Here is a 71,408-nt window from a genome sequence, read left to right as displayed (position 1 = left end):
GCTACAAGCATTTAGTCAGTAACACAACAGATAATTCTTGGTGAATGCACGCCTTTCTATTTTCGGGTGGAGGTTGATACGCAACATTCTGCCTTGATTATGTATGTAAAGCACACCCTGAGGATTACAAACCTTTCTGCTTCAGGCATATGAATGTAGTAGTGGTGTAGACTAAATTCTATCTGCATTCAAATCATTTTGTGTTTATCAGCCTTTAAAAATAACTTTTGCATTCAAATAACCTTGTATTAAAGCATAGTTGGGCTCATGCTTTGCATAATGATGTCAAAGATAGCTGAGAGCAAGCCAAGTCAAAAGCTTTTAGTAAGCTTCCACTGTAACAGTTTTGGAGAATAGAATAAGAATTTGGTACATATTAAGTACTTCTTTGAAAAAGCTGTTCTTATAAGCAGTTGAAGTATGGCTTATTTGTCCTACTTCGTATGGCTAAAGAAATTAATCCTACCTTAACTGTTGTTTCAAGTGTTCATGACACAATTGCTGCAAAAGATTATTGTACTGAATAGATTTATTATCAAGTATTTTCCCCTGTGAGGGTAGGTGCAAGAAGAACAAATATGAAGCAAAGCAAGACAGGCCACTTTCAGGGCGTTTAAAAAAGCAGTGTTGAAATCTATTCAGGTGTAGTGGCTCTTGATAGCTTAGCTTTTAAATGCTAGCAGAAATGGGCAAAACACTAGCAATTAAAATTGAACGTGACAGCAATTCATTTGGTTTGGCTTGATCACTATAATATGTTTGCTTATTCTATAAGAAAAAGATAGAGGTAACTAAAGGCTTTGAAGTTCAGCATTGTAATTGTTTATTTCCATTTTTCTCTTTCACAGAGATGAATTTAATATTAAAGTTCTTCAGGCTTTTGTTGAACTCCATGAGTTTGCTGATCTCAATCTTGTACAAGCCTTACGGTGAGTAAAGTCTTTCTGTTTTTCTTCCTGCATTAAATTGCACATTCATAGGAGTCACTGCGTTCTGCTTGTCAGAAAGCTGATGTAACACAGCATGACTCTGTACCTCACTAGGCAGCTTAGCAGAGGCGGTTCTGTTTTAGCACCTCCAATTGTTTGTAGCTGTGCCTTTTTGGTGTGTCTGCCAAATGCGAACATTTGAAGACAATTTGATATCTCAGCACAGAGATGGGTTGAAACAAAGCCCCAGCCAAACAGATCATTTTCTTTGCTGTCCCCTTCTTCGTCCGTTTCTTCCACTTGTTCCTATGGGTGCAAGAGCACTGCAGGCCAGAATTACTGCTTATGTGCAGTTGCACAGAGGTAGACTTTGGTACAAGCAGTTTCTTCCTACTTTATTCATATTTACCTGTCACGTGAAGAAAAAAAATTAAAGTGTAATATTTTTTTTTTCCTTTGGTGTGTAAACTGTTTTTCTCTGAGATGGTAGCATGGAGTTACCTTGTGAAGCATGCAGTGTTGCTTATGGAAATCCACAATTAATCCAGGAAATTAAGGTGAAATACACTTCTGCCAGTCTCATTGCTTCAAGTGACTCCCCTGACAATAGATAAATAGAAATGTTCATGTGATCTTTGTTTCTGGTGCAGCACCTTGTGATGTGGAGTCAGAGCAGCTTTGCTACGGTTGAGTGATGTGGTGATGTTAGCCTGAGCTGCCTGAGGCATAAGCTAAGGCTCTGGCTGATGCAGATTTTCTGGAAGGCTTCATATCCCTATCTCTTTTACTCAGTTTAACTTTAGGCTCCATTTTATTCTACCTTAGCAGCTGCTACTATTAAATGTTTGTATTTTGGTAGCTTACAAAATTCGTGATCTGGGTTGGAACCTTGTACAAGGTGAGTAAAAGACACTATAACCAAGTTAAGGATGGCCTGTGACTCTTTGATATGAAGTCCTAAAATGGAAACTTAACAGGAGCCAGTGGGTATTATATTGGCACCCACTGTACAGGGAATATGGAATTTTTTTTTGCATGGCAGAGCATGTAACTTTGCTGGTCTAGGTCCTGTTTTAGTTTAGATGGTTGTTTTGCTAAAAAAGAAAAGAACAAGTGACTCGGTTAATTGGAACTTTTCAGTTTCACCACTTGCTGAAAGTGAATTTGTGAAGACTTCTGTCCTGTATGCATTCCAGTGTACCTATATATAGAAACAGTAAGCTAGGAGAGTAAAAATTCTATGTCAGTTCATGCTGATCTCCTGCATATGTTACAAAATTACTGAGATGATATTGTCAGTCTTTCTTCTTAAGCTCTGGATCTGATCTTTGTAGGGCAACTTACACTTGACAGGCAGCACTTCTCTCCATGCACCGGTGTTTCTCTTGTAGTTGTTTTCATTTTTTAATGTTTAATTAATTCATTTAAAGATAAGTGTTGCTGTACTCCTTCCTTCTCTCCCTGAGCAGAAATATTTTATCTCCTGTTTCTTTCTACATTGTAAGTAAAGTCTAGCTGAGTGCTTATTGCTCTTAGTAGACAGGAATCCCAGGGAGGATTGAACTGTTTTTTTTCCTCTGTAGTATTCTCATGGAAAAATGGGATGCATACAGAAAATTGTTTACTAGTCCTGAAAAAAGAGAGTCTCAGAATATGAACTGCCATATTACCTTGCCTGATAGCATGCAGTGTTGCTGGCTGAATTTCTGGGTTAGCCATCTGTGCATGTTGCTTTATGATAGCTCCTGACTTGTTTGTTGAGAAATGGACACCGTATTTCTAGGACATTTTATATCCACATTGCTGGGTTTTGTTTCTGATTATTAGCAATAGATGCTTAATATGTAAATATTGGAATGAGCCTAACAATGATTCTTCTTTTCTGTAGGCAGTTTCTGTGGAGCTTCAGACTCCCAGGAGAGGCTCAGAAAATTGATCGTATGATGGAAGCTTTTGCTTCACGCTATTGCCTTTGTAACCCAGGAGTTTTTCAGTCTACAGGTTAGTTATAAGTGATATTAGAATGTTAATGTGCTTCTGTATCTGGTGCAAGGAAACAGTGGCTAATTTGAAAGTTCAAAATAAAATAATACGTAGAATAATCATTTCCTGAGAACTGTGAAAATGCTGCTGTCTGATTTTATGTTTCACATCTGGAAAGTAGAAGCTGATGGTCAGTATTCATTTCCACTTACTAAACTCTGCCATTAATATGTAAACCAATTTGAGCATAAGACACACTTTAGAAATGTCACCAGGCTGTTTTGGCTGTGTGTAGCTGAAATGCTGAATCACAGCCTGAACCAGTGATTGACACCTGGTGGAAGGCAGGGCCACCCAGGGGAGCTCAGGTACCTACAACAGACCTGAGGGAGCGGAAGGGTTGGAGCCAGGATCCACCCCTTCCCAGGCCTCGTGTAAGGGTTAGCAGTGGAGATGAGGGTATCTTGCTGGAGATCCCTGCCTACCAGAAGCCTTCCAGAGGGTAAGCAATTTTCCTTCCTTTGTTTCTGTGTTCACAGCTGCTGCATTTGGGCTTGTTCTCATTTGCTGCTTCCGAAGATTGTGCCACTTTGCTATACTTTCCATCACATTGTAGTATTACAGCATTGCACTGGGTGTTTGAGAACTAGGATTCTAGTGTTAGATATCTCACTATCTCCCTACTGGGTCCAGGAGAATCTCATGAGGATCAGCAAAGCCAAGTGCAGCATCTTACACCTGGGTTGTAGCCATCCCCATTATCAGTGCAAGCAGTGGGATGAAAGGATGAGCTCCTGAGGAAAAGGGCTTGTGAGTTCTGGGGGATGGTAAGCTGGGCATGAGCCAGCAAAGTGCCTTGCAGCCCAGAAAGCCAATCATATCCTGGGCTGCATCCAAAGAATCTTGGCCAGCAGGTCAGGGAAGGTGATCTGCTCTTCTGCTCTGCACTGGTGAGACTCCACCTGGAGTACTGTGTCCAGATCTTGAGTCCTCACTGCAGGAGAGACATGGGTCTATTGGAGCACATCCAGGGAGTGCCACAGAAATGCTCCAGGGGATGGAACACCTCCCTACAAGGACAGGCTGAGAGAGCTGGGGCTGTTCAGCACACAGAAAAGAAGGCTCTGGGGAGATCTGAGAGTGGCCTTTCAGTATCTAAAGGGGAGCTGCGGGAAAGAAGGGGGCAAACTCTTCAGCAGGGTCTGTTGTGACAGCATGAGGGAAAATGGTTTCAAACTGAAAGAGGGGAGATTTAGATTGTGTAGCTACATATTACATACAAAGTCACCTGCTTTTCCCTTAGGAGAACTGTATTTTTTCTTTATAGCAATCTGCTTATCAAAGACTTACCTCCGTTAGAAATGCAGCTCAGTTTTCTATTGAATTACATCCTCTAGAAGTACTTAGGCCATAAAAAGCCAACAGAGCTCTCCCATCCTGCACAGAAGGGCATAGTGTCTTAGCACTGCTGGTCTGTTCAGTTATGTGCATGCGGAGCTTCCTTCTGGTCACCTGATTCGAGGGTAAGAAAGTAGGCAAGGAAAAGGTTAATGTGAAGAAGGTCAGCAACAGCTACAGAGGGAAATCCTTACTGAAAACAAAATACAGAAGATGCAAACACGTCTTTTCTTAATGTAGCAGAGAGATTTCCATCCTCTATTTTCTTATGCATGATCTTGTTTGAATTCTGGGAGAGCTTTCTACAGTCACAACCACATCAAGAGGCATGATAAGATCTCTTTTGTTATCCTTTGATATTGGCACCTTTGTATGCCAAGAAATTGAGTCAAATGTTATTTTCAGTTTTATTTACATGCAGTTCGAGTATTATTTTGAAGAGACTGTTCTTCCTCTGGGTGTCTGTGGTAAAACTTTGGAGGCACTTTGAATTGATGTCTGATGGACCAAGCCTGTATTGCATCTACTGCAGACATAGAAAAGTAACTCATTTTTCCACTCTGGTTTCAGATACGTGCTATGTGCTGTCGTTTGCAATCATCATGTTAAATACCAGCCTGCACAACCACAATGTCAGAGATAAGCCAACAGTAGAGAGGTTTATTTCTATGAACCGTGGAATTAATGAAGGTGGAGACCTTCCAGAAGAATTATTACGGGTAAGTGAAAATGGGGAAGGTAAGGGGCTGCTTTTTGTTTTTTAATAGGAAACTTAATACATATGCAACAGTTTTCAGACTGATTTCTCAAGGGAAGTAAAAAACAAACAAACAAACATTTTCTGCCATGCAGAACCAATTGAGAGACTGAAAGAACCATCCATTGATATCCATGGTCTCTTTCAGTTAGTTGTCTCTAATCTTGATCTTATGTTGAGAAGAGATTGCATTGGAAGTCCTCTGTATGTCTCTCAGTAGTATCCTTGTGACAGTGTTCTTATGGAATTGGCTTCTTATGGAAAGAATTCTATTTCTAGATAAGTCAGAGAAAGTAGGAAAAATAGTTAAATAATAATGAAAAAATGACTGTTTTGTTACTGCTTTTCTATTCTTCCCACATATGGTGTGGAGTTTCCTCCTCTCCCCTGAGCTAACAGTAAAGCTATTTACTTCTCTAACACAGTGTGATGATCTGAAGTATTTTCTAAAAACCCAGATTTGTTTGGCAACAGTTAGGCTAAATTATAACGATTTGAGAAGCTGAAACTTCTGAAATACTGAGTTCTGAAATAAAAATGTATTTGTTGGGAAGTACTTATAAAGTCTAGAGAGAGAGTTTATAGAGAAAGTAATTTAAAAGCAAACTTACTCAGAGAAGTGAACAACAATTGGGAATGGATGGTCCAGAAATTTTTGGCAGTATTTCCTTTGCTTTTTGTACAAAGAAACTGAGAAGCAGTAGGACATTGTTGTACTTTCTGATGGACGTTACTAACGAGGTCTTTTTCCTCTTTTTTTATTCTTCTAGAATTTATATGAAAGTATTAAGAATGAGCCATTTAAAATTCCAGAGGATGATGGAAATGATCTAACGCATACATTTTTTAATCCAGATAGAGAAGGTTGGCTGCTGAAATTAGGTGAGTTCCGAGAGCAGCCTGGCTGCTGTGTCTGTTCGTTGTTTGTGTGTCTGCTGCTCCTGTGTCCAGCTGCTTCCTTATCAATGTAAAACGGTTCACACTGTAATTTACACTTAAAAATGTGTAAGCCAAAATAAGTAACTCCTTTACAACTGAAGGTTGTTACTCCTTATTTCACGTATACAAACCAGCAATCTTTTTTCAGACTTTGGAGTTTTGTTTCTGGTATCTGAGAACTGAAAACTCAGCAACAGAAAGGAAACTCGGTGTGGTGCCGTGTGCCGTGATGGATAGATAACAGCCAAACCTCCGTGTAGTCACTGCACAGAACTCATGTCAAATTTCAGCTCAGTTTTCTGTGTGCAAAAACAGGATTTCTTGTCAGAGAGTTATTTTTGTGTGTCTTTATTTTTCCATATTATTTGTGAGTTTCTCTTGGTTTGGTTTTGGCTATGATTTTTTAATGAGTGGTTTAAATGTGCCTTCTTGTTTTCCTTATGGCCTATGACCTATCACCTTTCTGTTCTGTGACTGGCTGTCTCTGCTTATTCTGCATTAGGAGGTACGTATCTGATTGCTTTCCAGTGCCCTCTTGTTCAGTTGCTCATTCTTTTATTTTCTTCCTCCTCCCTCCTCTGTTTTCTTTTTCTTTTTTTTTTTGTCGTTTTCTTTTAGTTTTCTTAGTTATTTTTTCTTAAATTTATTGTAGCATTTTGCTTTTTCACTCGGTGTCACTAACAGTATCATCAGAGGTATTCTGTCCACAAAGGCTGGCATGAGTGTCTAGCTCATGTGCAAGTGTCTTCTGCAAAAGAAGGTGTTTAAGCGGAAAGCAGAAAAAGAGACGACTTCACTGCATTCACTGAAGAATATAACTAGAAGAACAATTTTGACCAAGAGAAAAACATTTTGTGCTCTTATAATGAAGATCCAGCGTGATTTTGTTACTTGTACATCTGTACATTAGAATTTTGGAAAAACCTGATTGCATTGGAACTTCACATACATCACAGCTGCTCTTCTTCCTGCGTATTTTCTTTTGTAAACATCCTACTGAGCAAGCCAAATACATTCTTAAATTAGTGTGAAGTTTAGGGGGGCTGGAACCTTTGGTGATTTGCAGTCCCCTGGCACTGCGCTGTGTTACGGCCTCAGTTAAACAAACGAATCCCATCAGCTTTACTTGTGCTCAGGGACTCTTCTCCTCTGTAAGGCAGTAAAATTTGTCTTTTTCATTTGCTTTTTTTCCCGATGCAATAAATCTCTTTTCTACAAAGCCAGTAGTGACACACTCCATTGGAGCCAGTGTTAGGCCACTTGAACTTACTAAAGAAGAGGGCACTTCACACTTGGAGAATGGTGACTGCAGTGTGAAGAGGGATCCGCGCTTGGGGTGAGAGGTGGGCTGTGCACTGTGGTGAAAGTTGAGCAAGGGAGAGCCGTGGGCTCTCTGCTGGTGTTTGGAAACCAGCAGTTGTGCTACTGCTGGAAGGACACATGAGCAGCTATTTGTAAATTGTTCAGGTGCTCTGCAACGTCTGGTTTTGACCTCTCCACTATAGAGAGACTCTTTGTCTAACTGCAAAAAAGAGCAGAGCTGATTCCTTGCTCATTTTGGCATGCAGTGGCTGAGCTGCTACAGTTTCAAAGACGACTTTGCAGGTTTTCTCCATGTTATAGTATGAGGCAATAGCTATCTCAGCTGAAAAGCTTTTAAGACAAAGTAGAAAAAAATGCTTGTTCTGGAGGTTGGGAATAAACTGTCTGAATACAGTGAAAACTGCACATTTATATCCGTTCACTCGTAAGTTTATGCACACACAGTATAAATAGGAGTGCTGTGTATGTAGAGGAGTACCAGCCATACACCATGGAAGAAGTTGTCAACAGAACACATATGAGAGATCTACATAAATAAATATGTAGAAGGAACAAAGAAATGGAACAAAAAAGAGTGGCTGAGCGCTGCCAGGTGCTTCTGTAGAAGTGATCTCTGGCTCTGGCTTTGAGCACGGTGTGATGAGAGGCAGCACATGGAAACCCAGCAGCAAACATGTGGATGGGACTACAAGCTGCAGCCTGGCCTCGCAGCAGCAGGTTATCTGAATAGGGTGCACACAGATGCACTTTGCTGGGTTGTGTGCATTGACCAGAAATAAACAGTGCTTTTTTTCTTCTTTCTTTGTTTTTCTCTCCCTTGAGTTTCCTGCTTGCTAGGAGGTTTAAACAGTGAGGGGGTGCTGCCTTCATCCACACTGTCTGCATTGCTACAGACCATCTGCAGTCCTTTCTGTTGGGAAACATTCTGAAATTGATGGAGATTGTATTCCAGGCTGTGAGTTTAAGTGCTCCACTGTATTAATATTTGCTGAAGAGTTTTTTTAATATATAAAACAATGAAGATGAGCCTTTAAATCCAGAGTCTCTCAAGTCCTTATTTTGTACTTCTTACTGCTTCTCTTCCCATTTGGCTCCTTGTGCCAACTCACCATGTTGATTATTCTTTGGGCAGGAGATGGATGTTGTCAGTCTTTGATATGTCATACAGTTTGCTTCTCCTAAAGACTTCCCTAGCTCTGGAGCCTGGCATTGTGCTTTAGAAAGCCATGTTTCAAAAATGCTTGCTTTCGTGAAGCTTCCTGCTCTGAATTCAGTTCAGCTGTGGCTCAGTGCAAATTCAAGCACCAGACTGGGTGTTGGGCAGCACCTCTGGTTTTAGCTAGCTAGACTCAGCCAGTTGCTTTTCTGTCGGTGGTTTTAATAAGCCTATGTTGTGAACTACTGGAGAGAGTCCTGTGGAGAGCCACAAAGATGATGAGAGTCCTGGAGCATCTCTTTTAGGAGGAAAGGCTGAGACACCTGAGGCTGTTGAGCTTGGAGAAGACCAACAGGGGATCTTACCAACTAGAGGATGGGTGTCACATGGATGGGGACAGATTCTTTTTGGTAGTGCCCAGCAACAGGGAGGGCATTTCTGTGTCTGAAATGGCTTCAGCTGGCAAGCAGCTTGGTGTGTGTGATTTCCTCTGGGGAAAGGAAAGCTGTGATGTTGCTCTTCTGAACAGGACAGGAAGCGACTCCAGCCTGACACGAGATGTGAACTTCGGCTGCCCATCAGGTGGTTGCTCATCCTGGTGCCTCACTGCCTGCTGTGCCTGTGGTGTTTGTTGCAGTGCTTCTGTCCTTGGGAGGATGGCTCTGCTTTTCTCAAATCCAACGGGGGAGCAGCAGTCAGGAAGCTGAGGGCCTTCCTGAGTGTGGGTTTTATTTCTGGTACCTTGCTGTGCTCTTATGTCACCCAGAGCTGGAAAAAAATTATTCCTGTGTTGGGTTATGTAGGCAAAGAAGATCTGTATCCCTCTTTGTCTGCACTTGGCCTTGTTATGGCCTTTACGTGTAGTTCCCTTAGAATTCTGCCAACAAGATGATACACTGCTTTATTTTGTTATTTAAGATGTCTTTGCATTTTAATTTATCAACTGGATCTTTGAGAAGTACATCCTCTGCATCTGTCCATTTCTGTAAAGCTTTATGGATTCATACGCTGATTGCCTTGGTCCTCTTCTGATAAATGAGGCCTTCTTAGCTGTAATCTTTAAAAGGCTGGAATAAGGCAGGGAGCACAGCACTAAGCAGTGTGATGTTTTGTGAGCCTGCAGCAATCTTGGCCAAGAAAAATAACATTTTGTTATCAATAGTTCCTACACATTAATCTTGTGCGCTGTGTTTGTGGTCAGTACAGCCTTATCAACCAGCTTCCTGCTTTTAGCCCACGGTAAGGGCAGATTAAATGCACGTTGTACAGGGATGCCTGCAACCATGATGAGTGCAGATCAGATTGCCTTTCAAGTTTATTAAAGAGTTTCTGTTCTGCTGGACAGCTGCAGCTGAGTATTGGGGTAGAGATACAGGCTTATATTTGAGAACGGTTGATCGTTTTGGAAGAAAAAAGTCCTGCTTCGATGCCTTTTTTATGGAAGAGTAACGCATTGCTTGGTGGAAAAGGCACCTGTGCTCTTGTTATGGCACTCAGCTGAGCTGCAGAACCTGGCTGGCTGAGAGGGATGGGAGCAGCAGTTAACAGTGCAGTGACCCTTGGACTGCATGAAAAACGTGGTGGTAGAGTGAAAGGATGGACTGCCCTGGCAGTCAGCTTGACTTGGCTGCTGCTTTTTCATTGATCCAGAAGTGAATCAGGGTGTGGTTTGTTGGCTTTCTGTTCCCAGACCGAATACCTGGTGCTGCTTGAACCAGCTCTCAGTCAAGCAATGGGAATTTCTGTAGTGACTTACGTGCCAGTTTGAGTGTTTCTACAGTGCCTTATTTAAGGACCTGTCACAGTGGTTGTACTCAAATGCCACCAGTTCTTCCCTCACTGTCTCCAGTTCACTCAACCATCCATTCTGTCACAGCTTTTGCATCTTGCACTATTTTGCCTTCTCTTATTTCACCACACCTGCTTGCAGATTAATTTTTTCTTGAGATGTGTGTGTGTGTAGTGGAAGCATAAAATCTGAGTCCTCTGGATGCTGCAGTGTTTGCACTGCGTTATCCTGAGGTCCTAAAACCGACTGAACGGAAGGTGGAGCATGCAGCAGGACTTGGTCTGCACTGCAAATACTTGTCTATGGATCTAAAACAAAACGAGATCCCCAGAACTGCTTTTTAACTTCAGTACTGAAATCCAGAGTATCAACAAAATTCCCACTATCTGAAGAAGAGCAGTTGGCTAAAAAATTCTTTCTTAAATTTGTTTATGACTTTAAATAAATGGGGAACCTTGTGTGTATTCACAGAACTATTTTGTGCAAGGGTGTTCAGTAGGAAAACCAATTATTTGGAGACAGTAGGAATAATGAGAGTGACTGATTGCTGGATGGATGATGCACAGGTGGAGCCTCAATCCTGAAGTCGTTTAGCTATGGTGGAACTCGGCCTGTATGTTTGTCACATGGGAGTTCTTTATTTACTTCCTCTTCCCTGGAAATGATTCTTGAAAGTTTCACTTATGGGATAATGGAGTGGTTCTTAGGCAGAACAGGGGATGGAAGGACTGACAGCAATGTGTGTTCCTGCAAGGAGCTGATCCACGCAGCGGGACATCAGCAGGCGTGAGTGAGCAGTGCAGCAGCTGCTGCTGTGGGGAAATGATGGCATTTCTGGAGCAGGAGCTGTGCCTTCTGTCAGATGTACTCAGGGGCACGTCTCCCATTAGGAGAACAATAAATTATTGAAAGTGAGTACAAGCACTTTGGTGTAGGATTTCTGCATTTGCTCCTTGTTGTTGACTCATCAGATTTGTTCTGCTTGCAAGCAGCAGTGTTTATAAGCACTTAACACACTGGATGCTAAATGCAGAACTACAGAGAGGTTCATAATCACGTGTGAAGTCACAAGTGGAAGGAAGGTGATAAAATGTCCTGAATTTTACTGAGGAGACCCCATCCTTGTGAAAAGGCAGGCTGTGGGCAGGGCTGGCCCCGTGGTTGGAGCCCAGTTCCTGCTTTGCTGCTTTCCCATAGCAGCACTGGCTCTGCATTTCTGAGGGCTGTACAGCAGTAGTATCAGGGCTCTGCTGAGCCCTTGGGTTTGGGTGAAACCTGAGAGAGTGTACAGACTCCTGCCATAATGCTTTTGTGCACCATAGTTAATGCTGACTCAGGAGCTTTGTACAAGTTACAGAAATGTTCCTAACCTCAGCTCATCTGTGCCTGATCCATCTGCAATTAAGCAATTAAAATATATATTGGAAAAACAAACAAAACTCAATTGCTTTCTTCTTATCACTTGCTGAAGCCCTGACAGTGACGTGTTCAACTTATCAATGCCTTTTGGTTATAGGGGGAAGAGTAAAAACATGGAAACGAAGGTGGTTCATTTTGACTGATAACTGCCTGTATTACTTTGAATACACCACTGTGAGTATACACTGCTGCGAGCTTCCTTTATTCTCTGGGTATGGCAAGGAATAATCAGGCAGTATTTTCTTTTTTTTTTTTTTTAGGACAAAGAACCTAGAGGGATTATTCCATTAGAAAATCTTAGCATAAGAGAAGTTGAAGACCCTAGAAAACCAGTAAGATACCCTCGTTATCATTTTTTCAGTGAATAAGTAAAACATTTGGAACTGAGATTGTAGTAAATGAATTTGTTTCTGGGTTGTTTGTTTTGCTTTGTTTTTAACATATTTTTCCATTCCTGCCCTTCAGAACTGCTTTGAGCTCTATAATCCCAGTCATAAAGGCCAAGTGATTAAAGCCTGTAAAACTGAAGCTGATGGCAGAGTGGTGGAAGGCAACCACGTAGTGTACAGAATATCTGCTCCCACTCCAGAAGAAAAAGAAGAGTGGATTAAGTCCATCAAGTGAGTTCAGAGTTTTAAATATCTTTCAGAAATGAAGCGTAAGCTCCTTTTCTGAATAAGATATGAAGAGACCTTGCATTTTAACTTGTTTAAAGAGTTCTGATTCGGCAATATCCTCTGGGATTAAGGTCAGGATCTTTGGGGTGGATGAGTCAGGCTGTCTGGTCCTAAGTACCATAGCAGGTTCTAACTCAAATGAAGAAAATGTTTTGTTTTTTTTTAAAATTGAATCTTTTCAGCAAATGTAAAGCCTTTTGAGAACCAACCCTAACCCTGATTTTATGCTGTTCTTCTTGTGTTTGGTGACAGCTATCTTGAGCTTGTTCACAGTGCGGCTCAGAACTTTTATAATTTGAATTCAACTTGAGGTTTATATAGCAGACCCAAACTTAAAGGAACAAGTTATGTTCAAGTTATGTTCAAGATGGAAGTATGAACTCTTTAACAAATTATAGCTAAGCACCCTCTGTTTATAAACAAATACTTCTGATGGTCAGAGGAACCGCAGCTCCTCCCTGGGAGTGGAGGGCAGCGCTGAGCTCTGCTCCCTGGCACAGTGACAGGGCGCAGTGAATGGCACGGAGCTGTCAGGAGCGGTGGATGGGGGGCAGGGGAAGGTGCCCACCAGAAGGCAGTGGGCATGGACCAGGCCAACAAAGGTGGTGTGCACAGCCCCGTGCTGCCAGCGCTCACAAAGTGTTTGGACACCGCTCCCCGACATGGGGTTTGGATTTTGGATCGTCCTGGGTGGAGCTGAGAGTTGGACTCAGTGGTCCTTGTGGGTCCCTTCCAACGTGAGCTGTGCTGTGATTGTAGGTCAGCAATCCGTTATCTTATTAGAAGTGGGGAGCCAGCCAAAGGGAAGAGAGAACAAATTTCAGTTTCCAAAAGCAGAGAACTGTTAACCAAACTGACAATTCGTGTTGTTTCTTCTAGAGCAAGTATCAGCAGGGACCCCTTTTACGACATGCTGGCGACAAGGAAACGAAGAATTGCAAACAAGAAATAGGACTTGATGGGTAGCATGGATACCTGCATCCACTTCTACATGGGCTATAATGGAGTGTAATGTAAACCTTGGGCAAACTAAAGGAAGACAGTAACTGTACATTTATATATATATATATATAAAATTATATATATATAATGTGTGCATGTATATATACATATATACACACACACTTTACTATGACATAAAATCTCGGCAAGACCTTTCAGCGTAGTTATTGGCATATAATTTGAAGTAAGCTTCAAATCCCAGAGGATAATTTTCTTGGAACTTAATTTAACTGACGACATGGAAGCTTTGTTTCCACTTGTGTTAGTTGTAACTACAGTTGGCGTGGACTGGGAGGGAAAGAATGGTAAAATATCCTATACCTGCTTCTTGAGCTCAGTGCCCATAAATGGGAAAAGCATTTGAAGTACTTCTTTCTCAGTAAAATGCAACACTAAAAACTGGAGTAGAGGGCAGCCTGGCACTTTTCTGTAGGCAGGAAACCCACAATCTCAGTTTTCAAGTCTTATGTCTTGCAGTAAATGAAGCTTTCATTTAGAGCACATGATCCACCTTCTAGAAGCAGTTTTTCTTCTTTGGAAGTGCAGCTCAGTGTCAGACAGGCAGCTACATCATTAACCAGTTGTGCCAAAGGGTTGGAGTGAATGCACTGAAACACAGGCAGGTCCCACCAGCAAAGGCCTGTCTGCAGCCACAACACTGCATAGATGTGGTTTGGTATTTGCCAGAAGGCAAAAACTCTTTCCAGTCTGCTCACACGATAAGCGGTGAGAGTTAATGACTGGTTTAATCTGCTTTTTCTGTAGTAACATCCTTCCTATGTTTTAGATATATTGTAGTTTAACTAACAGTATTAAAGGAATAAGGTGACAGAGCGTGCACGAGTTGCAAGGGTTCAGGCTTTGCATGTGAAAACAGCCTGAAATAATAATTTCACATGCACTTAATGTTTTTAAAGGGAGAAAAGCCAGGCTAGTGTATTCTTCCTGTAAGATACAGCCCTAGTAGGTGAGCAAGCAGCACTGATTCATTCCTTTGCTTGATAACAAACTTTGAACATACAAAGAATTTAAATATTTTCATTACATTCTTAGAAGATATTTGTTTCAGACTTGCACTTCAGTAGCTGAAGTTGAAAACACGAGTAGATATCCCTCTTTTTACCTCAAGAACGCAACCTGACTGCAGTCAGCCCCTGCACAGTTTCTTACAACGTATGGAAGCTGGTCAGGGTCTCGTGCTGAGGCGCGTTCTGTCACAACACTTCCTGGTGGCAGTGCACATAACATTCTTGAGGTGCAGCCCCTCACTGCACAGCGAGGGCAGGAAGTTTCTTTGGATCCTACTACTTCCAGCAGTGCTTTCATTTTTCCTGTCTTGTCGACCCTGAGCCATGTCTGCTGTGCCAATGGTGAGCCAGTGTGATGCCAAAGCAGTTTTGCTTCTTGGATACACAACAGGGAATTCTGCTGTAACACTAAGTTACCTTTTTCAAATCTCATTTTACCCTTAAAGTGCTGTTTGATTTGTGGTTGCTGTCTTACAGATTTGCATTGCTTTGCGCAGGGTTTCAGCCTGTGACTGTTCTGCTTTCTTGCATGCTTCAGAACAAGGCTGAAACAGACTGGGGTCACCCTTCCCCAGAGCGTGTGGAACTGCAGGCTGCTTGGATGAATGCTCAGATCTGAGTGAGAAGCAAAACTCAGCCAAAGGAGGTAGAATCCCAATACTTATTATTAGTAAGTATCACTGTGGGCTATCTTTGTTTAATGAAAGCCATTTGAACTCTATGGAAACAAATGAAGTTGTAGATGCTGTGTCTGCAAAGCAGCTGCTAGAAGACTTGAGTCTTCTGCTGCACAACTTCGCCTTCTCCTTTGAAGCCATGCACTCCCCAGCTGCAGCTCTGGATGAGATTTGTCACAGGAGCCAGTGAGTGCAAAGGTAAAACACAGCAAAGTCTATGCCCGGAGAAATATGAGATTACCAAAACACTTATAAGCCATGAAGCACTTTTTTTAAAATTGATTCTTATCTTCTGAGATATCATCTGCAAGAAAGTGTATTTATTTAACCAGATGAGGAAGTCTGCTGATAAGCATGAAGGAAATGCCTTGAGAGTTCATTTGCTGTACTTAGCTGGAAGTTCTTATATCCTGCACAAGTAATTATTCACAGTAACAGCTATCTGAGGATACTATAGCAGGAAATATAGTATTTTGTAGCATTAAAATGTGAGATCTAAAACAGCTACTTGCGGTGCTCAATATAGCTATTTAATTTACCAAAGCTAATGGAATGTCTTTCTTGTTTGTAATGATATTTGATTTTAAATGGTGGTTGTTTTATTTGTAACAGTATTAACACGGAGTGAAACTGGCCCAGAATTTCCACTGGTCACGAGGCCAGTAAAACAAAGTGGCTTGTGAAAGTTCAGGCCAAGTTCAGGTACTATCCATGAGGGTAAAGAAAAATCTCTCAACCTTTCCCTTCCCGATTGGGCCTCAAGTCCAGGTGTAGCTTAGCACAGCGAGCTGCTCTGTGGCCTAAAGCAATACCTGCTAGCGTTTGGCCGTGCTGAGGAAAAGTCCCCTGGGAATAACAGCCTTCTCCCTTCCTGTTGCACTGAAAGCTGTGTAATTGTTCAGCTCTTTGGTTTTACCATTGCCTTCTGAAACTGCAGGAGCTAGCAAGAGCCACTACTGCTTCTGCCACAAGTATGGCTTCTCTAATATCCAAACCTTGTGGCCATTACCTTCAGCCACGGTGCCAGTGCAGTCTGGGGAGAGAACTGTACACAACACTTAAGCTCAGCTGGACTGACTTAAATTTTACAATACTCTGACAAAGTAAGTTCTACACTGCTTAACATCTTGAACAGTTTTAAACCGGTACAAAACAACCTTTATAACCCAAGCAGCATTTATAATGCTTCATATATAAAAACAATACATATTTTTTAAAGTTTATTACATATCTATGTAGATATGCTTGCTGGAAAAGCTGGGTCTGTTGTAGACCAAATGCTACAAATGAAGACTTGTGGCTTACCAGTTTCTTTTCTATATTTTCTTGGAAAATGTTTCTAGTTAGAGTATAAATATAAGATGTAAATTCTGTACAGATATGTATTGATATAAGCATTACTTGGTGTACACAAGTAATTTGCATGACAAATACTCCGTATCAATCATTGTTAAAAATGTAATGTTCTGTGTAAATCCACTGCAATATTAACGTTGTCATTTATCATTAAGACCTTTTGCTTAAACCTGGACATTCTCAAAAATAAAGTGTGAAACTATATGCTGTTGTAGAGCTCCTCATTTAGCAGAGCTGAGTGTTAATTGGTCAGATTTGTGTGTAGAGATGGAGTCAATTTATAGCATGGATGATAACTGCTCCTGTAAGCACCCTTCTTAACACACCAGACAACTTATTCAGATGAAACCGTAATTAAGGCAGGTTCCCTGCTCACGTGCAGTAAGAGCAGTCATTCCCTCTGAACAGCTGCACTTCAGTGGGAGGTGACTCCAGAGTCAGACTGGAACTCCCCAGAGGAGCTCTGCTATGCTCACCTCACGAGCACAGCCAGTGAAGTTCCTGTGTTGCACACAAGACCAGAGGCTGTCCAAAAGGAAAGTGCTAAGGAGAGCTGACAGATGCCTGGCTGCTGCAGGAGGAGGGGGATCTGAGAGATCAAAGTGGCCATTAATTTTTATTTCTTTATTCAATTAAGATTACATTTGTTTAAAGACCTAAAAGCCCTGCATTGTCATGAAAGGGAATTACTGATTAAAGAAAAGAATAATTAAGATGCTGATTTTGATAACGCTGAGTGGTTGGTTTCAGAGGTTAAAGCCTGGATTTGATGGAGAGCTTTTTTAGTACAGCAAGTCTCGTCCTTGTTGGCTCTCTTTATAGTGAGGTGATGGTGCTGATTGGTAGTTTGCATCTGAAAGGAAAAGGGAAGCACTGTCATCCCTGTTCTGAGATGCAACATGTAACTGGTTCAGCAGTTCTAGGTCAGTCACAAAGCTGCGCACAGTTGACCTGTGATCCCAGACCGAGCTGACTGAGGTGGCTTCCAAGAGCCTCACAGTAAACGTGCCTGTATTTCAGTGCTATGCTAACTAACAGTAGAGAACAGGAGGACAAAACTACCTGCTTTAACAGCAAACGGCAAACAAACCTGAAGGTTTGCTTGGACAACATCCTTGTTCTGTGAATGATCTTGTGGTCAAACTGACTGAGTAATAGCCACGACAGCAGAAGCTTTTACAAACTTGCTAGAGAGAACACATAGGAGTGAAGGAAATGAAGTGCTCCTCCCACCAATCTGGATTTTCCTCAAATCACAGACAATCCTGCTTAAGAGACCCCTCTTTCCCCTCCCCCCACCCCTTTCCTCTTAAACACTGACCACCACAAGGAGTAATGAGGAAATACCACCCACTCTTCCTTGACAAAATGCAATTGCTTTGCACAGCCCCCTTTGCCCTGCCTGCGGGGTACCACTGTCACATCTCTCAAGGGACATCTCTTTCACTGGCACAGCCCAATAACCTGAATGCCCTGGCTGCTGCAGTGGGATGCAAGACTTCCACTTTCCTGCTGCACTTCTACCTGGCTTTGAAAAACGAAAGGAGTTCGCCATCTGCTGGCCACAGAACTCACAGCGTGTCGGAGCAGATGCACGCGGCTCCTGAGTACAATCAGATTAAGTACAATCAGGATGCCTCTGTCATGAATATCATGAAAAAACTGGATTTAGAGCAGTGATATTTTTAAGTCCTCGGTCCAGTCCTTAATTTTTTCTGAGGAAAGGGATACATACACTATCCAAGTTTATACAAGGACTTGTGAACAATCAGCTTCCTCCCCAAATTGTATTTTCAGATTAAAACTTCTGGTCGTCCATATCTGAAAACGCGAACATGTCCTTTGATGATCATATTTCATTCAGAAACTATTTCAGTAACAATGTCTGTTTCTGGAATGTGTGCAACTGAATAAAATTGCCATAACCTCATCAAGAACAGCGAGCAGATGTGATTCTAACAATGTGGACCCAATCTCTGTCGGAACTCAGATCACCAGTATCTTTCCTATCCTCACTTGATCAACCTAATGACAGAGCCCCCATGCAGATCACATTCTATAGCTAAGTTAGAAACAAGGAACAAGAGGAAGACATGAGAAACACTCAGAAAAGAATTGCTGATGATGCTGGAACCCTTGCTTACTTGTAGCACCTTTGATGTTTATCTTCAGGCTTTTTGGCTTTCTTAGGTTTTCTACTTTTTTCCCCCTCTTCAGTCTTTCTCCATTTCTGTTCTGGTTCACACTCACTTTTTTTCCTTGATTGCTTTCTTTTCCTGGTTCTTTGTTCCTAGGAGGAGGTCCTCATCAATGATGTGCATCCTTCTTGCTGGAAAGTGATACAGAACACGTGCATTAGGCTACAACCTGCACAGCAGTCTCCCTACACTGACTGCCCCTTTTAGTACAGTAACACATCACTGTAATCTCTCCTCTTTTCCAAATTAACCAGCTGCAGGTAACAAATACACAGCGATTTGTGCAGTGCAGCAGGTTAAGGATAATTATGGAAGCTAATGCATGACATCATGAATTTCAGGGAAGACAGAACTGAATTATACAACTAACACCATTCTCCTAGGACAGAAAGAAAAAAACTTGGAAGAAAAAAGTAAGTGACAAGAAAGTAACTACAGTCTCCACAGATATTACTGTTTACCATTTCCTGATATCTAGAAGTAGGCACGCATCCTGACCAAGAACTGCTGACATATCTGTTCAGGGAAGCTCATTACCAAGGGAGTGGTGAGGTGCTGGAACAGCTACCCAGAGAGGCTGTGGATGCCTTGTGGTTTCAAGGCCAGGTTGGATGGGGCCCTGGGCAGCCTGGGCTGGTATTAAATGGGGAGGTTGGCGGCCCTGCATGAGGGGTTTGGAACCTGATGAGCCTTGAGGTCCCTTCCAACAAAGCCACTCTGTGATACCTGAGTAATTTTTGCACCTGCAAAAGCTGCAGATCTTTTCAGTGATACTGATACCATCTTTTAAAGTCAGTTTATGTTTGCTTAAAGGCCTTCTAAACACTGAGATGCCATGTAAGGAAATTAACAATTAAAAAAAATAATAAAGTTGCTGATTTTATACTGAATCCTAAAAAATGTTGGATCAAAACCAACCAGAAGTAATCACAGGAAATGCTGTTCCTCAGTGGTTTTGCTAACATTTGGCATCAGCAGTTTTTAATTGGAACCTTATCTGGACGAAGTGCAACAAAAACCTTTCACATCTCATTGTTCAAAACCATCAGCAATTAAAGGGACCCTCAATTGTTTTTGTTTTGTTTGTTTGTAAAGCCTTCTTGCTGTTTAACTCATGAGAACAGAGATAAATACCCCCCTCACTTCCTCTTTCCAGCCCATTCCCACATCTAATAATGCACAATTCTGATCTGTCACATAGAACAAAGTTAAGCCAAGCATTTACTGTGCCAGCAGCCACCAACCCAGCAGAATCCTGTAACAAGCAATACAAATCCACAGAAAAAGGAAACTGTTTTTAATCTCTTAACATTGATGAGACAGAAACATGTCTTGTTTATGAAGAGCATAAGGTACTTCACAGTACTGAGAAACTGATGTTATTCAGAGCAGTCCACATTTTCCTCCAACAACTTCACACAGCAGATCTGAAGAATTCACACTACACTGACTAAAATAATTACACAAATCTCATTTTCCCAGGGGAGCAAATGCACTCTCATGCAGAAGAACCCGAAGCTACGTCCAATGACAGCTAAGGAAAAAGTCCCTACAGAGTTACTTAAGAAGCACATTCTCATCTTAGGAACTGCTTTGAAGTTTTAGGTCTAGCTGTGCCCACCAGAGGGCAGAGCATTCAAATGTCCCGACTCAACACAGAATTTCACTGCTGACAACTTTATCATTAATTAGAATAACAACTCAGATGGGGAAAAAACCCAAACACAACAGTTGTTGTATCACCAGAAATATAAATGAGGCTCCCTGAGATCTACCAAGTTACGACACGACTTTGCAGCACTCTTCAATAAGCTACTTGAGATTAAAAAAAATACAAATAAAAGCCTCAGAATCAGGAAGAGAGTAAGGTTTGTGAGTGTAACAAGGGAGACTTGGTGGGGAGAAAGCAGAAGGGGAGGGACACAGAACCCTAAATTTCCCTTTCAGTTCACCTGCAGGTGTGATGCCAGTCTCAGCAGAGACGTGTGCTTGCACCCTGCACACCGACACAGCTCCCTCTGTGCTCCCAGTGCTCAGGTGCCTGATGCAGGCCAAGTAACCCGAGGGATGCCTCCAGTTTAGCACCAACTTTTGTTCATTTGTGCAACCTAAATTTTGTCCCTGTGGAAATTCTTCCTCAACAGTGAGTTTCACTTCTTTTCATTCTGAATATCCTGACTGCATTTCTTCCAGTACTTTCTTATCTCATTCAAGATCACATAAGAAAATAAATAATTCTGAATATGAAATGAATAAAATCGTACTCCTGCATTGCTTCTTGCTCACTTTCCATCTGATTTATCCTTTCTGCTGCTTGCTCAGCACAGTATAACCTGAACAATACTCTCTTAAAGGCTTATCTTATTTCCTCCTACTTTGTAGAAGGAAGTAGTAGTATATCAAGGAACTTCCTCAGGAGTTACACTTCTCAGACACCATTTTGTTCCAACTTCTCTTCCTCTGAGTATCTGGACTCACAGCCATAGATAACTTCAATAAAAGAAAATACTGCTGTCACCTTTACACCTACCTTAGAATTTCAAGATCATTATTGTAGGCATTTCAACTCACCTGGATAGTTGCTTCCAGGAATCTCCCTAAAAATGCAAAGATGAAAAGGACAGTGATGCTTTTAAAAACAAACACCACAAAACAAAACAGCCCCCACTGGCTATCCTGCAAACAGTACCTTCTTTGAACTATGCTATTTACAGACTACAGATTGTTATATAATGGCAAAAGTGACCCAGAAAACAAGCACTAATACACACACATGTACTCCCATGTGTGCTAATGAACACCAGGTGGCATTACCTGCCTCATTTACTGCCTTTACCCAACAGTAGGTGGCTGGGACATTGCAATCCGGGTAGTAACTTCCAGGCAGAAAGTGCTCTCAAAGCTGATACGAACTCATCAACATAAGAATATGAAATGCAGAGCCAAATTTTGTTGAAACCTGAACGTTGAGCATTCAGTTGCTGCTGTGTTAAACAGATGCAGATGGCTGGGCAGCCAGAAGACTGAAGCCAGGCAGGCAGTGCTGCTGCTTTACATTTTCCCACTGCAATTGCTGGGGATTACAGGCTTAGTTGCCAACAAAATGCTACTAGAACTGAAATGCACATACAAGCAAACACATTTAAGAGGAGAAATAATTCTCTATTCAGCTTATTTTATGCATCATTTTTGGACACATTTTTTAGACCAAATGAGGTCTCTGTGGGGAAAGCACTAAAAAGCAGAGAAAAGACATGAGTTAAGTCTTTAAATATGTAAACATACTAAAGAGAAGGAAGTATAAGAGACCAAACTACAAAAAGGAAGAGTTAGGTTGGACACTGTGAATGAGGCTTAAGGGCTGGGTTAGTCACAGCTCTTAACAGCCACCTAAGAGCATGAGAACAAGGGAGAATCTCAGTCACTGATATCCGTATTTTTCTAAAAATTCCTCCCTGTCAAAAGTGCTTCACCAGTTCTGACCCAGATCCCCTGAACTTGAGTAATAATGCTCTTCTTTTCCTCCTAAATTAGACATGAAGAAAGAACCTTACATCTTTAGTTCAGTTTATTTCAGACAAATTTGAACTAAAGATGCTGAACTATGTTTTACACAGCTTTTTGATAGCAACGTAAATAAATCTGATCCTATTTTTCCATTAAGAGATTCCCCACTGCTCAGTGCAAGAACAGATTGCATTACCTGTTACTTGTTGATTTCCATCCTTGTAAGTACTTACCAAAATTTAACTGGATTTTATCTCCCTTTCAGCTTGAGACTTTCCTGAATGGTAAATTCCAGCCCTGAAGAAGGAAGAACCTTTTTAACAATTCAAAATAAAACAGCTATCTGCACAGCAATAGTAGGGAATAGTAGGGAAAGCAGTCAGTGCTGATGAGTTAGGGTTCTGATGATGAATGTAAGGAAGCACACCTAGTATAAAATGACAGCTTTTCACACAGAAACACCTGGGGCCGCAGTCATCAGTACGACAGGAAATCAAAATCTATCAGAAGATACCAGACACCACAACATCAGCTACCTAAAAATATTTAAAAAATCCTTGTCAGTAACAAAATTGCTTCTTCAAAAGCATGAATACACTTAAAAGATGACAGACTTTTTCCAGGTGAGGTTAAGTACAAGTCAGCTTCTTTGTGAAAGCAGCACATCAGATTTGAACCCATGCAGGGATGTTGCTGACTTTTTCTCCAGAACTGCTACCAAGCTGTTCAATGCATTCTGGAGAAACTGACCTCTTACCAGGGAAGTGCCCCAACCCACAAGAGGCCTAAGACAGAAATGAAACAGCCAAAAAAAAAAAAAAAAAAAAAAAACAACCAACCCAAAAAACTACACAGAAAAAAAAGCACTTGTCATTGTCTTGTTTTACTACTGGTTGATTTTTCCCTTATCAACATAGATATTGTTAGAAGAGGAAAAACTCTTTGTGACTGCTTACCAGTTTCATATTCTCCCTGCGTGTCTTTAGAATCCATTCTCAGAAGTCAGAAACCAAACCATGAAATGTATGCCTGCATCAAAATGAGGTTAAATGAAGTTAAATGTTTATTAACATTTTTATTGATTAGTTATAAAGTTGTACTGCTGTACAGTTAGAATGGAGCTGAAATGGCTCCTACAGTTGTTCACAGAGACCAAACAAGCAGCTGGGCTCACATGGGTATGCTGCTTTTAGGCACTAACATTAATTGGTTTTTCACAGTTAGCTTGGTACAGCTTGCATGGACTTTATGAACATCCTCATGCTCTGCTCAGAGCTGAAGCCAGAGCATGTGATGCTGACTTGGCTTTACCTATTTATCATACATAAACCGCTGAGTAAATAAACCCTCATTTCATCAAAGCCAGAACATAATTTACTGCATTGCAATGGTAAGAACTGAGTAAAATTTAGTATCATCACCACATCATCTCATAACTGCAATCTGGAATGCACTTACATTTGCACTTAGCAATTGCACAGCTGTCTGAAGGTGAGGGCCACAGGTGATACAAGCACTGAGCCTTAAACACAAGATCCTTTACTATTTCTCAAATTAGGCCTCTCAAGATTGGTTTTCACCTGCACAGTCAGGCAGTGGGTGATGTGTTTCAGTAGCGGTGACAGAGGTGTGAAAGACAAGCCATATTCTGGACAGCTGTTATGCCACAAAATGAGGAGCACCTCTATCAGCTCATCCAAGTGAACTGACTGATGGTGGTGACCATATTGAAAACCAGCGTTTTGTAGCTAAGAATTTGCTCTTTCGGAAGGTGTTGTTATGCTCTGTCGTAGCTTCCATGGAAATAAATAGGAGGCATTACTTTCAGAGCAACCTACTTGGTACCTACTACACACCTTTAGCATCTCCAGCTGTACAAGTTCACAGATATTTCTGCACAGAGCACAAAATTCTTACGCCCCAAAACTTGGTAGCAAAGTTGATGTTTTGAGCATTTATCCCAGGCTGAGAAAATTCAAAAAGCACACGGCCTCACATTTTGGCCAGGTGAGTTCCTCAGCATTCAGGCAAGCTCAGATTTGTTTCAGTTACGGCTGCTAATGCAGTGTGCACTTCCAGGAATCTCCTCCTCAGGGTCCCAACAACCAAGCTCTAGAACAACATCCCAGCTCTGAGCCCCAGCTCTGCAAGGCAGGGCTCGAGGAGTTGTGTAACTCCTCTATGTACACTGACACACAACAGCAACACAGCCCTGCACACACCCCCAGTTTACTGCTCAACTTGAGACACGAGATGCGAAAAAGGGAAAATTCACAGTACTCAACAAGGCCCTGCAGCACCAAACAGCTCCCTCACAAAGACACCCTGCAGCAGCCAGCACAGCTTTCCCTCCACCTGCAAGCAAACTCAGCTGCAGTCACAGCGATCATTACAAGCTCCTTCTTCAGAAGTTCAACGTTCAGCTTCTTTTGCTTTGAGTTCCCAGGAAAGCACTTCTAAAGTGAACCGTTAGAAGAACATCCTGTCTTGGCTTCAAAACCTGAAGTTACTAAGTGTCTACTAATGTCAATGCAAATCTTCTTGAAGCACTTTTTCAGTTAAGAGGTGGATCTCTGATCAACAGCCAAGCAACATTCATAACTTCATAATGATGAAATACGGAAGGCTTCCCAGGGAGCTAGAACTAGCACCTGTATGTTTTTAGTGAGATCAAGCACTATGATACAGGGTTTTTGCTCCTGCTTCCAGGATTTTACTATCTAGTTAGAAAGCATAAGACGAGCTCACTTACAACAAGTTTCAGGCTTCTGACCTGAGAAGCGTTTAAATAGAAAAGCATCTATCACTGGATAAAAGAAAATGGTTGCCAGCCAGTATGTGACCAGATATATTTTTTTTAATGACTACAGTATTCCACAAGAGAATCCTCCCCAGCACTAACCCAAAGTACAAAATTGTGTCAAAATCCTGTATACACGCTTTGGCATTTCCATCAGCAAAGCCTCACAACAAAGGACTTCCATTGTACAACTGCACCCAACAGGGCCTGGTCTGGAATACTGAACTCAAGGATGGAATTGCATCCCTCTAAAATCCAGCCCTTAGTCTGTAAAGATCTCTCTTAAAGATCTATTTAAGAGGTAGTGCTTAATTTCAGAAGGAAAGATGCAAACTCTGAGCCTGACTTCTCCCTCTTGTACGCTCCACAGGTAACAGGTTTGAAACCGTGAGCACTGAGAACGGCTCAACGCTCCGCATAAAAACAAACAGAAACAAATTACACTTCAAATCTTCCAGGCAGAGCTCAGGGGATGACTCTGTGCAGCTCCTCCACCTCCAGGCTCCACATCTCCTCATGCACCGGGTTTTCGGAAAGATCCGTCATCTTTATTGCTCGGAGCACCGGCTCGGGGCTGCACGACCTCACCACTCCCATCACCATCACGTACTTCCCTAAAAGAACACGGAAGAAATTCAGCTAACCCCTACGTCTTCATTTTACGAGCGGGAGGAGAACCGAGGCGCCCGCGGAAGCGCTACCTGCATCGAGGCACGGCCGCCCGCGGGGCACGTCCTCCACCCCTAGCACGGTGAAGGGGCCGCTGCCGTCCCGCAGCCGTGCCGAGCCGCCGCCTCCGCGCTCCACCTGCAGCACGGTGCCCTGCATCCACACGGCCCGCACGCACAGCGGCGCCCGGCCTGCCGCCGTCCGGTCCAGCCACCACGTCCCGCCGGCGTCGCGCGCCGCGCCCCGCAGCTGCGCGGCCAGCACCTTCAGCGGCGGGCACGGCGCCTCCCCCGCCATAGCACCGCCGAGAGAAAAAGGGCGGGAAAAGGCGCCGCGCCGCCGGAAGGCAGCACTGCGGCTGCGCGCCCGGCTCCGCTGCAAATGGCGTGAGCGCTGTGTCACGTGGCGTCCCGGGCCGTCCTACGCAGAGCCGCCACGCGCTGCTGGGGCGGCTTATCGGGTTGGGTTCCTTCCGCGCCTCGAGTTCCCTGAATGCCGGGAAATGAAACGGCAGCAAAGCAATCGCTCGTGTAAATGCTGGGTCGGGGGCTTGGATGGAGAAAGGCTGTTTTCTGCCGTCTGTAACCTCACTGAAGCGCTTTTAAAAGGCGTTTTCGCATGCTGATTTTCTCCGGGCTGCCTTTTGGATGCCCCTGGCTTTGTGATGTGACGCACAGACAGCGCGGGCAGCCGAACGCCGGGAGTCTTCAATTCCATCGCTCTGCTGATAGCACAGGCGGGCGGGGCTGCTTGGCTTCGATGTGAAATCCTGAGATGCTGTGGTTTCCTTTGGGTGGGCGGGTTGAGGTCTCATTTAGAAAGCAAGCCGAGAACGACGCTAACGGGAGGAAATAAACCACAGAAAAGCAAAAGAATGGGGCAGATCTGGTGGACTGTTCCCTCAGTTTGGAGAGTTCTGTGCTGCTGACAAAACATGCAGTGGGTACAAATGCAGAGAGAACTGACTTCCCTACGGCTGTTCTTCCTTAAAGCACATCTTGCTCTCCATTAAAACAGCCTCTGTTTAAAACAAACAGTTTGAAGTACCAGAATCCAGCAAATGACCTTTTTTTCCCCTACTCTCCCACTGTTCCATGAATTATTTATTCCAAATGTCTTTTCTCTGGGGACATTTTCTGTTTGGAGACGTTCTGTAAGTGGGTCTTTATTCCTTTTATAGCGTAAGGAAGCAGTTATTGTTTTGTTACCATTTACAGTAAGAACAAAAGATAATCTTAGTAATAACAATAAAAACACTGCCGTCCGAGTACAGCCATTTCAATACAGAATCATGTAATCTGGCAATCAAATCATATGGCTTACAGGAACAGAAAGACATTAGATGGTTACTGTATATGAATGCAGAATTTGAGCTGGGCTCGCTGGGGAAGAATGTTTGTAATTTATGCCCCTAAGCTACAGTCACTTGACAGCATCAATATTTTAGTTTCACATAAAAAAAATAATTGTGCCAAATATTGATAAAAGTATTGTATTCCTATTTGCTACCATATAATAGGAGGTTCTAATGCTTATTAAGCCATTAATTTTACAGATGAAGACAAGACCCCTACAAGAGTGTAATAAGTAGGAGAGACCATGAGGTCCCTTTTAAAAGATTTTCCTTAGAGAAACTGTTCTAAGAAGGGCAGTATTGCCAAGATACACCGAGTAATGGATGTGTTTTCCAAAACCAGAAAATCCGTTCCTTTCAGTAAAAAGCAAAGTTACACAGCACTGTGTGCAAAGTTCCTACGAAGAGCTGGCTCAGCACAGAGACATGTTCTGAGCTGCAGGAGGAACGCCTGTTGCCTAAGCAGGCAGTGTTTTCTGGAGGTGATTCCACAGCAATCACACTCAGTGGCAGTGGAGGAAGCTCATCACGCTGCTGGAAAAGGCTCTGAGTTGGTGGCTGGCAGGCTGTAAATTACACTGGATTAAATTTGATTGCATATTCTGAGAGTGTGCAGGATGAGACAGAGTTTTGGTTTGTGTGGGTTAGAAAGGACTCAGTCTGCTGGCTGCTGCTACACCATGTGCTTTCTAAAGAAGTAGTCTTCAAGGACATTACTCCTCACGCTGAAATGCACATGAGAGGTGCTGGCACAGCATGAGCAAGAAAAAGGTCAGACTACACATAGATAAGATAGTCTACAATACAGCAGGTGCCAGGTCTCTGATATTTTAGAGTCTCCCATCCTACCTGAAAAAGTTTTAAAGAGCTCTGTTCTAGTCCATTGATTAACGTCTACAGAAGAGTTTCTTTCATTTTCTCAGTGTCTCTTTCCTACTACTGAGAAGTCACTAACAAGACTTCTAGCACAGACAAGGAGCAGTCAGGCTTCACCTTTAAGAGATCTGCCTAAGCTGATGTTATTTTCTTATACTGCACACAAAGCTATATGAGACAATCCCAGGATTATAACATTCTGTGGCTTCCTGGTGTTTGTTTTGTACCACATAAAGGTGCAGAGTGGATATGCTGACACACTGCTCTGTGAAGCCTGGAGAAACACCCTCATCATTCGGGGCTTTTTTAGGCTATCTCATCATCACTGAACTTAAATTAATGACTTTAACAGATGAATGAGTTGGAATTAACCTATTGATAATCAGAGATATTTCCCTCCCTAACTCAAACTCCTGCTGCATGTATTTATGCTTTTATGCTTTGGGACTGTCATACAGATGCTAAAGTATGTTTCACCACTGATTTCAAATGACCTGGAGGCAGGCAAGTCATCTGCTGACACAGGAAGACTCCAGCTGCCAAACTGCAGTTAGCAGGTAGCTCTGAGTAAGCGGCACTTCAGGGGTGACTTGGACAAGGCAATGAGATCCTTCATTCATGAGCTGTCATCAAAACACTGCTAATAGCAACAACAACAGTCTGGACTCTCCCATATCGATGTCCTGCCAAAACTGTGTGGAAGTCACTCCAAGGTAAAAATGAAATAACTTCTGTGGCAAGTGCTATCAAGTAAAGCCTTGGTATTGTGCCCTCCTGTGCTCTTTTTGGAGAACCTAGTACAGGTGCTACACATGTGTGCTTGTCCTTATTGGAGTCAGTGGAGGATTGCACCTCGTATATGGCAGAGGGGAAGAGCATTTGGCTTAAGAACCTCTGCAGAGAGGGTAGAAACCTTAGCTCATACAGCCAGCCTTAACATGAGGAATACTTTAATTGCTCTGGCCATCGTGTAGACTTAACCAGTTCCTGTCACCATGCATTGCCTAATGGCAATGAAAACATTGCAAAGTTCTCCAGTTTAGCTGACTCATTTCAGTTACAAAGAATTCTTATAGGAAATGTTTAGAGAGCTCCTGTCATGTTCTGCAGATGTGGGCGTCACCTCTTTGTGCCTTTCCATGCTAGAAATGCTCTGGTCAGTAACTGAAACACATCCATGTTCTGTGGGAAAGGATCCTGACATGGTTAAAGAACAAAGAAGGAATTAATCTTAATCATACTGTTGACAAGTACTACTTGCCACCTTAGAAATAATCTGAAAAGCTGGCTTCCAGATGGGCTTAAACTGTTGCATTAACATAAAAACAACTTTTTGAAACAGGAAATACGCCTGACATCCAATGTGTTAGGCATTAGTACAGTCTGAATGGAAGCCAGTTCTAGGAAGACCTCAGTAGTTCAGACTTTCTGACTTCATTGCACTTCATAAAAATATTGGATCTTCAGGAGAAGCTTAACAAGACTGGAGAGCCCATCAGCACCGCTGGTGAATACAGATCACAGTGTCCTACCTTGACAGCTGCAGTCCTTCTGTAAATGTTCTGCCATTACTGCCAGCATCCAGCTTATCCACTGAGAGTGAGAACAGAATCATCTTCCTAAAGAAAAGCAACCAGAAGAGCAGCACTTTATTTCCAGAATTTTCAAAGCATATAAGGCAAATACTAGAAAAATATATACAGGCCAGTGAGGCTGTGAAGTTACAGTCCAGTATGGAGCATAATTAGTGCGACTCTACAATACCCCAGCTCACACAGCCAAGCAGAGCAGTCAGCAGTGTATTACATGCTTTCTGGTCGCTGAAAATTTGTAGAAAAAGTGAATATCCCTCACTATTCTATGTGTTTTAGCCAACATTTTGTAGTTGTATCCCCATCTTGGAGTATAAATGAAACATTTTTTTTTAATCATGGAGTTATTATCTAAGTAACTAAACATGGTGACTTTCCTTAAATAAGCAAATTTTGCTCTGAGATCAGAGCATGTCCAAGCAACAAGTCTGCACTGGTTTTCTGTGAAGCTAAAGGCAGCTTGTCATCTAGCAGCCTTCTAAACTGAATAACAAAACTGGGACTTGAAACTCAAAGACGATGAGAAATCAGAAGATGATTGTTCAGGAATTCAAATATATTGAAGCCAGTAAATTAGCAAGCTTTCAGCTTGTCACGAAAAGATGATAAAGGCAAAATCAGGATGCATTATTTTCAAAACCTGAGGAGCCCACAAAACCACACTTGCAGTAGTGAATTATGTTGCAAAATCTAACAGTGCTTGTTTACTCCAAATAGAAACTGTCAATACTTTAAGAGCCAAATAAGAAACATCAGCTCATGTAAATGGTATCTGGAAATGTCACACAGCATGAAGTGACTGCAGAGCAGGCATGAAGATGTGAGTATGTTTTTACTTGCACCTTTGGAGTTTTGATAGTTCAAACATCAAGTATTTCTATCCAAATAATTACAAATATTGTTGAGGAACATTTGAAGAACTGTAGCCCTGCTACAGCTTGAGCTGGTATGAAGCTCGGGCAGCAGACACTTCAGAAAAGCACAGCAGACAGCCCTGGATTTGCAAGGCAAAGTTCATCAGATTGTGAAGGCTTCCTTACCAGTTACAGGGTCATTTACGAGAAATGTGCAGGGTGAAAGTGAAAGGTGCAGACTGGTTTCTTTTCATGTCCACATATATCTCTGTATTTTGGCTATACTTGTATCTTGATTCTTTTAAAACACAATACAGCAATTACTAGCAAACAGACCTCCCTTGTAGATAAGGTATTTTCACTTTCATTGTTTACATAAACGTTAAAGCAGAGGGCGAATTGTGTTCTCCTGTTTTAACCTATGCTTTGACAGAGGCCCTGCTTTATTTGCATTCTGGTGCCTCTGACCCTCCCTTTGCTGGGAATTCAGGGGTTTTGGTCCACTTCAGACCATGAGGACCCCAGCAGTCACCAGTGGGACAAAGGAGGCTGGAGTGCAGTCAGTAGGGCTTTCACACTCTGTTAATTGATGCAGTCCATTTTACACTCACTTCTGTATGTCAAGTAATTGGGTAAACATCTCCTTTGGGTGCCAAAAATAGTCTCCAGGCCCTATTTTTTTTTTTCCCCTCCATTGTTAACTATGGGGAAAACCATTTTGTTAACTAGACTTAACCACGCTGATTAAAGGAACTTATATTTCAGGGCAGACTTTTTAAAATGTGAGCAGGCTGGCCCCAATCACTTCCCAGTTCCAATTCTCCTGGTAAAATTAAGTATTTGTATATGGGTTAGATTCAACATATATAATGTATATAGAGGTCATAAAAAACATTGGCTGGCTCAGCCATTCTTGGTTTTAAGTAACTTGCAGGATCAAGGCTGAGAAGAAAAGTCCTTATTAAGAAAGCCTAAAGTTCATACTCATAGGAGTGAGCATTTAAATAGTGGCACATTTTACTCACAGGTGGCAGTGTTCACTGAATGCCCTTTTTGCTTGAAGCTGCTTTCTCTTCTGTTTCTTATAAACGTAATTGTATCATCCTGCATTCTTGCTGGACACATCAGCTGGGGAAAACAAATTCAAACCAAAGGAAATGGAACTGAAAGTAATTATTTTTTAAATTCACCCTGCAAAATTAATGTGTAAAACAGATTATTTCTATCTAAAGACTGCATTTCCCACCCTAAAACTATAGCTACACCAGTGCTTCTGTAATCTTTATCACACAGCTGTGGAGTGTTACTCACTAATAATTGCAAAGACTTGCAAAGTCAGGAGAGAGGTAGAGCTGTGTTGTTCTTACAGTGAGGGGAACGCTTAAGTTTCTGTTCTTAAATTCAAAGGAATTTGCATGTTTTGCAGGTTGCAATTTACATTATCTTGAAATTGAAATCTCTGATCTGTAATCATGCATTAAGCTGCATGAAATTCCCGGTACATGAGTAGGAGAGGATTTATTATTGCTTTGTTGTTTCATTAGTGTAAAACAACAGATGCTTTAGGAGAAATGCTTTAATTTTTCCCAGTAGCCATCTCTCATCCAAGCATGTACTGAACAATGAGTTTCCATCATGGCTTTCATTTGCTGTGTTTCATTCACAGTTATACTATCTACAAGTGTCTAAATGTACAGCACCTCATTTTAATAGCTCAAATGTGTTATCTTCTTGTGGCAGCTTATAAGTAAGCAGACTGTGCATTTCAGAAGGTGAGAAAGGGAAGGGGCAGGTTCCACGCAGGCAAGCCCTGGCTGTCTATCCTGTTCTGGTGGAAGGGAGCTGCTGCCTCCACTTCCCAGATTTTATCAAGTGCTACAGCTTGAACTGATGCAGTTTGGCCTCTGTGGAAGCAGGTTAGCTGTGATCATGGAAATACAAGGTTCCTGTGAAGGTGCGATGAGACATCTATAACGCAATTGCAAACCACAAAAGCTCTGAACTTTGTCTAAGCTTGGCCAAATGCCTCAGGAGGAAGGAGAGCTCCCCTCTCCCCACTACAGAGCGGTCTGTGATTATGCTCTGCTTGGAAATGAAGTATTTCTCGCGTCTTTTCTTTCTTTCTTTCTTTTCTTCCTTCATTGCTCACAGACCCTACAATAAAACATCTTTTTCACTCTGCTGCAGTTATCAAGAAACAGATGACTTAAAACCTGGGAGGCAGTGCAGCTGCATAGTTCACAGACAGGAAATACTGCACTCACAAAACGTTGCAAACGCATAACTAGGACTACTTCTACTTCAGCAGCAGCCTTGGTCCTGTGCAGAGGTTAGATACAAATTCTAAGCACAAGTTCGGTTTTTTAACTTCCCCAGAACTTCTTTCTGGGCCAAACCTGCTGTTAATTTTAGCATTTATTGGCTACTGTAGCTAAGACTGAATACTCATTTAAACTCACTAGGATACGAGTGGTACTTACAGTATATTCCAGGAAACTTTAGCTCACATTTTCATCTGAAATACAATTACATGCAAAGTATTAACATAAGACACAAATGCATTATGCTTTTCTTTGACTACAATTCCTTACTGCAATTTGATGTTTATAGGACAATTGTCACTATTTTTGCAAACTGAAAAAAACCCTCATCCCTTCAGTGTCTTCATTAGAAACATTTTCTTTCAATCATCTTTTAGATCCACCAGTTTTATCCAGTAGTTGACCAGTGAGATCACTTGAGAATTCAGGCTTAGATCCCTTCCTGGCACCAAGAGACTCAAGCACATAGTTGTCAAGCTCACTGTGAAGAGATGACCTTCCCACGAGCCTATAGAAGTAAGCACTCTATGGTCTTGTGAATTCACTTCAGTGCTCAAAAAGGCATTCTAGAGCCACTGAGCTACAGACAGAAAGAATGGGACTTTCCCTTAAGCCTGCAGGTTTAGGCATTGATTTGAGAGAGATGAGGCACTGAGTCCTGGCTCAACTTCAAAAACCACTTATGTACTTTATCTAATAACTGCTTAAAGAATAGTATTTAACAGGACTCAGAGGAGACACCAGAAATTCAGCATTTCCCACTCATAGGTGAGTGCTCAAGCTATTAGGCTCCAAGTCTCCCTTGGCTAACAAATATTCCTCCTTCCCTTTCATTGAGCAGAGAACTCTGCTTAGCAGTTAGGACACCTTCCAGAAAGGGGAGGACTCAAAGTTTGACTGTCATCGTGCTAAGTGGAGCAGAAATCTCAGTTTTCCATATACTGATCACCTGCCCCAGCAACATTCTCTCAGCTTGCTTGATTTTTTAAAGACTGCCTTTCTTCGAAGACCTGATTTTGAAGAACAGAACTCTCTAAACCTTTGATCAATGTGTGTGAGCTCAAGAGGGAGGAATGTTTCACACACACCTCTGTAGGCAGTAATTCCTTACTGGCTGTTACCATGGCATGCCGGCTACTTTGGATCTGCTTTCCGAGAAACTCAGCTCTCCATGTACACTGCAGAGGACCATACTGGTCCAACACCTTATCTCAGAAGCTTCACAATTCTATCTCTGTGTTGTGGCAATCCTCTTTTCTGGCTTTTAGCCTAATTAATAAAAATAAGGTCACCAGCCAGTCTGTTTTAGAACAGGGCTTAAATCCATGTCTTTTTAGTTCTGATTAGTACTCAAGTGACTAGATTGTCTTCCCTTGCAGGGCCTGCTTCCCAATCTGTAATTAAAAAGATGGCCCCTGCAAAAGGCTTTGTCATACACAAATGAAAAGCATGGTTTAAACAGCAGTTAGTATTGTTTTTCACCTAGTGAGCTTAGTTTGTCACACTTAGAGACAAGCAAAGCAGGTCTTCAAAGTTTGAATTGCTATGGAAAAGCATATCTACTTCTGGGATGCATAGTTTTTTTTATTTCCTGTATTGGCATACTATATAAGTACACTCTGATTGCATGCAATGAGATCACTGGCAAAAGATGTAAATAATACATAAGAGAAAGCAATGGAAGTGAAGAAAGTGGACACAGTTGAGGAGAATTTAGATGATAAAATAGTGAGATGACAGACTGACTGAATACTCATTCAGATGTAGGGACCTGAACATATTTGCAGTGGCCACCCCAACTCTTATTTGAATCTCCACCCTGTCATTATGACAGGTAATAGAAAGGCAGTAATGTTCTTCTGAACTTAGCCTGTAACTATTTTGTCAATAATGAGCTTTTACTGGATGTCTTCAGCATGCAGGGATGAAAACATGATGGTTCCATCCAGCAGAGGGGGCTTGCCAGCAAGTTTTTTTTGAATACAAATCCAAGTGATTTCTTTGGAAACTGAGCGATATTATAACTAAACTGACTTTTATAGGAACTTGCATAGTATTAAAGATAAAAGCAGAACTTCCTGTGAACAAGAGACACAAATATAAACAGACAGAATACAGTTTGAGTGTTTTTCTGGTTAACTTTGTTTCCCTTTCTTTTCATTGTGGCTTTCCTATTTCACCAGAAAGCCCTTTCAGTTATAGCTGACAGGCACAGTGCACAAGAGAAGGTTTTTCTCCTAATTCCTTTGAAAATCTGAGTTCCAGTTCCTATTAAATCTGTCCCTGCAAACTACTTCAACATATGTACAAGAGAAAAACAGAGGAAGACATTGAGGGAAGCTCAAGATGGAAAGTTTTCCAAGCCATCACAGAGCTCTGGGTTGAAAGGCATGACATGTCATCCAGGGGCTCAGAACACTGCAGCACTGTTACTGAATTATTTTAAGCCACATGGAATTTTAAACTGGCAACCTTACAATACGGTGAGTTCAAAAGAGTGCATGTAATCGAGGGTCATGGTGTAAAGAAGCCCATTCCAAGTTAAAGCTACATGCCACAGTGCCACAAATTAAAAATGAGCTGGCTAGTCTTCTGGCAGAATTCCTTTTATTTCATCGTTAATTGCCCCCAAACCTGTTTCTTTGCTCTGTTTCCATTCACTCAGAAGAAAAGTGCAGGCAGGTGCATTCTTGAATACTTGGGAATTTCACAACTTCATTATTTCTTATGAAGACAGTGAGCAGTTTAATGGAACTGCTGAGCGCCACTCAAAATCTGATTCTTTTATCTCTATTGGGAACCAGCTGCCAGTTTTAATGACTCTGGCAGAGGTAATTATTTTCATCTCTGTGGCTCCAGATTCTAGTAAAGGAAATATTGACAGTGATGTTGCCCTGAAGTAACCTGAAGTGAAATGCACCCCAGCGGTAGCAGAAGCTGCAGGTGAGTCACCACGGCCATACGGTGCGATGCTCTCCCTCGCCGACATGAGGGCCATCCCAGCACAGCAGCGGTCATTGCGCCTCGCAGGGATGCAGGTGGGTGCAGCAGTGTGCAGCAGCCCAGGCTCTGCCTGCTCACCTGTTAAGCTCTGGTAAGCTCTTCTCAGAAAGCTGGATCTCGGCAGCCGCTCTGTGCTTGTGGGGTACTGGGACTGCTACCCACGTGGCCCAGAAATTTTCCTTAAGTGCTAATATACTTAAAAAAGGAGTGTATGGGGGAAGAGAAGTAGAATTCGAGTCACTCGGTGAAATAAAATTCAGAAATTAGAATTTCTGCGTGGAAGCAGATGTACTGTGCTCACAGTCTATATCACTGTATTTCTGATAGAAGTGCTGAGCTACAAGGGCTCTGGCAGTGTTTGCCCTCAGGCCCCCAACCAGGAGCCAGGCACTCCCAGTGCTCCCTCCCTTCTCACTGTCCTTTGCCAACCGCTGCATCCCTCACCTCTGCCCTCTGCTCCTTCCCAGTGTCAGCTTGGGTATCCTCTCCTCAGGGGCTCTAGGTGAAAACCCTGACTCTTGCTTTTGAGATTGGAGCATTTCAAAACATACCAAACCTTCCACAAGTCACAGCTGTGAGAGCAGCAAAAGATTTATTGTCTGAGAAGCAGCAACTCTGTAGTGGCTTTCATCAAACACAACGAACTGCACAGCACTGTTGTGTGCCCTACTGGAGGGCACTGAGGAAAAGAGGATAGAAGTGTGTCATTTTGGGAATCGTAGGGGTTGGAAGGGACCTCCAGAGATCATCGAGTCCAACCCCCAGTTTGCAAGAAAAAAATGAATCCACTTAAATGTTGATGACATGAGTCAAGGTACGAGGAGCCTGCGCTTCCCAGAAAGAAGTTCAGTAACGGAACCACAGATATGCTTCAGATGCTAAATGGAAAACTGGAGAAGGTAGGTAATTCTCAGAACAAAAACCAAAACTGTCTGAAGTATACGTTAGTGGAGACAGAGAAAGAAAGTAAAAGACAGAGAGCATGTTGAAAGTAAAAGAAGTGTTGAAGAGTAAAAGGGTATCAAGCAGGAAGTTCAGGAAGCAATTAATAAACAACAGGCTGGAAGGCAGAGAAAAGCAGAGCGGAGTAAATTTTTAAATCTGGGACACTGGTATTTGTTCATGCAGAGAAAGGTCAGATGGGGACAGAGTCCAAGCAGAATTGTGGAAGAAGCCAATACAGAATCAGCTGAGACTAACACAGGATGAAAAAAAAAAAAAAGAAAAAAAAGAAGGAGAATTAGGAATAAGAATGTGAGCTGGAGGAGATGAGACAGGCTAGAAATGAGAGAAGAAGAAAAGAAGCAACAGAACAAATACTGCACGGGATAAGGAAGGGAAAACAGAACAGCCCAATCTAGCTTAGCTGATGGGAACTGCAAATCTCTCAGATTTGCTTTACTAACTGCCAATGCCAAGTGTAAAGCTTGGCAGGTACAGAACGTTTTGCACACAGAGGCAACCATCTGCACAGGTTCAGAACGGACTAAAGGAAGTGTTATCTTAAATGACAGAGAAGTATCAAAGCCATGAATCCAGAGGCATGACATCTGACAGCTTCAAGTATTCTTGGGCAGATGAGATCCTAGATGCTGCTGACCTAGAAACTACTCAGCATTGCTGTTGCTGTTATTTTGCCAAGGGCATGGCTTCTTCCAGCATGGATCATCTTTCTGAAGATGCTAACCTTTGAAGGAACAGTACGTACATTAGAAAACGCATTATAACCAAGTACTTCATCATCTCCCACCCATTCAGCATATTTACACTCTTTAAAATAAAAAAGTCATTCTTCAGTCTTCTTGCACACAGAAAGAAAGCAATAAAAACTTCACCTTCAGGCCACCAAGAGATACAGGTAAGAGCCATTTAAACTCTGTTAATGGAAATCCTAAGAACTTTCACATGAAGATCTAACAAGAATCCAAGCAGACAGGTGTTTTACAGGCATGGGTCACTGACAGTTTCACAGGAAGTTCCAGCAGCCTTGCTTTTCTACAATAAGATCATTACTTTAAGACAACAAAAATATTGGGCCATATTGTCAGGTTTTTTCCTCCATGGATGAATAGAGCCCCTCTTGATATGGTGCAAAAAGAGAAGTAGAAATACCCTGCTAGAAAGGGTGTCTGTGCTGAGTTCCCAGTGACTGCAATGGCTGAGTCACAGTGGGTTCTTGGACATGCAGGGGAGTTTTGGCAGGAAACCGCCTACCACTGTATTTACAGCTCCACTTCAGCTACGCCATTTGACTCAGCTCAGTACATGATTTTTATCACTCTGGATGCTGGCGACACATTTGCACAGAGACACTTTCCAAAAGGCCACCGTGTTCAGTGTTGGACTTTGGTGAGGCTTCCACATATTAACTTCGATGGAAGAAGTGCTTCCCCTTCTATCCTTTTACCCTCAGTACAAAGTAACTTTTCTCCATCAGCTCTGATGCCTTTGAGTTATTCCTGGCATGCACCCATGTTTTTCATTGCTGACCTCTGTCATGTTTTCATAGGAAATACTGTACCAGCATAGGTACCTACAGTAGCACATCAAGCACATGGAGACAGAGTCCTGCCCTACCATAGAGCAAACTGTCTTCCTCTGGCAATTAAAGTAATGAAACAACAAGAAGCTTGTATCAAAAAAACACACTGCAACTGTAGCAAAGCTTCTCTTTATACCTTTCTTCTTTGTAAAGCATAGTCTTATCCATAGAAAGCTATGTTAATTAATGAGATAGTAATTGCAAATTCTAGCACTTGAAGGCTGCAAGAGGCCTTCCTTGTCTTTACCTGCAAACTCTGTCCTAGTTTTGTGAAAGAGTTTAGATCACACATTTCACTAGCACCCCTATGTCACTCAGCACACAGATATGTGAGTGGGCAGATTTCAGGTTGCATGTACAAATGTAAATCTGATATTACCAATTTTTCAGTTTTAGATTTTGTAAGCACACAGCATCCATCAGCAGAGCCTTTGCACTGGAGTGCAGGACACAAGGCAGGTCCTGGTGTGCGCTGTGCAGAAGTACAAACTGCTAATTAAGAGAACACTAATTACTCTTGGGAACAGTGGTGGGGTGTTTGTGCAGGTGTGGAGGACCTGCCTACGTTCACAGCACTGGTGGAGCACTCTCAGACTAGGACAGCTCCACAGCCCAAACCCTCTGAGTGACATTCCCAAACCTGCTGCTTTTGCACAAGCCGAAGCCCTGGAAAATGGAGCCAGGAGCATGTATACAGACAAGAAAATACTTCAGCTGGACCCAGCCTACAGAAAAGTTAATGCAAGTTAAAACCAGCTACAGGACTGCTGGGGAGCTGCCAGCTCCACTTTTAGTGCTGCAAAGTTAAGGAGAGTGAAGTGAGAGGGAAGCCTCTTTGGGCTGTTCCTAATAGCCAGCAGAAGCAATCAGTTCCTTCCTGCACTGTGGGGGTCTCTGCTACAAAGCAGCGACTGCCTTAGCAATCTATGTTGGCAAGTTTGGGCACTTAAGTACTTCTTACACTGCACAACATGCTGCTTATAGCTCACGTTTTAGAAACAGAATCCGCTCTAGCCCTGCCTTCAACTACACGCTCAAGAGATCATCATACACAGAGCAGAGGAAGGATGCTGAATGAATCACAGGAGACAACCTGCTGGCCAGAAATGAGCAGGCTGTACCATTCTGGGCATTTTAGGCAGCAGGTCTGTCACACGCAGAGGATTCATTATGGTCTGACTAAACTGAATGAATGCTGTGCTGCGAAAACCAATGGGTTTACCTCCTTGGTGTGAAGACAGTATTAGTATTTCCACTCCCTCCAAACCGCTCCCCTCCTACCTGTCTGTCACGACCAAAGCCACATGTTGGCACAAGATTAGCAGAAAATAACCGCACTCTGACCTGCCTGCCACCCGCTAGTGGAAACTGGGAATTCACAGGAATTGAGGGAACTGGAGGCAGTTCACAGGAGTTACACTCTTGGTACCACAATTTATCTTCAAGTTGATATTTTAGAGTTTCAAATATGTTGTTCAGTTTCCCTGAAGTTAACCTTTACGGAAAAAAAAGAGAGAGAAAAACCCGCAGTCTTTCAGGGGGATCAGAAACCAATTTCAGGAAGCACTATCAACTTTGATGGTAAATGCAGCCACTGAAAGTAAATGCATTCTTCTGTGTGTGTGCACTGGATTAATATTTTTACTGAGTTTCATACAGAAACAGAGAAGGAAAACTGCAGAATGCTATGTAATACACTGCTGGAATACTACAGTGCTATTTATTGCAGACTTGTCAGGACCTGAGTGATTGTCAGTGTGGTCCATGAGGAAGCAAGAAGCTTGAACCAGGTGAGATGCTTTTTCCAGCTTTGACATCTGCGACCCTTCCTTGGCAGCAGTTGATGGCTATGGGAAGTGAAACAGGACAGTTTCACTCACAGAATAAGAGGAAAATATGTGAGAAAAGTCAGGATGAAGGCAGGAAATTGGAGGGAGCTAAGTGGTATTCTTTCAGCTAATTCAAAATTGGTATTTGGAAGTGAGCTTCAAATATCTGTGTTTTTCATCTCTTCAAAAATAAGCTATTTTTAGCTTTGAAGTGGTCTGGAGCACACTGCTCTGGTCTGGATCCAAGTCTACTTTTCCATTTTGCTAAGAACATCTGCTTGGTGATCCTCATCACAATGCTACCCGCAGTACCTCGGATTCTGGGGTCAAACCTGACATGAAGACAGAGCTGTTTGGCCAGGAGATAGTCCCAAGGCACTTGCGTCCCATCCCTTCCAAGGAACCAGAACACACTGCAGAGCAAAATCCTGTATCTTCTTGGATGAAGAACAATATTCCTGAGAAACATCCTAGGATCACAGACCCTCTGCTGCTGTTACTCAGTTTATGTACTATTTTAACTAGACATTTTCTGAAGTGCTTTGATGAAGCTTCTGACAAGCCTTCAGGAAAGAAATGTAATCTCATGAAATATTTCCTCCCAAACAAAGCATGGGCTTTGTGTGGACCGGGGAGGATACTGGAATGTTTTTAATGTATCCTGAAATTCTGGGTTTCTGGCAGGACCCTGAAGCCAAAAAAACCCATAAGAATGTGCAGGATATTACCTGTAAGTGCTCCATCTCTGCTATGTGAAGTCATGGCATTGTATGAGCATTAGAAAGAGCTCTCCCTGACTGACTGGAAAATCTATATTCCCTGTTAGTATTTTAACCTTTCCCCATAGACACTGGGAGAGAGGATGTTAACCTATTTGTATGGGAAATCATTAGAAAGAGCATAAGATTTAAATTCACATTCATCAGTTTATTGGAATTTCTTGGTATTATTGTACTAGGTGCTTAATTGCATCTGTTTGCTTGTAACAATTCTCAAGGGAAATAGCCCCACTACTTGACACTAGAAGAATTATATCAGGGATACATGGATCATTCTGTAAAGCCAGAAAGTCATGTACAATATTTTTGGCACCACTGCAGAAACTGAGAGGTTACTCAGGTCATGCTCCGAGTAAAGGTATGAGACAGGGTAAGAACAGGACAACTGGAGCACAGAACTAAATAGAGGGACAAATCTAATCTGTCTGCATACAAGAATAGCCCCATCCACCTTACCAAAAGGTTTTTCTGTAAGTAAAGTTGTCTTAAAATGACTTGGGGGTTGAGGTCATCACGTGTTACTACTCACATGGTTAATAAGTTTCTGAAGTTCACCTTGGCAAACTCAATTTGATTTGTGTGGTTCAGCCTAATGCTTTCTCTAGACTCACTGTAAGAAAATTTGGCAGTATTTTGACATTATTATCAACTGAAATAGATTTACAATTGAAATACAGTATAACATTTCTTTCCAGTGTAAGACAGCTGGTAACAGGACTTCTCACAGAGTCAGAGGACAAACCTGCCCTTGCAAGTGACTCACCATGGACATCAAACCTCCCGACAACAGCAACTGAGAGAGATGTCTACAGAGCTCCTAGAGGAAGCCCTCCAAGCTGGGCACTCTTCCTACTTTCATATTCTCAATTGCCTAATTTACTGAGAGGCCTGAATGCTATGTTATACTAATTTTACATAACATAATATTTCTTAATCCATGAGTATTTGTGGACAGAGCTGTATCTAACTAGCACAGATCTTTCTAAAGTTAGAGAATGCTTCACTAACATATTTGGACTGAATTTTTGACTTTCAACCTTAATTACAGATGCCAAAAGTTCTACATTTAAAGGACTTTTATATCAGAAATTGCCAGCTGACTCTCAAGAAATTCCTAGAAATTCTGCTGGAGATGGAATATGATGGAGCTAACCTTGTTGAGTCCCCAAGTAAAACTGGCCAAGGTTTGCAGTCAGTCTGGGAAAGGAGGATGTCTGCATAAAAAAAAATCCTTGCTTTACATGAGTAGTTATGGTGGTGGTTTTGTGTTTGTTTTCTTGGCAAATGTGGAATTAATACTCTGGTTCTGAAGTAGATTGTTAAACCATCTATCAGGATCTATCCTTCTTCCAGGAAAGAGGAGAGGAACAGAAATCAGGCACATTTCTCAGTGAATATATTGAAAATTGAAAAAAATAAAAGTAATTTTACCTATTTCTTGTCCAGATTTTTGCAGACATAAGTTATGTAACTAGCCAAGACCATAAGACAATCATGAAACAATGCAGGATCCATCTGTGTGTTAGAAGAGAATGCATGTTCACTGTATATGTGAGCACTTACATACTACATAATCCTGGGTCCTTAATATTTCATTATCATACGAAATTGAGTAGTTCATGATTTTGAGATTAGAATGGGATTGTAAAAAGATCAGTTGATTAAAGTAGCAATCACAGTAGGAATACGGAGGCCAACACATCATGCAGTAGGAAAGGACACAAAAGCCATTTTTTCATGGCTGAATATTAATGGTGATTTATTCACGTCGAGGCTCGATGATTTCAAGAGTTAAAAATTCAACCAAGTCATCTGAAAATGTCTCAGTGCATTGTGAAAGAAATAGAACTGCCCACCTGGATCCCGACGAGAAGCTGCAAGAGTCTGAAGCACAGTGCCACCACCTTCTGACCTTTCAGCTTCCTATGTGCTACTTCTGGATCCTCTAACAACACTCTGTCTTTGTTCACTTTCAGAACCCACTTTTTTCCCTTACAATTTGGATTGTTGAATCTCTCTATATTCAAGAAGATAAAGCTGAGGTTTGGATCCATTTGACCATACTAATAGTGAATTTTATTCTGTTTCTGTGAAACTCAAAGGTGAGGGAACATTAAAGTCATTTGCTCCGTCTCAGCCCAACCATAAAAGTCTTCTCATGTTAGTTATGCCTATGAATGAAATGCATCAGGCACTGATGCGGCAGCCTTTGAATTACTTTAGCAGAAGTTCATCATTTGTATGTGGTTTGAATAGATGGAATCATGGGAGCACCAGAAAGGGCATCAATCTGCCATAGCAAATTTGTAATTATATAAGCCATGCAGGACACAGTAACTAGACACTGATAACAGAAAAGTGGCAGAAAATGCCTGTGAGAAGGGAAAACTGTAAGAGCAGAGGGTAATGATACCATGAAAATGGTGACAAAGAAACACTGGAGGTCTTTTTGGATTATAAATGAATGCTTTGTTTGCTATCCTCAGCATCCTCACTCACAAGTAAATTTTCCCCCAAGCTCTTCATCCCATCATCCCCTTCCTATGGAGGGCTCCAACTGCACATATGAACTTTAACCTCAGCTCCAAAACAGCTGCAGCAGAGTTCAGTGCCATGGCTGATTTCCCTGTGCCATATTACAGCTCCTCATTCATGAGCTTGGGATCTGAAAATGCACAGGAATGGGGAAGTGGAGAAATAGAGAATGTGGCTTCAACAAGGGAGAGAGCTGCTGTGGCAGTGATAAAGGCAGTGGAAGGGGAGTGGAGGGAGCTCGGTTGTTCTGAGTCTCTGTGGAAAAGATCCTACAGGAATTGTGGTTGTCAGATGAAGTAAAATTAGCACCTGGCTCTGAAGTGCAAGGTACATGTTTCTCCAGCCAGCACTGAAACCTCTGTAGTCCAGTAAGTGTATCTGGAAGCCAAAATAGCATCATACAGTTCTGCTTTGAAATATCCAGTTCAGTTTTTATTGCAGCAGTTCTCACACATGAAAGGCAGCCTGCTGCTTCTGCAATTAGCACCAACTATTAGGGACCTAGAATTCCTCTGTCAACTGTGGAGTTTGCTCATACACACAGACCTACACATGAAAACCCACCAGAAAGCATGCTGCACCTTCACAACACTTCTACCAATAATTTAAAGCTTTTTTTCTCTTTTTTAAAAATCAGATAATAACCAAGAAGAATGTCTAAACTACTAAAATGTCGATAACCCAAACCACATTTTTGTACAGTTAACTGTTTAGCTTTTGAATTCATAAGACTAACACAGATCTTGATTTGACGTGCTTAACATCAACAAAGGAACTTCCAATGAAGAACAGGCAGGGTCCAAGGAAACCAACATTAACTGCTCCAGAAGAAGGAACTAACAACATTTAAAATAAACAATTCCAAAGTAGCCAGCTTAGAAAGAAACTTCCCTCACAGCCTCAGAGTACTCAGGACTTCCTTGATTTATGACAGTTTATTTCTCTTGCAGAGATGCATTTCAGAGAATTTGTCTGGAATGCTCAGGGAAACTCACGAGAAGAGAGGCGCAGCTCTTACTCAGTATTCGTACACTGTTAAGATTAATTAGCTTCACTTTCCCCAAACACTGCTTTCATCTTAGCTAGCAGACGTGCACATCCTCGTGACTAATACTCACTGGAATCCTTTTCAGAAGACAAAAATACAAATTTCTAGCATCCATCCTAGCTGGGTGGGAACTGAACTGTACATTACCTGCAGAACAGTGTGAATTCCAGCCCAGACAGAAGGGCTGGTTCTGTACTACTGGCTACCCCTTGTCTGGGCACAGGCACGATGCCTGTCACGGCTTGAAAACCAGCTGAGGACATCTCAAACTACACCTTGTTCTTGGAATAATAACTTATGTATGCTGCCATGGAGAAACAAATGTACACATCATTCTTCAATGATGCATAGCTTCGTCATTAATATCAGAATAAAGCGAGTCATCTTTACAGCCACTTGCCTACAGGTAAATGCCTAAAGGAGTGAGAGGGTAAGCTGTACTCAGCAGGCTCACTCTTTTACCTCTGAACTTTTAAAGTGATAATATGGGCAGCATGAAAATGGAGATGCGTAAGAAGTGTCTAGTCACAGCAGTCAGATTTTTTGGGCATGTCCTATTTAGGTATGTCAAGGTCTGACCTTAATGCCTAGTTAAAGTGGGTGATGGAGATTCACAGTTCTCTCAGCGCTGCAGGTTTCAGAATGTCTGAAAGCAGACTCAGAAGCAATGTGGCGTCTAATTTACTTGCAAAATCAAAGAATTCCGATTTCAAGGGTTTCATTTAAATGAAAATTCAGATTCTGAAGAAGAAAACAAAACCCACTAAAACAGGAAGGACGGTATTGTGGTTAAGTTTCTAGTACGGGGCTCTGAAGACCTGAATTATGTTCCATTCCTGGCCCTTCTGCAGACTGTCTCACTCTCTGACTTTAAGCAAATCACTGAACCTCCTGGTGCTTCAGTTCCCCTTTTCTATAAATCATGTTGCTGGTTTTGGCAGTTTAGACAATGTGGACAATCTGCTTCATGTAAGAGATACCATTTCCAGTAGAAGCACAAGGGAGGAACTGAGGCTCTAACCCCAAATTGCTAATAGCAATATATGCAATCCTATTCACTTGAATCACTCTTGCCAGAAAACAACAATCTATTTGGCCTGGAAAAAAACTTTAATTGCTCATAAAAATAACATAAAAATATATATATTCATATCTTCATAAAAATAACAAAATTAGCTGTTTAGACATTCATGTATTAATTCCCACACTGATCACTTGTTTGATATACCAAACTCTAAACACCACACTATTCCAGAGACATGCTGGCCTGCCAATTAATTCAGTTGCACCTAAGAATTACTGCCAGCTTCTAAAAAAATGAGGAATGACGCTGAAATGGGGAGTGCCTGCTGATTTTCTAATTGTTTCAAGTTTTTTTAGCACTTCATAAAGAAACCTCTGCCTACATTACACTGCTGCTAGCATGGCTAAGGGCATGTTTTCTGAGAAGAAAAAAAACAAAGAAAGTAAAAAAAAACAAACAAAAAAGGGGGAAACATCATCTGCATAATGTTGCCAACAGACACAGAGCCCTCCCACCTTTAAGCCCACCTTCAGACCCATGCTTTTCCCTCCCTGCCTCCTGACAGACCTCTCCCTGCACCCCATGCACTTCCAGCTAGAGAGAGCAGGCCTTGCTCCTGCTGCAGAAACGTCTAGGGTTTCCTCTGAATTTTGTTTCATTTTCCAAGCCAATGTTTATGAAATAGGAGTCAGGGCTCTTATTTTAAACAAAAGTTGAGTTTGTTCTTTATCTAAATCTTAGGAGCTTTACTGATGAGACCCTTCAGATTGCAAGTGTTACATTCCTGACCTAAGAAAGAACACAATCCTTTTCTTTCACCCTAGACTTTGCCTTTTTTTTTTTCTTCTCCTGAGACCATCAACATGGAAGAAAGGTACCTTGTAATAAGGAGAAAGACAAAAAGGAGGTCTGAAGTGTTACACAAGGAAGGCTCTACTTACCAATGCCTAATTCACCTTGCCATATGCAGTGAGTGCTCATTAAGCTGAGTGTCAGCAGAGATTGCAGTCATTTAACTTTGCAGCAGTGCTTCAAACTTAAGTAATTTCTGGAGGTCTCATTTCCACGAGGGCTCTGCACAGCAGCTCTGCATCGGCTCCAGATTTATGCACTGCCCTCTACTGGGTAAAGGAACCTCGTTTTAGCCAAGAGTAACATAACTTCATTCAAACCCACTGGAATGGAGCTCTTTCCAAGGCCCAGATGGTGGGGCTTTTAAGGGATAGAGGGGGTAAGAAAGAAAATAGAAGGATGAGGATAGAGGCTTGCAAAAGGAAATGTGAGTAGAAAACAATCAAGATATCCTAATAAAGCTGAACTTGTGGGACCATCAAGTCTGAAGTCCCAACTCCTCCTGTCCCAAAGTCCTCATTCAGGGTTCTTCGTATATTATGACTGAGACATGCTTCTCCTGAGCAAGCCATTCTAGGACACATTATGGAGCATCCCAGGTGGCAGTTCACATACAAATGACACCAAACTCCTTGGGCAACAGCCTGATGTGCTTGCCCTTCATTGCCTGTGCTGGTAGGGTGGCTGGGAGCAAACCTACCCAGTGGAGTCCTGTTAACCTCCGAAGCTTTGCAGCTAGATATTATTACCGCATTCTTGTTGAATGAGGAAGACTTTTTGGACAGACGCTTTGTCAGCTACTCAGACCATGGCAGCCAGACTGCACGTGCATCCGGAGGAGATGTCTTCCCCTTGTGATCTTACAAAGTCAAAAATTACATGAAAGTGAAACAACTTTCCTGGCACACCTGCGGCAAGCAGCAGCCAACCTCCATCCCACCTGAGAAACACTGGGCTGCGGTATGGCCTGAGGGCCTCAGCGATGGCAGCAGGAAGGCAGCTCGGGTGCTCCAGGGCCTGGCTGGGATTTAAAAGATCTGAGCTGTGGTTTTGGCTCTGATTTACCTTACTGTGACACACAGTCAAGCACTTCCAATCTCTGCTCCTTGGAGGGGAGGCAGAGAACCTGACCTATGCAGGTGTTAAGCTGTTAAGGTTGGTTGCGCTGTGTTCAAACAGTGTCTTGAACAAAGCAGCCTTTGAATCTACTCACTGGCTGGAGTGCACTACAGCAAAGCAAAGAGCAAAACATTTCTCGCTATTGCATGTTTGAATTCTAAATAAGTTTCAGTTCCACCATTCCTGAATGCTTTTGTTTTACAGAGAAAAGCAGCCCCCACACACTCATAGTGAACCTCAGCTCAAGTTCAGTTGCTCACAAATGGTTTGAAAGAGAATTGTGAACACAAAGGGAATCTCTGTGCCCGTTCTTAAAATGTATAATGAGCTCTGCTTCTCCAAATTCATGACAACCATGCTCTCACATGACAGAACACGAGCAGTAAATTTCAGTGACTAAAGCATCACCAGAAATTTCCAGGCTCACCTACAGTATGCCAGCAGGGCACTCTATCACCATGAGGTTAACTCAGTTTGTGACCACACTGGGTTTTGAAAAGAATACTGAGTCCCAAAACATGAAATGCATCCCCTCGAAGGGCAACTAATGAGCTCCTTTTGGGCCTTACTCCTTAATCTTCTGACAGAAATATTTCCTTTTCACTGTCAGAAAGCATCATAATGACTGCAAGGGGAAATTGTCCTCCCTCTGCTCCTGATGTGAAGCAGTGCTACTGCAGCATGCATCTGTCACACTGTGCAGCCCCGTGCTTGGAAGTGACAAATTCATGACTCGATTCCAAAGTCGAGAGGACCTGCTTTCAGGAGCAGATCAACCCCCGGCTGGGGTTTGCAAATCTCCCTGAGGGTGAGCAGCAGCCCCAGCAACCCGCACCAACTGCTGGCGAAGCCAGAAGTAAAGTTGGGGATCTGAGCAGCAGCCCCAGCAACCCGCACCAACTGCTGGCGAAGCCAGAAGTACAGTTGGGGATCTGAGCAGTCACTTCTAAATCTGATTGCCCTGCAGAAAACCCCAGGGAAATTCTGCTCTGAGAACTCCAAAACCAGGGCAGCGTAAGGGCGGTCCTCCCAGTCACAGACTTCTCTGAGTGCTTTTATCAATCAACGCTCACGGCTGATCTAAACGCACTCTCCTTCTCGGACATCACATCCTCTCACCCTCCCCGTCCACGCTGACCCACACTAGCTTTGAGAGCAGCCATCACTCGGCACATCCGACATTTCCCACGTCGCCTGTCCGCTTTTCCTGCGGCCGTGCCCCACGCCGGGCTCGCGACCGAACCGAAGACGAGAACACCTCCCACCGGACCGCGGCAAGCGGGGCACCGCGGCCGGTAGTCACGACCGGGGACGGGCATCGGGACGGAGGCTGAGGCGGTGCCGAAGGAGCTGGCGAGGCTCGGTCGTGACTCACGGAAAGTGAAAGTGAAGCAGCGGCCACGTGTTTTCGGGGAAGGGGAGGAGCGGACAACCGCCACCGCCGCCGCCGCGTTAAATAGCGGCGGCGATGCGCGGGCCCAGCGCGCCGGCGGAGCGGCCCCAGGCAGGGCCCCGGCGCGGAGCGTGCCCAGGCATCCGCCGGGCACAGCCGTAGCCGCCGCCGGGGCGCGGCCCGAGCCCATGCTGCGCGCTCCGGGGACGGCCGTCAGCCGCCGAGCTCCGGGCGAAGGTAAGGGAGGGTCGCGAGTTCGGAGCGCGCCTGGGAGAAGTCGCGCTGCGGGGGTCCCGGATCGTTGCGGTGGATTGGCTTCGCTTGGATTCCCGTTCTCCCGCGCACAAAACGGAGCTTTCGTGCTCCGCGGAACGTAGCGAAAACCAGCGCCGCGAACCGCCGCTGGGAGCGGAGCAGCCTCGCTCGCGGGGACGGGACCGGGCGGCCCCCGCCAGCCCCTGCCTACCCGGGGCTCCGCGACGGGACGGCCGCAGCGCTGCTCGCATCCCTGCGCCCATACTTTGCTTTTGTGAACTTTAAGTACTGAGCGCTAATCCTGGCCCGCTAATTGGAAAAACTGACATCGGTTTCCTTCTGCTGTGTAAAGAAAGCCCGGTGGTGCTTCCAGCTCGTCATTTGCCAGCAGAAAGGTTTTGCAGCCCTCGTTTCTGTTTTGGGAGGGTAATATGACCTAAATGAAACCAAACATCAAGCTGTTAAATTAGCATGGCTGGGAGCCCAGCTGTGCACTTTCCTTGAAATCTGCTCTAGTACATTACCCTGAACAGTGAGGTGGCCGAGGGATTCGTTTCTGAGAATCCTTCAAGGTTTCTCAACAAGCTGCAGCTGCAGATCTATATCTGACTGTGGGGATAAATCCTAAAATCTATGCTTGCCAGTAAGGTCACGGCAGCCGGCAGAGACGTATCGAACCGTGCTGTCAGAGGCAGGCAGCTCAGGCCAACCTTGTTCCTGGTGCAGCACTGCTAATTCCTTTGAAGTAACACGAGGGATGAATTTAGTCCCTCTGCTGAGAGATATATCAATAGGAAGCAATTTAGATTGGGCCACTTAAAGTGCATGTAATACAAAAAAGAGAGAGAGAGATAGAGACAGAGGAGTAATGCTTCGAGGGTTCACAGAGGTTGATGTGTGTAAGCTGGTGAGGCTGGAGCGCTGCTGTCCCAGGGGAAAGTTGGGGGAATGGGAAATTGCCTTTTATGGCTGAGCCTCAGGTTAGCAGGAGAGAAGGAAGGATGCCTGGCAGTGCTGCGGCAGCCCTCTCCAGCTGCCTGCAGGCTGTGCCATCCCAACTACACGCCTGGTTGTGGTGCTGTTCACTTGGCAGAGGGGAAGGAAAGGTGGCTGTGAAACCTCCTTACTTTATCTTCTAAAACTTCCAACTGTGTTGGAGTGGGCGCAGGGGCATTTTCAATGGGAGGTTCCTGCCATCCTGCAGGCCGTGAGATGCTCTGTGGGCTCGCAGCAGGGAAACTGAGTTATCCTCAGTAGCTATTAACAATCCTTGCTAAGTATTTCTGGAGCTTCAGACTTTGTAATAGTAGTAGACCGCTGATCGTGTCCAAAAGCGAGCAGTTGTTTGCCCAGTGCAAATTGGGAAATGAATAATTCATTATTTTATAAAGGTGGGAGGGAGGTGAATGGAGGACTGGGTCATTCAGAGCCTGCGGCTGCTCCTCTCTGGGATCTCACTCAGCATCTCTTTGCTATTTCAGAATAGCTGCTGGAAAGCTGCCCCACCGTAGCCACTGACGCTATGGAAGACCGCATCCGCTGGCCTAGGCTGTAGGATGGTAGCGCACAGCAAGGTGTCAGCAGACAATGCAGTTGCAGCAGACCCGCGATGTCTACTTGACCCTCCGGCACGGGATCGCTCTCAGGCTCGAGGTTACCGCGGCACAGGCCGGCCTGGTGCGGCCCAGGCACCAAGCAGCACGCACTTCCGAACCTTTCGCTCGCAAGCGGATTTCAGTAGCATCACTAGAGCAAGCAGCCTGCTGGATGCCTGCGGCTTCTACTGGGGACCGCTGACCGTCAGTGCCGCCCACGAGAAGCTGAAGTCTGAGCCCGAGGGCACCTTCCTCATCAGGGACAGCACGCAGAAGAATTGTTTCTTTGCCATCAGTGTTAAGACCGCGACTGGGCCCACCAGCATCCGGATAAACTTTCAGACGGGGCGTTTCAGCCTGGATGGCAGCAAGGAGACCTTTGATTGTCTTTTTAAGCTGCTGGAACATTACTTAAGCTCCCCTAGGAAGGTACTGGTTACCCCTCTGCGCAAAGTCCGTGTGCAGCCCCTGCAGGAGCTCTGCCGGAAGAGCATCGTGAAGACTTTTGGAAGAGAGAACTTGAACCAGATCCCTCTCAATCCTGTTCTAAAGGACTATCTGAAATCTTTCCCGTTTCAGATCTAAATACAGCATTAACTGTATAGAGACATGTGAGAGATGTGTGAAGAAATCCAGCTTCCTGGGTTTTTAAACATGTTTGACAGTGAGCAAACCTATTTTTGTAGCAACTTACTGTATTTTGAAATGCAACTTGAACACTTGACTTCTTATGTTTACAAAAACTGTTTGCACAAACCTGGGGTTTTAAAACCCTGGCATCATTTTTCTGCCATGCAGAATATTTTATTATTTTATAATATTTTTAATGCTATTAACATAATAAACTTTGTCGTGAAATTTTTTAGAAAAGAATAGCATCTCTGTTTTAGTTTTAAGTGTGGTGGTATTTATCCTACCAGCAACCTCTGACTGCTGCTGTACATCCAAGTGCTGCCCACAGGTGGGTTTCACTGGGCTCTGGCACCTTGCCCTGCTGTGAGTGCTGGCCCAACAGAGGAGTCCTGCCCCAAAAAGCCTCTAATGGAAAGATGCAGGCAAGCAGAAGATGTGTGTAGGATGTATAGAATCATAGAATGACTCGGGTTGGAAGGGACTCTGAGAATCATCAAGTTCCAATCCTAGTTCTATCTTAAATATGTGAGAGCAGGAATAGTGTGCATAGGTTTTGAACCCTTAGCTGAGCTAATGACTCCAGTGCTGCCTTGTCTTGTATCTATTAAAAGAAACAAGTGAGAAAAGGGGGTTGTCTGACACAACCAAACCACATCAGCGTCAGTGAGGGAAAATAAAACTGTTCCAAAACGCCATGTGCATACACACTTTAAACAGTGGTGAGCATAGTATCACTGTGACGCAGTGGATGAATGATTGCTCTCTGTAAGGCAACATGTGCAAGACAGCAGAGATTCGGGCTTCAAAAAGTTTCTTGCCTTACATTCCTGGTGACCTACAGGGCACAGATATGATCTGTTGAAAGGAATTTGGGACTTAGCTCTTGATAACAGGACGCACAGAGCCTAATCCTATAGATATGCAGCTTTTCTATCTGGTGGCTGAACTGCATTCAGAGAGAGCTGAAATACATCAGACTGTTTTGTAATATCACTTGTGGGAAATTGGTGAAGGCACCGTTGCATTTGTGTGCTTACAAAATGTGAAATCAGTGCCTGCTCAGAGCAGCAACTGAATGACTGTGATGCTTGGTTTGGCAAAACGTGACCTGTGTGATTTAATGATGAAGAGATATCACTTTATCACAAAGCAATTCACCCCTCCCCCAAGCATTTCCTGAAATCCATGAAAAATAGACTTAGAAAACCAGCTGAACCAAATCACTTCAAAGAAGACACAGTGTCTTTCACAGAAATGTCCTCTATCAGCACAGATCTGCGGTGCTTACAGTAACTGGAAGCAGTAAATGAAGTCATCGCTACAGTTTGTAAGATAAAAGGTCTCTCTCCATACAGTAATTCACGTTCCTTTTAAAGCCACTTTTAGGAAACATTGAGTGTCTGTTACATAGCGTGCCTTACTGAATAATTTGTACAGTATAATTTACAAAGTCAGCTCTTCTATCAGTGATGATACTTAGCAGTAAGAAAGTTTCCTGCTCAGACATGAGTAAGGATCACTCACAGTGCTTTGGTCATTGTGAAGAAGAGAAAACTGAAGACCGCACAGGCAATATCATATGACTCTTTGCTGTGCTGCTTCCCTAAAAGTGCTTTTTTGGATCTGTCCCGGTCCCTTCTCATCCATCCCTGGCTGAAACTTGTTAGGCTGTGTTTCTGTTACTTCTGCTTAAAGCTGAAATTAGTTGCCAAAAGCTGTATTTTCCCATAGCAGCACGTAAACTGGGGAAGTCATAAAGGCCACGCTATGCAACAGCTATGAACGTAGACTGCCTGAATGCAAACAGCTTTAAGAAGCTGGAAAAAAGCTTCTGTGGAGTGAAGGCTGCCAAACTGGTTTGCAGTCAGCGGAGATTGTTATCCTGCTCCCTGTGCTCTTTTTCCCAGCCCCATACTGTAGTCTTTAACCCCTCAGCCCCCAAGTGAATGACTCCTGCCTCCCTATAAATAAATCAGTGCCCAGGTGACAGCATCACTGGTAAAGCAAGCACAAAGGGGCATGAAAGGTTCTCCACTGTCCTTGAGAAGATCAAACAGAACTAGACCTGGAGAGATGGGAAGTGGCTTCCCAGTGAGGGACGTGGATTAAGGGAAAAAGGATTGAGCTCATCTCACTTTCTTCCTGGCAGGAACAAACTTAATTTCTCTCAGAATAGCCTTAGCAGAAATGACCCATATCCTGAAGGTAAAGTGCCTGAATCTCCTCCTTCTGTTTTTAGTTCAAAATGCAAACATGGGACAACCCAGAAAATAAATATAATCAAAGCTATGCTCCAAAGACAAGGGCAAAATTAACTAAAAGGTCATTTGATGGAAAAGGAGATGAAGCTGGCTAGTATGTCTAAACTACTATGGTCCCCCCTTGTTCTTCCTTTTCCTTTGCTGCTGTTCAGCATGCAGCACAGAAGCCAGTTGCATCCTCTCAAGCAGGTATCTGTAAGCTGCTCCAAAGTACAAAATCCTTATGCAGTTGATGTGCTCACATCACTGTGACACATCCTTTAAGGAAGAGGTCTCCTAAAACACCAGTGGGCTCCAATTTAGAGACTCTATCAGACTCAAGATTTCTGAAAGAGCACCAGCTGCCAAATCTTTCATTCTCTGCCTAATGAAGTACCAGCAAGGTCAGATAGAGCACTGGCTGTATTCTGCCCCTCCAAGCAATGGAGACACAAACAGCACAGTGATTTCAGCCCTCTCTGCCAACTAGCAGGTGAGGAGTGGTGCTTGCAGTCCCTCCCCTTCCTGCCCAGCTCTTTCCTCTGACCCTTTCACTCCTGGCTGTGGCTGAGAAGTGAAGTAAACAGTGAATCTGGTGAAGGACTACACAGTCAGTGGGGAAGGGAGAGATTAAAAATAATACCATTTGCAGCAGGGCTGTATCACCCCACAAGGCAGCCCCAGGTTCTGTCCTATTGCATCCCACTGGTACACCCACTCTGTCTCTGCTCTGGTACAGTTCTATAGGCAACAAAGCTGGGGCTTCCTCACTTTTTAAAGACTGAAACACACATTTGCTTTCAGAGTAAGTTAATTTACATACCAGGCTGCAGCTGCAAAACATTTGCCAACGAATGGAGCTAATTAATAGAACTGTAGGTGTCTGGTTAATTCAGCTGTGAAGGGTTATTGGATGCTCAGTAGGAACCTCTTGAATGACAAGTGTAACCTCACCCACTGTGCAGCTGTGGTCACACTAATTCTGTTATGATTGAAGTCATTTACAAGAAGTGAGGCTTCAGCTGCAGTCAGCACTGATGCTATTTTCAACAGCCAAGAAAGAATCATCCCCTAGGGCAACACGCTGACCGTATCTAGCCATCAATATTCTTCACCCAACCTGTACTTAATCCTTCTCTGTACACTGCATTCACCTCCTGGACCTTCTCATTCAGATCCAGTGTCAGCCTTTCCTATTGTGCTCTCATTCAGTCCCTGGCTCTCCTTCTGCCTCTTCATTCATGGTGCTGTCAGTTGTGTGAGCAATGCATTTATGTTTCCTCTAGTTTTGAGAAAAAGCCTGGATAACAGCAACCAATTTGGATTCTGTGCAGCTTTCTGTGCACAATGTAAGCCAACAACTGTGTATGCAGTGGGTTTCAAGGATGCTCTGTTTGCTCAGAAGCACCATTCCAGACCCTTAGGTTGACTAAGACTTAAGGCTTACAGATTTTCTAACACTCCATGGAATAGTCTTGTCTGGTTATTTCTTGAGCTGCCCATGAGCCATCACTGTTCAGGCAACCTAGAGAGATTGGGGGATGGAAATAGTGTATCCTATGGACTCTTGGCATGGAGGTAGTTTAGGTATGGTCTGTAACTTTATCACTGGCATGAATTCAGGAGATAAATGTGTTACAGGAAGAGTACGGACACTAGCTTCTTTCATTGCTCTCCTCAGATAAAAACTAGTAAACCTTCTCGCTAGATCCCTTGCACATATTCTAGTATAGTCTGTTCAGAAATAGTTTCTGATAAATATTTCAAAGATTATTTTTGGTTTTCTGTCCCCCTTAGACTCCCAGCTATCCTCACCAGGTAAGTTGTTTACGACTGTACTTTAGACATCTGACAGTTGCAAATCAAAAGCTTTCAAAGGCAAATGCTAAATTGCCACTGGGGCAATTAGATCTCTAGGTTAGGTGCCTAAATGATGCTGTTTGGATGTTTCCCCAGGTTTCTCCCTGTTTGCAAGGTCAGATCTAAAACAAAGTGAGCCATGAAAGCTTTACAAACATAATATAGCAATCACCTTCTGCTTAAAGCAAATTCAAACAACTGTTTTCAGCCAGGAGATAGGAATTTTCCTTTTCAAGACCTCTATCTAAATGTGTGGTTACTCAGTAAATGTGATGAATGGAAAACCTATAACTGTCCTGTGACTAAACGTACCACATGCAGGGTGTTACCTTACACAAGTTCAGGTCTTTTTGCTGTGTAAAGGCAAGAAAAATGGAAGAACAGGAAGAATTCTAATTTTGCAGGAAAAAAAAGAATATGCTTGTCAGACTGACTTCACAAAACTGGCAGCCAAAAGATGCTTTCACCAGACAAGATAGCTCAGTAGCTGGAGAGCAGGTGCTGCACTCTGTAGCACTCTTCTGGTCCACAGCTGTGCAACACATCACGTCCTATCAAGTATAGAAGCCTGGCATGTACTACACTGGTATAATTACATGCAAAGTAGATGGTGCCTTTCTCAAAGGCAATAATTTCAGTTCCAGTATTCTCAGCCCAGCACAATTGGTAAACTAATGTGATTTCCATTTTCACCCCAAGAGTTTCTGGCTGCTGTAAATTTTCTCATGGCTTGCCGTAGAGAAGAAGCTAGTGACTGGCTGAGCTCTGCTAAAGGGCCATATGAGTGACTGGCTCCATGTAAGTTGCTATAGTTCTCCCTACAGACATCAATTTAAAAAGTCCTGATGTGTGACAGCATTTACTAATATCATTCTTGTAATTTATCAGTTATGCCAAAATAGTCCTCTATGTTTCCATTCAGTTAAATTAATTTCATAAAGACTGCAATGAGAGAAAGAGCTAAGAAGGAATTCCTGAACAGCCCAGGGTAGAGATGCCTAAATCATCTCAAGGCTCATGCACAAACTGTTTTACAGCAGCCAGTTTGATGCTGCAGACCACGTTTGCATATACTTTCAACAGTAAAATCCAGGGCCTACAGAAGCTGTGAGGTGTAACTGATGCTCCAGTTTGCCACAGCTAACTGGGATAGAAAATAGTTTGAACAGAAATTCAATCTGTGGGTGAAATGCTGCTGCAATCAAACTTAACAACTCTGAACTCCAAACAGGGGAACTATCGTTCTACAATTGATTAATTTTGCCATTATAGCATGTACAGAATGTAAATCTGTAAGTAGTTTGGGTGACATGGCAGCTTAGACTGGTGGAGAGAGCCCTGTTCTAAGCATCAGAAACCTTTAGTTTCATTCTAGACTCTGCCAGCATGCTGTTCTGTACATCACACTGATTCACCTTGTAATCTCATCCCAGCTTTTAACTGTATGCATCGATTAGACTGCTCTTTCACAGCACAGAATAACAGAATGTGTCTCACCTTTTCCTTTTTGGGACCATTTGGCAACACTGCGAGGGTTTCAGTAACAGAGTACTCAGTTAGGGGAAGTTTTTTTTTTTCTCCTTTTTTTGTATCAGTATGGTCTATTTGCTGGCCACTACAGCTGCCCTTCTGAAACCACAACTTCCTAAAGCACAACTTTCTGACAGTAGGATGACAGTCTCTGGATTTCAAGTCTGAGTCCATATACTTCCCTGTGCCCTCAATCCCCTACTGTGCAGTGGGTGTTGAGCTCCAGTGCTCCAAGACTGTAATACATACATGTTTAGGAGCAGCCTTGCGGTACAGAAGTACAAAATAGCAAGAAGGATTTTCTGATTGTTTTCTCAAATGTCTAACTTGTGTTCTATATCTACTTTTAAAATCAATGTGCCTAATGAGGAAGAAGTTGTTCATGTGAACTCTGCGGCTTGTACAGAATATCTTTTTATTATACTGTGGAACTAATAAAACTCTGTAATCCTTCTTCCTGATAGCTGTAAATCTATACACTGTGCAATGTCATAGATGTTCTTTTCCAAGCTTAATATAACAACAAATTAAATCACAGGTACTGAAATAGCAGGGGACTTCCAAATCTGCATTAAAAAACACACATGAAGAAAACAGGTGATGCTATATCTATACATTGAGTGAGGACTCCACACTGTGGGGTTTCTGGATGGCTTTCTCAGTCATTCCTGTTATTTTATCCTTGTTTTCCTACAGATCTCATTTTCTTTACAATTTCAGTGCAGTTTTTAAGCAGACTGTTATTTAAAGAATGCAGTAAGGTCTCACATCTGTCCAAAATACATTTTGGGATGGCAAGTCCAGACAGATGTTAGCAGTGACACTTCCACTGCAGATGAATAATCTCTGTGACTCCTTAAAATTTATGGCACCATAACTCCCCTGCCCAGACTGAGCTTCTCATGCGAGCAAAAGGAAGAGCTGACTGCTGCACTGTGTCCTGTGGCGGTCACGCCATGTGCTGACCGTTATCTGCCAACACTGTGTACAAACACAGCAGTGCAAAACACGACCTGGCGGTGTACACCAGGCAGGGGGAGATGGCCTTTGAGTTCATGGGCACACGCGTAGTGCCGCTAGCTTGAGTGCTGGATTGAAACGCCAGGTTCAAGTAATGACCAGAGCTCTTCAGGGTTTTTTTTACAGAGCCCAGCTCAATCTGCTGAAGTCAACAAGAATTGAAGCAAGCTGAAAATTAATGGAAAGAGAAAATGTTTTCTTGCTAAAGGATAATCTTGTGCAAAATGTGGGCAAATTGCGGCATGTCAGAAGAGACTGGCAAGCATCCTGGAAGGCTGAGAAATTTTGGAAGGAAGCAATGCATTCAAGAGAGCCAGAGAAAACATGACCTGGGTTTTGAAAGAATTGCATGGAGAAATCAAGAGCTGTGCAGGCATACAGGTGAGACTACAGCTGGTGAGAGAACCATGACGAAAGAGGAGTCCCAAGTGCACAACAGCAGCTTGGTTAGAGCTGTTTACTCTGTGATCCAGTTGTATTACACAAATCAGCACACTCCTACAGCTGCTCAGTCTACTGATGATGGTTAAGGCCTGAGCCCTTTTTGAAGACTTGGAGAAGCCCGTTAATTAATTGCCATACAAACTAAACTTCTGTTGGTCCAAATTTTTCAAGCTTGGATTTAGCACAGGTCAGTGTTAACCACCTCTACTGCCTGAGCTGAAATATGCACTCTTTTCTATTGAAGCTTAAACCACATTAAGTGCACAGTTTTGCAATTAACATAATGTGCTGATCATAGAGAAAAAAAAAAGGAGGGGGAAGAGACACCTATTAAACACCTTCATAACACAGTGTCTTTTTAAATAATCTAGAGTAAAGTATTTATGAACATCCCCCAGCCTGAGTCATTAAGCCTTTATGTAGCATGCAGATTATGAAAGCAGCTCGGTCCCACCAGCTATAAAATTTACTAAAGTTGTTGAATTTTAAGTAGTGTCTATTGAGTTAGGTGGTCATTCATTCCTTTAGATTAGGACAGCTTTGGCCAAAGTTCAGCTTGCAAGGTTCAGTAAAATAGCACCTCACAAAGTTCTTGCAAAATATACAGCTTTGACCTGCAAAGACCACATGTCACCATGGAGAAACAGAATAAGGGAAAAAAAAACAAACTCAGAATAACTGCACTCCACTCACTTTTACTTCAAACTCTTGCAGGTACTACTTTTCCTTAGTTGCATACGGAGATGCACAGACTGCACAGTATGTCACTGCAGCTCAGCTGACACTAGCATCCACATGCAAGAAAAACAAAACCCTTCCTTTTAATTCAAGCCCATCCTGCTTCCACTGATTTCCTGTCCTCCAGCACAGTTCAGTTCCTAAGAAGAGTTGCACAATACAAATACGCTGTTGCGTATGCTAACAAAATAATTGACCTGCCACAAAAAAGCTGGCATAAATACTATCTTCTCTTGGTAACTCCTAAACAGCTAAATTGCATGTGGTAATGTTGTTTGCTATTAATGCCATTTTAAAGAGATACAACGCCCACAAATCTAAACAGAACAGCTGGTGGCCTGCTGCATGCACAAATGGCATATTTTACAATAGAACAACTGCAGCACTGCACCAGAACCAAGGCAGTTAAAGAACACAACGCAGTCACACTCCTCTACACTCCTCTCTCATGTACAGTCCTCCAAGAAATTAAATGCAGAGAAGGGAAAAGAGTGTCATCAAACAATACTTGCTAATGTTTTTAATGGAACAACCAGATTTTCACTGAACTCAGGTTTTGCTTTACAGATCAGCTCAGGTTTTCTGTTCCGGATGGTTCAATATTAAGAGTTTTGAGGATGAGCTGGTTATTGTTCCACATCTGGTCATATTTTATTAATTCTTCCGTAGGCTTAAAAGAAATAAATATCTCCATATGATTAAGTTGGAGCTGCGACTTGCACATGCTAGCCCTGCCTTGGAACACTCCAGTTTGTGATAGCTACTTCACTTTAGGAAATGGAGCTGATAGAAGTGAGTCCAGGAAAAGGAATCCAGCTTCTGCAGAGAGAGGTGTGCACAGGAGGAAGAATGATGATTAAACTGTGAATGACGTAAATTCCAGCGATGATTCTGGAGCAAGGTCTAAACCACAGGATTTCTCAGACTCCGAAGGCAATCTAGCTGTGTGTTGCACACCTGCCCAGTTCAGCTTTTTGCACAGACCCTGCATCACCTCCCCAGAGCAAAGCTTCTTCCCCTCCACTACAAAACCTTGGAGTGAGGCAAAATGGACTCAAACCTCTTCCTTTTGTAGCTCTGAGTCTAGTTGGAAGCAATTGCTCTGACCTCAAAATAAGTAAAAGAATAAAATAATTTCTGCTCCGCCCAGGAGCAAAAACACAAAGAGGAGAATTTTTCAAGAAGCACATACTTTTGTGAATTTCCACTAATCTGTTTTTGCCAAAGTTGGAAGAGTTTTGCTATTGATCACAGCGGCAGCGAGGGCAGGACTAGACTGTGCACACATCAGACTGACACAATGTAAGCTCTCCCCAGTCAAGAGCCTTAATTTCAGAACAAAGGCTTATTCACTGCACAGTGACCCATCACATAATGCCACCTGGCCTGCACTGGTCTCATCTGACTGTAAAGTGCAAAGTGGCTCTGACAGTGACAGAAACAGGATGTTGGCGGCTGACAGGAAGTTCAGGTGTGTGTAAGAAAGAAGCGCTTCCTCACAGGCTCTGGTGTTTGCATCTACCAGAAAGTGTGTCACCTAATTTAGGAGAATCAAACTGTGCATCACGATATTAGTCTCCTACTTGCCACCTCATCAGAGATAAATTTGAATTTGCTCTTGCTGGTGCTCAGATATGCAGCAGCTCCATTCTTGTTCCTTTGATCGCAGTGTGAGTAACAGAAGTTGTAAGAGTTGAGGAATTCGCTCTTTCCCTCGTTCAATTTTGAAAAAGCCCAAAGGATATGGCTAATAACCATAGTCATATCTGGTTCAGGATTTTCAGATTTGATTGTTATTTTTCTCAGAAAAATTATTTGTCAGAGAATAGCATTGTTTGAACATGTGTTTGTTATTTTTTATGCGTTTATTTGTTGTTTTAAAACCATGCATTTACTGAGGGCTTTTCCTTCCCCTGTTCTGTTCCTCTGTTTCACAGAAGACTGTCATAATCGCAGCCCTTTCATTCCCTATTTCATATATGCCTTTCCAAACACACAAGGGACTTCAGGCTTAGGTACAGACACTTGATCAGCGGCTCTGACACACGATTTAAGTAAGACCTATTGAATCTCCCATGCTGAGGACAAGGCCCTTTTGAAGTTCTTGGTTGTACACCCCCCAAAGAAACAACAGCACGTATTTATGCTGCTCAACGCAGATTTTGTTATTTAATTCTGCAACCTCATTCATGGCTATAGATGTGGTTTTTAACCTGATCTGCTTTGGGCTCTGAGCGATGGAGAAATTCTTCAGAATGAAACAGCCTCTTTTCTCCTACAAGAGAACAGACCAACGCACAGTGCCAGAGCTGTGTATACCTGGAGGACATCTTGTCCCACAAAAGGCCACTGCTCTCTTTTGTTGAGGTTGCAAGAGGAAACCAGAGAAACATTTATATTATATTCCACTAAAGCCCTATAAACCTAATAGCTGGACTTTGACCAACGCTTAGATACCATTTTGTATGGAAAGAGGCTCAGTTTCTTTACATAACCCAGAATTTACAGAGAACTGTTTACAGTGGCAACAGAGAGAAATCATGTCACAAACCTTTTCCCTCCTCTTCTCCACTCCAACAACACTTAAGGAGACTATCCACAATTGCATTCAATCCATAGGATGGGAATCCCCTTTAAAAAAACTCTGCTGGCTTCAGATGCATTGTAAAACTTCTGCATTGCAATCAGTCAGCAAGTAAACAAGACAGATAAAGGGCAAAGAGATGAGGGCAGCTGTCGTAACTCTTTCATGCTCCAACAGCTGGAGAAGTTGGAACTGGAGGAGCCGTGCCCTTGTCTGTAAGAACTAGGGGATTTCCCTACCATTTCCGAGGAGAAATCCATAAGGAAAAATACTGTGGCATTTCCCTATGTCCCCTACTGTGGAATTTCTGAAATAGTTGTAACACAAGTTGTGAAATCTGCCTGTCCTTTCAGAGGAGGAGGGGCAAATATGGACCAGCAGACCTGGATTGACAGAGGACAAAGCTAGGAAGTCTTCCTCACCCTGAGCCTCTATGGGTCCCTGTGGGAAGTTCTGCAGCACAGGAGGAGCTGGCTCTGATGCAGCTTGCTCTGGCTCCTACCATGCATTAGTCATTTTGGTTTGGTAATGGTCCAAAGGCAGCCACCCAGCTATCCATTGGCAAGCTTGAATCTACCTGCCAGGGATGTAACTTCTGACAGCAGGAGTCCCAGGCACTCACGTCACTGCCAGTGAGCAGGAGAAAACAAACAGGAGGAGATGTGTGGTCTGTTCTGCAAACACAGACATGTGACGTGCTGATGATGGTTTACAGATCTGAAGAGGCAAAGGCACTCAGGTATGTGAGAGCAAAAGTGAAAATCACTGAGGCTGTTTGAAAGTAATGACAAAAATGCCATTAGAAAGGTGATGCACATTCACTCACTACTGTGTTGCTATGTGGAATATCCATGATTTTCTTTATGATGGTGAGTTGATATGACAGATGCATTAGTCATGTAAGGTGTGAAAAGGTCTCGATCATTTCATTTTAGGGACATAGTTTAGTGGCAATATTGGTGGTAGGTAGATGGATGGATTAGATGACCGAGAGGTCTTTTCCAGCCTTCATTGTTCTACGATTAAAAGCAATTCCTTTAATCATTCATTCATGGCAGATCACTCTTCTCTTCCCATCCATACTAGATTTCTTTCCACCTCCCTCCTAGAGTTATATAAGCACTAAAGCGCCTTTGGTACATTTGTGTAACATATGTATTGTGCTGGGTGACTGATCTTCCAAACTGATGTTATCAAGCAGGTAAAGGCAGGCTAGTGAAGAAGCAGACTCACTCATACTGCACGTGTGATCCCCACATGAAGTGCCAAAGGCAGTCTGAAGGACTTAGTTCAACTAGCTTGTCCTCAACGAAATGAGCACTGTAACCTTCGTCTAGTTGCTCTCAATAAGAACATGCCTACTCTTAGGACACTAGGCCAGCCTGGTAAGCCAAACTAGTCCCAGTCGATATTTTGCATTGCTGAAAATGATTTTAGCTTTCCTTGTGAGCCATTATCTAGAAGGCTGCCAGCTGCATATTTTGCACAATAGAAACAATGTAGGCAGAGTACCTTTTAAAAAGCAATTTAAGAGCAAGGCATTGCAGACAGCTGACACAATCCAGTGACTTCTGTCTACAGTTTGGCCTTTCCTTTTCCCCATCCCTGCTCCTGGGCCATCGAATCCCACCTCATCCTTTGTAATGTCTCCTAAACCCTTTGAGAGCCAAGATAATCTGCTAATTCAGGGATAAATCCAGTGATTTCACATTAGGGAGCTGAAATGGCTAAAAGAAGCATCCAGAAATGCCAGAAAGTGCTAAATGGACATGAGGAAGTATTACTTTTCAGAAAGGGTGGTCAGGCACTGGAACGGACTGCCCAGGGAGGTGGTGGAGTCACCGAGCCTGGGGGTGTTCAAGGAAAGACTGGATGTTGTGTTGAGGGACATGGTTTAGTAGGAGCTATTGGGAATAGGTGAACAGTTGGACTGGGTGATCTTTTAGGTCTTTTCCAACCTTGGTGATTCTATGATTCTATGATTCTATGATTATGGCAGGAATATGTGGCTGGGATAAATTGTAATCTTTCAAGCTTTTAGTAGAATTTGTTGTTCTGTTACTTGTGTTAACCTCCGTACTGCTGTATATAAGAAACTCCTTTGTGTATTAAAGAACATTGAGAGCTTCTAGGAAGTACCAGCTCCTGTTTGCTTGTCAGATCTGGCAAATCAGTCATGCAGAACATCAACAAAAGACAAAATTCCCAATCTACATCTGAGCCACTGAATGGCTGTTGTGGGAGTGTACCATTGAGTTTGGCAGGATCAAATTGGAAATAAAACACTGAACTGACAGTGCGTATCCAACAGCTGAGAGAAATTGGAGTCTATTAGTAAGATAGGAGCCACAAATGAACATGTAACGTGACTGCTTTTGTTAATATTCCACATAGAGGGAACGGCCTTCCTGCCAATAGAAGTCTGCCAAAGAAAGAGATGAGTGCAAAACGTATCTTCCTGGAGCGTGAAGGGAGAGAAAGTTAAATTTAAACACTAACCTCAGACTTCATTGGAAAAAAAATTAATAAAAAAAAAAAAAGAAAGAGCAGAAATGGATGCAATTAAAGTGTGGTATTTATGGAGTAAAATAAAAAACTGAGAGAGAGAATGAAAGCATGCCACTGGTTAATCCAAGAACATTTCAGATTTACAGTGAACTGCATTAATAAACAATTCATAATTAAGTCCTCAGTTTCCCCTGTTCTTTTTTAAGCAAAATTCCCATAGAAGTTGTTGCAGAGATCTGACAGCTATTGCAAAACTGAATTCAAAAGAGAACACAAAAAGATTTGTTTGAGCTGAAACACACCTCTTGCACAAAAAACAACTGGCTAGAGGAAACCAGCCTATTTTATTGGTGTAATGACATCTATGAATAAGAATTCACAAGCCTCCTGCATTGGGTCAGACTGAACGAGCTACTTCATGTGTAGGGCACAAATTTCTTTTAAGAAATGGGGAAAGGCTGCTGCTGAGCAAGAGCTTGAGGATCTCATGCAAGGGCCATGGCAGCGGAGGGAAAGAAACAGAGCTTGTGAAGATTTGGACCTCAGAGCAGGAAAAGAACAGCAGAAGCTTTCCTGAACCTGCAAAGAAGCAAAACTGCAGGGGCAACAACAGGTACATAACAGGGACTGCCACAAGGCTTCCCTTGCATTACTCCAAACATACACTGGATGACTTCAGCAAATGGTAAATACAGGCACACAAGTCAATACTGAGTTCTTGGAAAAATGGGAAGAGGAGGAAGGGTGGGGGGAAGCAACAGTAACTTTTTTTAAAACTTACTGGAATCCAAAATCATATTCAGAGAAAGTATGTTTGGTCACTAGAGAACGAAGGTGATTGTTGCAATCTGCCTGTTAGTAATTCCCTGAACAGAGGAGCAGCCTTAAGGCCAATGCACACTTATTTCCTTGCATAGGAGCTATTAAACCCTTCCACCTTGATTTTTATAATAATTTCTTACAATTTTACCTTTGGATCATATCAGAGGACGGTGTGTCTCCAAGAGCAAACCGAGAGCAGCAGTGAGCATCTCAACAGGGAATGTTTTCCTCAGGCATGGGAGCAGCAGGGAGGAGAGAGCTGATGCTTCTGCTGTGCTGTGGTAACTCCTGCTGGGTGAAGAAGATAGCATAGATTTAATGAAGGGGAAAAAGGGGCTACAATTATGCTGCTAGATCTGACTCAGCTAAACAACTGCATTCTCACAAGATGGCCTTGCTTCATCCCAATGCAACCAAATAAGATTTTGTATGGCTGGGAAAAGGTAAATTCACTTTCCCACTGTGTAACGACACACATCTTTGACACAAAGATCCTTACTAGCCTCGTACATGCATCTCTATGGTCTGTTTTTAGCAGGACCTGTTATGTCTATGCTTTCTAAGGGTGCTGCACCCAGAGCAGCAAAAACTTCAACTCTCCTAGGACACACAAAAGGGACATAAGGCAGAGATCTATTTATGCCCATATGTGTGCAAAAAGTGATAGCACAATCTGTATGAGAAAGCGGGCAGTGACCAACAAGTGACCAACTGACATGAAATGGGACACTACCATACAACAGCAAAACGTTCCCAGCAAAGCTCTGGATAAGTGACTGATCAGCTTGTGAAAATATTTTAATTGGATTTCACAGCTTGAATGGAAACATGCAACACGGCACTTCTATGCAACACCCTCTCTCCATGCTGACAGCGCTGTAACAGCCAATGCTGCTAAGCAGTTGTTTCAGAAGAGATACAGGAGGTCAGCTCAACACAGAGATGACTGTAACTTTCAGTAAAGCACCCGCTCAGCAAGCCGAGCCTGGGATGTGTTGTGCTTTTGTAGTTCAAAGACAGCGTCTCTGTGTGCGCGCTTGGCTTTTAACACCACCCTTCCATGTGATTAAAGAAAGCCACAAGAAAGAGGTTTCTACATTATTACCTCTTCCTGGAAAACAAACCTGCCCGTTTCCCCGAAGTTTGCTGGTACAGAATTATACAGCTTTAAAGGCAGCCAGACATTTTGGCTGCCCATCCACTTGCTGTCGTCATTATCTCTGCGTTACTTTACCTGGAACTTAACAATCCCTCGTTCCCTCTCCTCCTGGTTTTCAGTAACTCTTCAAAATGAAAATCAATAGTCTTCCTTTTACCCCAAGGTACAACTTTCAGATAATCACGTCTTATTGTGCAGCAGCCGCTTGGAGCCTCTGCAGCAGAAATAGCCCTTGGATGAAGAGTTTCCAGTAAAGAAGCTGTCTTTTTCTAGCATCTCACTGTTTAGTCATAATATTGGTTTAGACCAACACAGGGTTTTATCAGGTGATACCTCAGTGGCAAGGTTAAGAATACTCAAAGATTTTTTTTATTATTATTATTTCTTCGTATTAGAGACACTAAATTATCAAAGATCTTTTGAGTCAATGGATTTCATTCTTGTCAGCCCTCTAATTAAAAGAAAATAACCTCAATGCTCTTATATTAGGAGAGCTACATGTGTCATTTCAGTTTCTGTTTTGCTACTAGCAAGCTTGTAAATGGGTTATAGCAAACTTACTTCTGTTTTACGAAACCTGTCATCATGATGGATAAATGAGAGGTCTCAAGAAACCCCCCGCATTTCCCTCCCGGGAAGCGTCAGGTTGAAGAGGAAGAGCCAGTGTTGCAAAACTCCAGATGCAGTTTAACACATTTTCTCAGAGGACAGTGCCAGAGTCTTAGCTGCTGCAGCTCTGGGGCAACCTGCCTGATGCAACCGTGCTGCGGGAAGGGCTGGATCCTTCCCTGGAGGTGCACAGCACAAACCCAAAGAGCCGCATGCTGGAAGTGAATGTGCTATGGCTGATGCTTCCTATAATCCAGATGGCCCAAAACATCACATGATCTCAGAGGGAAGCCAGGCTGTGTTATGCACAAAGCTTGTGAAGTGCTGGCATTATGAGTGGCACTTGGAGAAGATGGAAGGGGTATATTCTTCGAAATAGGGTCACAGAGCTGCAGGACAGGAAGGTGTGGGCAAAGGGTTGCAGCAAATCAAGATGCAGCATTTTATTTGGGGCATTTAAAAAAATAAAAAAAGTCTGGCTCATCTGCTTTTTGAAATGTTATCTGTATACTTATGGTACAGATCGAGCGATGGCTTTGCGGTTTATTGCAGTACAGCATTACAAATGCAACTCACTGTCCCTTTGTCCATCAGACAAGAGGCACCCTGCAAAGCGTTTCCTTTCTCCTCACCATCAGCAAGCGTGGGCTGTTTCCTTAAGTTTCCTCTCTTTAAATTTTGATTGAGTGTCTTGCCATAATCGCAGAGCGAGCCAGCAAGAGCAGAAGGAGCAGCTGAAGATGGGAATTTTGACTATACTAGAAATTCAAGAGATACAAAACGTTCCTTTAAAAGACTCATAACCATAATGCATTTTGTGATTGAGTTATTTTAGGTAATCTTAGATTTCTAACAGGAAACTGTTGTAATTTTCCTTGCCTTCTCCCTCTGAGACTTCTGCTACTATGTAGAGGAAAATGGGGTTTACAAGCAAAGAGCTAAAAAAAAATAAACAGCAAAACCTGTCACCATTCTCAATATTCAGTTGGGCCAAGAGGCAGCCTTCAGTACCAACAGACATCCCAAAACTTTCCCCATTATTCCCTGGCTAAAGAATGCTCTCCTTCAAAAAGCTGCAGTGAAACTATCCTTAAGACAATTTTGTGTGCAAGGAAGGTCTCAAACCCCAGTGAAATGCATCCTTGGTGGGACACTTGAGGGTTTAACAAATGGATTCATGTGATGTCAACAAAACAATAGCCTGAAGAGAAGCTGGTGGCAGGTTTCAAACACAGCTCTGCTTCTGGAGGAGAAAACTACAGCTAATCTCAGCAGGAAGAGTGGTGCATAGGTTTTCTTTTTCCTCTAGAGAGTCACATTCAACATGAATGGTTCAGGCTATGAGAGCACCAGCTACAGCAGCCTATTTGTATTTTAAGATTTTTTTCCTCCACATACACTCACTCTGGTCTCCCCTTATACACAGGATCACAGCGTGGCTGAGGCTGGAGGCACCTTGGGGTCCCACAGCCCCAGCACTGCCCCAGCAGAGCCTTGCAGAGCAGGGACCATCCCCATAGGCAGGCAGCTTTGGGAGAGCTCCAAGGAGGAGACCCCACAGCCTTTGGGCAGCCTGTGCCAGGGCTCCGGCACTGCACAGCACAGCAGTGCTGCCTGATGGGCAGAGGGAGCTGCTGTGCTCCGGGTTGTGCCCAGTGCTGCTGGGTACCACTGGGAACAGCCTAAGAAAGCAAGGCTGTGGAGTCCAGGGAAAATGCAGCACTTCAAATCATTTGCTAAGCAGATGGGAGAGAGCTTAGGCAAGAGGCTTGAGAACAAGGTAAAGAAGAGGCAAACCTCTCTTTAGTGCGCATGCATGCTGATTATACAGTCAAGAATACATATAAAGCTAGAGATCTATGTAGCAATAAGTCACTCAGTTGGGTGTCTGCTCATTCAAACCAGAATTACGCTACATTGCCCACAATCCATTAGAGACAGAACAGCTTAATTGAAAACAATCTAGTGAGAAAATCATTTTGCTCAGATGTATGTGGCTGACACAGTCCCAAAATAGCCTCAGTAAAACTCAGTAAGCTAAATGAGTATCCCTGTCAATGTCGATTTCTGCAAAACACAGGACTGAAATCACTTCAGTGGCTGTGATGACCACTAATTGGCACAAACACTGTTTACCCTGCTGGGAGATAAATGCAACACAGAAACAAAACATATCCCAATATTCTGCAGACTTGCCTGACCAGGGCAGAGCTGAAATGCTTTTTGATGGAAGTTTTGAAAATATTGTTTCTAAGCTGAAATCTTTAACCAGGAGACTTGGTCCAGATCTCTCCAGACTCCACTGTTTTCAGACCATGTCCAAAATTCAGTGAATGACTCTATGTGATGCTCAAGCATTCTGAGTAAATGGCACCTACACTCATGTTCAAAAGTAATTTACATCTGACTTAAGCTTGCCTTTCTTCCTACATTCAGATTCCCTATTCTAATCATCACTTGCAGGTCACCCTTACCCACTCCTGAGGATCTATGTGGTCACCAGTTGGAGAGGGGAAACTAAGCACCTAAGTACCAGAACGTCTCACTAACCGCAAAAGAGCTTGTTTTATGATCACAAAAAGCTAGTCTGGAAAACAAACAAACAAACAAACAAAAACCCCTCTGTTTTATTGATTCAATATGATAAAAAGCAGCCAAAGATAGTATTGCTCTTCTCTGCTCTAGGCAGGCTGGTCTAGTGGTTGGTGACCCTGCCCATGGCAGGAGGGTTGAAACTAGATGATCGCTGTGGTCCTTTTCAACCCAGGCCATTTCACGATTCATGTCATTTCCTGACAGGATACTTTGATGTTGCAATAGAAATGACAGGAATTGGCAATGGCTACAGACACAATCCACATCTTTGGAACACTTAACAAGGTCCAAAGGTGGCTAACATGATTATGAGTTAGTTGCAAATAGGAAGAAGGAAATATTTTGTTCATCATTAAAGGACAGAGAATTTCCTCCAAGATCTATTACCAGAAATACACAGAAATTATTGCTGCCATGCTGTAGTGCTGAGCCCAGCACTTCACCTATTTTTGTTCCCTGCCTTGGACTATAGCTCACACACATCCATTCTCTCTGCCATACAAGTTCTTCAGCCAGGTGGATATGCCTAGCAGCCATTCAGCTAAACCAGCAAGTGCATTAGCAAGATGTACTGGGGATGCTGTGGGGTGCTATTCCTGTCTGATTGCTCATTCAGACTGGCCTTCACAAGCTTTGGGTTGCAGCTCCTCTTGACTACTGTTCTCCCAGTCAAACTCTCAATTCTTCCCAAGTCTTCCCCAGTACTACAACTATAAATAGTAAACTATGACCAGGACAGTGACGAGGTAGAGATTAAATAGAAGAGCAATAAAAAGAGAATTCGAAATCACCAAAATTAATAATAAAAATTAAGAACAACCAATCCAACCAACTGTGATGCTGAGCTTAACTGGCTTGAGAAGATATCCCAGAGGAATGACACTTTGCTGGCAGTTAAAATTATTGAGGAAAAAAAGACAATCAAAGAAGCAAGTAGGAAACATTGCTGGAGGGAAGGGGACATCCTGCTGCAATGCCATAGAGATGTTGAACATCGTGTCTCTTCACTCTAGGACGAAGGAAGCCAACGTGGTGCTTGTGCCACTTGCTCCCATTGACTCTTATCTCCAGTTGGTATCAAGATTGTGTTCAGCAGAACACCTGCACAAAGTGTAACTCTGGTAAATCACCAACTGAAGTCACCTCTTCAGTAAATGGACCTATTCACAGCTTCCTGGGCATGTTTAATATAGATGGATATTTATACTCACATCTGATAGATCTGAATTTCTTAGCTTGTTTATACTTCCTTTGGAAAAAGCTATATTTATAGCAGCTTTTTATAGAACGTAGTCAATGAAAATAATATACAGTACTTTTATTAACTTATATCTAAAAGGACACAGCTTTAATATTTTAAGAGCAGAGGAAATGCACATAGGTCCAGAGAAGCAGAAAAGGGAGTGTTTGAAGAGACAATACAGAAAATGGAAGATCTGAGTTTGGAGTGTCTGCAGCGAACCGTGGAGCAAAAGGCTTGAGGGGACCAAAAGAGAATGTCATCCAGATGTGATCAAATAGGGATGAGAAGGAAATAAGAAAGAAGGTATGAAAAAAATTTAAAGTGCACAGATAAGGAAGAAGTGGCCTTGAGAATATAGCCATTAGAAAGCTATTATCCCTATTTTACTTGGGCATTTTTACTAAATATGATCTGCAGATGAAGAAAAAGCTGGAATTAATTTGAAAGTACTCAGCAAGATCTCCTGTCTGAGTCATAGGAGGACTCCCATTCTTCTGCATTTATTTTACTATAATCGTTTTCTTGTTTTATTTTACTTTTTAATACCCACTCCTAAAACTGGGCTGGGTATTATGTAAGAAGCATTTAAAAGATGTTGGTGGGGAAAATATTACCGAATATCAGAGTGTAAATATGTTGATTTCTGGAATGCTGACGTCCTATTAACACATGTTTCTAATTACCAGGGTTTGCAAAGGAGATATTCTGAGTGGTGAAGAAACTCTGTTGAAAGCCATATAGTGTGTCAGTTAACATAAGTGCTTATATGTATTTACGTAAGTAATACCCATGGAAGAGGAACACGTTGGCTAAACCTTCATGCTTATGGTAAACCCCCTGGGAGC

General features: G+C 42.8%; 2 protein-coding genes and 1 long non-coding RNA gene across 10 annotated transcripts; 1 reads left to right on the top strand and 2 right to left on the bottom strand.

Moving 5' to 3' along the window:
• Positions 1-528: 528 nt before the first annotated feature.
• RMI2 (RecQ mediated genome instability 2) lies at positions 529-25,919 on the bottom strand. Of its 7 annotated transcripts, none has more exons than XR_006170435.1 (9): positions 25,381-25,406; positions 23,095-23,167; positions 22,335-22,435; positions 21,203-21,228; positions 18,578-18,762; positions 5,679-17,286; positions 4,263-4,424; positions 1,431-1,529; positions 529-1,338 (listed from the first exon to the last, which is right to left on the bottom strand). XR_006170435.1 is itself a non-coding variant. In XM_042828087.1 (2 exons), exons 1-2 carry the CDS (start codon positions 25,902-25,904, stop codon positions 25,404-25,406), a joined length of 414 nt encoding a protein of 137 aa, XP_042684021.1. In that variant the 3' UTR covers positions 24,963-25,403. The 7 variants fall into 7 exon arrangements, 1 of the variants encoding a protein (XP_042684021.1); XR_006170436.1 differs by having other exon boundaries at positions 18,684-18,762; positions 22,372-22,435; XR_006170432.1 differs by having other exon boundaries at positions 21,203-22,435.
• A 3,121-nt stretch (positions 25,920-29,040) lies between these two features.
• Positions 29,041-48,665, bottom strand: LOC122165343. 2 transcript variants are annotated; one of them, XR_006170452.1, is made up of 4 exons: positions 46,306-48,665; positions 32,764-32,798; positions 31,309-31,411; positions 29,041-29,456 (listed from the first exon to the last, which is right to left on the bottom strand). It is a non-coding gene; the product is annotated as an uncharacterized LOC122165343 (long non-coding RNA). The 2 variants fall into 2 exon arrangements; XR_006170453.1 differs by lacking the exon at positions 32,764-32,798.
• Positions 48,666-48,897: 232 nt separating this feature from the next.
• SOCS1 (suppressor of cytokine signaling 1) lies at positions 48,898-51,439 on the top strand. Its single transcript, XM_042827938.1, has 2 exons — positions 48,898-48,965; positions 50,465-51,439. Exon 2 carries the CDS (start codon positions 50,540-50,542, stop codon positions 51,161-51,163), a length of 624 nt encoding a protein of 207 aa, XP_042683872.1. The 5' UTR covers positions 48,898-48,965; positions 50,465-50,539; the 3' UTR covers positions 51,164-51,439.
• The last annotated feature ends 19,969 nt before the right edge of the window (positions 51,440-71,408 follow it).

This window comes from Centrocercus urophasianus, unplaced genomic scaffold, assembly GCF_019232065.1.
Source record: "Centrocercus urophasianus isolate 14NV4802_14NV808 unplaced genomic scaffold, USGS_Curo_1.0 seq_29, whole genome shotgun sequence".
Classification (NCBI taxonomy): Eukaryota; Metazoa; Chordata; class Aves; order Galliformes; family Phasianidae; genus Centrocercus; species Centrocercus urophasianus.
This window is presented reverse-complemented; position numbering and strand designations above follow the sequence as displayed.

Bases quoted from the DNA above. Each gene is read 5' to 3' on its own strand.
- RMI2 (XM_042828087.1), bottom strand. From the start codon at position 25,904: ATGGCGGGGGAGGCGCCGTGCCCGCCGCTGAAGGTGCTGGCCGCGCAG. The intron at 25,553-25,639 runs GTAGCGCTTCCG...GTGTTCTTTTAG, and splicing joins GCGGCCGTGCCTCGATGCAG to GGAAGTACGTGATGGTGATG.
- SOCS1 (XM_042827938.1), top strand. From the start codon at position 50,540: ATGGTAGCGCACAGCAAGGTGTCAGCAGACAATGCAGTTGCAGCAGAC.